Source organism: Camellia sinensis, chromosome 15, assembly GCF_055761805.1.
Source record: "Camellia sinensis isolate YWXY chromosome 15, ASM5576180v1, whole genome shotgun sequence".
Classification (NCBI taxonomy): domain Eukaryota; kingdom Viridiplantae; phylum Streptophyta; class Magnoliopsida; order Ericales; family Theaceae; genus Camellia; species Camellia sinensis.
Window position 1 is genome coordinate 48,227,257 of NC_138975.1, and position 72,089 is coordinate 48,299,345.

Here is a 72,089-nt window from a genome sequence, read left to right on the forward strand (position 1 = left end):
CAGTAGTAGAAATATAGGATTGCTTTTTGTGTTTGTAATGACAATGAACTTCACGTCAATTATTTAGTAATGTAGGATTGTTTTTTGTGTTTGTAATGACAATGAACTTAAAACTTTTATGAATGGAAATGATGATGATGTTTATCTTTAAATGGGGGAAGGGCGAGCTGAACTGTTATTCTGTTTTTGTGTGTGTGTGTGTGTGTGTGTGTGTTTTTTTTTGTTGTTGGTAAACACAATCAACCATTATAAAAGATTTGGGCACACAATTTTCCATACAAAACCTTCCATTCATTACATATCCAATAACTTACATAGCAAATATAATACATAGGAAACCTAGAGTATCTTTTACAGCAACAATACCAAGATGATAAGCCAAGTCATAACCAAACAAACCCAGAGTATCTTCTTCTTCCTTTTCATCTCTGATATTTGCTCCTCCATCTTAGTAATCCTTCGTAGGAGTCCTGGTATAACTTGCTTTAACTGGCCACACATAGGTACATCAAACCACTAGAAAAATCCATATTCTCTCCCATTGAGCCCATATTCGTCGCAGCATAAGAATCATCTTCCCAGGTTCAAGTTTGTCCAAGATGTCTTCATCACAGTAGCTCTGCCACATGAGCAATGCATTGCATCCATCCAGTACATTGTTCTTCCTCTTTCTACTCTCCTTCCTCTTTCTCTTCTTTGTCTTCATGATGCTCTATTTTTTTTTCCCATACACAGCCATGTATATATATGTGGGTATCTATTAGAGGACTAGCGGGAACATTCCCTCCAGTTTTATTTGTGTGTAAAATGTCTCTTTTTCCCTCCACTAACGCTATTCCGTTAATGATTTGGACGACAGACATAAATTGGATTTGAAAGACACAAATTATTAAAGTTTAGGGACTAAAGAAACACAAGCAATAGTTAAGGGACCAAATAGAAAAGGCGCGTATAGTTTAGGGGGTAAAAGTGTAATTTACCCTTTATTATATATAATTCACACTTCTGATATAAAATCAAACCCTAATATAACAATAAATTACGTGACAGTTATCGTGATATTTTCTGTCTAATTTTGAACATAAGTTAGTTTTAGGAGTAAATTGAAAAAAATTTGAAACATAAGGAGCTAAAGTGGAAAAAAATAAACTTAAAGACCAAAATGAAAATTTGATCAAACATAAAGGGGGCAAAATGTAATTTGCCCCAAATTTTGAGAATAAAGAAAGAATGATTCTACTTTCACAACTAGCTTATCTCATTACACCCTTCATATGAGATTTTATTTATTTATTTATTTATAATTTTACCCATGTGTGAAATTACTTTGAAGGATAAAATATTAAAATAAAACATATTTTCTTATTTCCTTACACCCATTACTCTTCAATCCCTACTGCTCTTCTTCCCTTCTCAATTTTTTTCTCTACTACATATCTCTTTTCAAAAAGTGAGAATCATAGTGTTTTGATCATAGAATAAAGTAATAGATGAAAAACAGTAGTGAAGAACTATAAAAAGAGGTAAAATTGTCAGTTTTTTTTATTTGTTTGGTAAGTATTCGTTTCATTTTTTGAGAGAACTTTTCGACTTTTGTTTGGTGTGTCAAAATTGAACAAAATAAAATAATCTGAAATCAAATTGCCGAACAAAAAATATATGTCTGGTAACTTCCTGTCAAATAAAAGATACATTTCAGGTAACCCAAGGTCTAACGTTTTTAATTTGTTCAGTTACTAACTACCGTGCATTTCCAGTTTCATTTTATATATATATTTTTTGTTTTTTTGCTTTGAAGGATTATGCTTCTATTCATTGCAACAGTGCAAGTACAATCATCCAGCTGCTAAACATCTTGAAGGGCACTCATTTGCTAGTAGATTATCTGAGGAGAAGACATTTTTATTAGTTGATATGTCAAAGAGTATGGTGCGATCAAAAGAGATATTGATTACATTGAAACAAAGGAACGCATTTAATGCGATAACAATGAAGACAATCTACAACACACGTAAAGCAACATGTGGCTGGACAAATTTATTTTAGTTCGGCAGCATAGCACTAGAGTAATTTAATTTGTATAGCAATGTTACTAAACAGACATTTCACAAATAAATTCCAACTAATTTCTTATTAAAGTAAAGTACAATCATCCAATCGAACGGTAACAAATGGCTAGAAAAAATTGATTTGTCTGGTAACACGACACTAGAGTAATTCAAAATCTTTAACATTGTATTACCAAAAGCTATCGGTGTAAAGAGACAAAACTGAAATGGTTTTGAAGAATTTTAGTTTATGGTTAGTTTGGGTAGTATAATAGGTGTAATGAGAATTACATTTTTTTTTTCCCAGTAATATAATGAGATGAAAAGTATAAAGAAGTAAACTAGTGGTGCAAGTAAGATTACTCTAAAGAAAAGTTATAAACAACTTCAGAAGCCACCATTAAAACGAGCCACCCTTAAAAAGTGCAAATTAATGGGTATAAATCTTGTGCTGAATTTTACTGCACAATTTATCCCACTATCCAAACATTCAGGTCAAGTTTGGGAAGTTGAAAATAATCCATCTTTTTATCTTTTTTCCATCACATCACCTCTCTACTTTTCTGCACATCTTTTCGTAAAAAGATAAAAAATACACATATTTAGATCATCCCAAACAACCCCTCAATTTGCCGGCTTATTTTGCTACTCAAAATTCCTTCAGCACTGAACTACTGTCAGCATTTCTTTCACAATTTTTTTTCAAATAAATCTCCACAACAGTTGTATCTATTTTACCACTACACTTTTATTATTTTTTGGACAACTCGGTTATATAAATTGACTCATTTTGCAACAAAAAGAACTGCAAGTTGTCATCAATGAAAAGGAATACCTATTGCGATTTATGGACCAAAACGGTTTTTATGGTCCAAAGAATAATTCTGCATCTCGTCATTTTCCCTCCTTATCTATACACGAATGAGTGTATCGCCTACACTATACATAAACAAAATTTAGTTTGATAAAGTTACACCAAGAATTGATATGATGCTCTATAAGGAGGATGTTGTATCAGTCAAGTAAATATTCTTTCTTGAACGGTGATTAGTGATGACTGGGTTTCCTGAATCGTTCAAGTCGATGATGGCAGTGTCACCGGGCTTGCAATCTCCAGAAAGAATTGCTTCACTCAAAAGATTTTCAATTATGTGAGTAACTGCCCTTCTCAGAGGCCGGGCACCATAACTAGTGTCGAAACCTTGTTGGCATACGAGGTCCATTACTGCTTCAGAGATCTCCAGATTAATTCCCAGAGATAAAAGCCTTCCTCTCACCTCTAGCATCATTATATTTAATATTTCAAGCATCTGCAATGAATGAAGAAGGCAAGTGATTACTTTAGAGAGCCAAAAATCATAAAAAGTAACAGCCTAGGTTTGATTAAAAGAAGTTTTCATGGTCCTTGGTAATCTCAGATTCATATAGAAAACTCAAGTACATAAAATTTACTAAATTCTTGTACCGACGAAAAAGTTATTTACATTTGTTTAGAAAAAAAAATATTCATTCATTCCTCCTCACCCCCTCCACAACATCACCCACCGCTCATCACCGCCACCGGCCACTATTGCCGTTGACCTCCTCCAACAAACCGCTAGCCATCACCTCCCATGACCAATAACCACGTACGACGACCACCAACCACCTCTCACTGATAGCAACCATCTTCGGCGGCCAACAACCACCTTCCCCCACCACTCCCGCCGGTCACCCCGTGCTATGGTATATATGATTAATACCTAACTCCAAGACCTAACCAAACAATCACGCACACAACGAATCTAGAATGGAGAAATAGAAGAACTAGAAAAAACAAACTCACAAAGCAACACAAGAGATTTACGTTATTCACCCAAATCACGGCTACGTTCATAGTCATTGCGGATTTACCAAGATCAATATGAAAGGAGTTACAAGAGCTTCTTACACTGAATTTCACAAACTCTCTCGCTCACTGTCACTATTGTGCACCTCTCTCTAAGATCACAAAACTAATGAATAATCTCACAAACTCTCTCTCTACAATGATCTATCTCACTCTTGTATCCCCGCCAATAACAACCCCTTTCACATATTTCAAAATAAGTTTTCAAAATCCCTTCTTAACAAAAATAAACGTATACATGTTTAATACTTTTTGTAAGCAAACAATAGTAAATTGTAAACGTTACCAAAAATGGTACCTAAGAATTCATATTTTGCCCGGCTGTAAAATAAGTTTCCTAGTTGATAAATTCTATTATTGGCAAAACCTTGATCCTGAGACTTTTTGGACTGGGCGAAAGACTTCAAACTATCAACAAGAGAACTGATACTGACAAACAATCGTTCAGGAGACATACCTGAGTCTTCTCCAAGGGACGGAATACAACTACTTCATCTATCCTGTTCAGCAACTCTGGTCGGAAGTATGCCTTAAGTTCTTCCATTAACAGTGCTTTCAATCCAGCATATGAGGTCGACTCGTCATCCCCAATCAAGAAACCAATGGAGTTGTGCCTACCCTTTGCAATGGCAGTTGAACCCACATTAGATGTCATCACCACCAATGCATTCTTAAATGATACTCTTCGACCCTGTCAAACACTCTTATCGAATCAGGGATTTTGCTCATTATTTCAAAGAAAAAAAAAAATCAAACTTGATTATTGAAAGTTTCTCTCCTTTCCAAAATTAAAACTTCTTTTTCCTAGCTCAGGTGAACCCTTTCAGCAAATATGCATGATATGTAAAACAAACAGAACAAACCTGAGAATCAGTCAGGTGACCATCTTCAAATATTTGGAGGAGAATATTAAATATATCTGGATGGGCTTTTTCTATTTCATCAAGCAATACCACGGTGAAAGGTCGCTTTCTGATAGCTTCTGTAAGAGTGCCTCCTTCCCCATAGCCTACATAACCAGGGGGTGAGCCTATTAACTTGCTCACAGTATGCCGCTCCATATATTCACTCATGTCCAATCTCAGCATGGCAGCCTCCTGCCGGAAAAAATATATATATATATAAACAGATAACTTAGTAAGAGTTTTATATAGAACTAACAGGAATGCCGCGTTAAGAAATTTAGTGAAACACAGTTATGAGGTGGCGTGAACCAATATGGTATCAACTGGTTCCTGTTTTTTATGGGAATTCAGATCCTTGCAGGCTGAGCAGGGCCGGCCTTACCCTTAGGCAATTGAGGCAGTGGCCTTAGGCCCCGTTTGCCTTGAAGGCACCATAATTTATTTATTTATTTGTGTGTGTGTGCCCGCAATTAAGATGATAATAATGAAATTATACCGAAGGCCCATTTAAACTACATTTATTTTTCTTCACCTATTTTGTGTGTGTGTGTTTTCTCTTCTCCTCCTCATAAGGGGTGTAAGCGATTTAGTTTAGTTTTGTCAGAATTAGAGAAAATTTAGCACCAAACTAAATCCTTCAATTAGTTTTCAATTTTGTAAAAAGTAATGGAATCTCACACCCAAAAAAAAAAAAAAAAAAAAAAGAAAGGAGAATGTGGAGATGCTCTATAAAAGTCTCCCATTTTATGAATTAAAAAAGACACATTAGAAAAACTTACACAAGATTAATTAGTAGTTTTGCATCACAAAAAAATTTTTAAAAAATTAAAAAACTCAAATCAAACAAAATGTAATATTAAAAAATATATATTATTTACATTTAAGGAATAAAATGCCTCAATTTAAAATTTTGCCTTAGGCCCCCAAAGGGTTGGGCCGCCCCTGAGGCTGAGAAAACTCACTAAATTGATGTTTGAAGGATTTCTCTTGATTTAAATTTTACTATGTCATTTTATCCATTATTCTTTTGTAGTACATTCAGTTAAACTTGAGACATTGTTGTAATTTCAATTTTATTACATGAAGTTTTGTCCTCAATTGGTTTAGCTTTGTTGATCCATCAAAAAAAAAAACAAAAAAAAGAAAAAGAAAAAGAAAAAAAGGAGGTTTAAAGAAAATACATTGAGCTCCACAAGTTTGGCATAATTACACTAGGCTCCCTTAAGATTTCAAATCACATAAAACTTAGCCCATCTTCATTAGTAATTCGTAAGTCGTATAGAGGGAGAATTGATATTATACTTTTTTATATTGAAATTATATTTTAGCCTTATTTATCCTTGCCTCTACAAATCAACTGACTAGTTTCAGTAAATCAAACTAAATAACCTGTTGGGTGTATTTAAAAAGTATGGTGAACAAGTAAATATTAAATAAGAGATAATTTTAAAAATGACCAAAAAACAGATGTGTAATACATTAACTCATTAGAGTTTTGTCCTCATGTGATTCAAAACTTCAGTCAGACTTCAAGTTAAATTGACATGTTAACAGAATAAAGAGAATTCATATTGTTTTGCTCTCAAACATCCAATAACACTAAAATATTTATTGTGGATAGCATTTTTTTAGATGAATTAAATTGTAAGAAAATGGTATATGCATAAAGTCTTACTGAACCAAAATAGCACTCTGCCAAAGCTTTTGTCAATTCGGTTTTGCCAACCCCAGTGGGGCCACAGAACAGCATTGCAGCAATTGGCCTCGTGGGGTCATTCAGGCCAACCCGGGATCTCTTAACAACTCGACAAATTGATGCAACTGCTTCATCTTGACCAACAATCCGTTTCTTAAGCAGCTCATCAAGGCCCACCAGAAGCATTCTTTCATCAGCAGTGAGCTGGTGAACTGGAATCCCTGACCAAAGTGAAGCAACTGCTGCTATATCACCAGGTCCAACCACAACAGGTCTGGAAAGAAGATAAAGTGAGAAATTAACTTCAAAATTAAGGCAAAGCAACTAAACCTTACACTCCGTTTGGATTGGGGTGATAAAAGTAAAGAAATGGTTGTGGTCTCTCGTCTTGCTGAGAAAAGAAAAGAAATGATTGTGTTTTCTCACCATCATGTTTGGATGTGTAAGAAAACAAAGTATGTGATATAGAGATATGGGTGAGACTTTTTTTTTCTTCCTTTGCAATTTAATGAGCAATCTTGGTATTATAAAAAAGTATACAACCAATTAGCTTGTTTCTCACCAAATCTCACCTCTTTTGGTGAGAAATTAAACCTATAAGATAAGAGAGTTCTTTTTCTCACAATTTCTCACCTAACTTAACTTATTAACCAAACATGAGAAAGAGTTCTCTTTCAGTTCATTTCTTATCATTTCTCAGCAAATCACATGATCCAAATGGAAAGTTAATGTGTCCATCCTTCATTTACAATTCAAAGAGTGGTAAGCATACTCATCATCATCAGATGTGCCAGGCAAAGAGGTATCTGGAAGTTCGCTATCATCTTCAATGCTAGAAGCACCATCATCTTTAGTCAGTTTACTTGCGAGGACCTGCTCACACAAAAGTATACAGTAGATGATATCAGAAAATCTAAAATATTTGATGATATTAGCACATATCAATTGCCTACCAAAAGCAATAGGCCTATTTGGTGCAAGCTTCCAGCAAGCTGAAAGTTGATAATAAAAAAGTAGAAACTAAAAGCACCTCTGCCGCTACTCTCGATAATCAGCTTACTTAAGTTATTTGCCTCACAAGCTGTAACCAGAAGCCATACCAAACACTCGGGCACAAATTTTCAAAAAAATAAATTTTTTTTAAAAAAAAAAGAAAAAAAAAGCAGTTATAAGCAGAGCTCCATAAACTGCACCAAACAATCCCAATGTCATTACCACTTCATGCATGGCCGAAACGGCTCTGATCTCATGCCAATAATCGTCTGGTGACTTTGAAAGTATACAAGTTTGCTGCTCCTTTCTTCTTTTGAAGGATTCTGCACGAGCTTTACTTCCCGCCTCATCAATGAGATCAATAGCCTTGTCAGGAAGATGCCTATCAGGAATATACCTTGCTGATAGGTGCACAGCAACATTCAAGGCCTCTAATGTGTATTTACATTTGTGATGGGCCTCATATTTTTCACGCAAACCCAATAGTATCCTAATTGAGTCCTCCTATAAATTATTTTCACACAGTCAATATAAAAATTGGTAACACAACAAATCTGATATAGACACATTGAGAAGAAATCTTTAAATTACATTACCTGACTGGGTTCATTAATCAACACAGGCTGGAATCTTCGTGCTAATGCTTTGTCCTTTTCAAAATGCGTCCTGTATTCATCCATGGTTGTAGATGCAATACACTGCAAAGAGAGGAATTGTAGTTAATTTTAAATATTAGACATGAACATTACACACATGAAAAGAAATTGGGTGTAAAAATAGAGCTTATTTTCCAAAATTACAACCACTTTAACAAGATATGAACATATAGACCACCAATTAAGATAAGAAGCAGATTGAGGAGAAGCAATAAAATGCCAATGGCGTAACTCAGGCAGTTGATCAATCCGGTAACAAAATGCACCAGCTATTAGAGCTGCTACTTTCGTCAATGGTCAATCTGAAACCTAACAAAACTAACTGAGGTAGAGGTATCGAAAAATAGAAATGAGAAATAAGAAAATAACTAAATGAGGTAGAGAAATCAAAAGGGAAATGAGAATAAGGAAAAGGAATTGGTGATAAAGGTTTGACTAATAAAACATTCAGGGAATAATAAGAAATTCTTCAGAAGACAGTGAAAATTGGGAAATGCATAATTGCCATGCCCACTTAAAAGTTGATGGGAAATACTTGATTGAAATAACAATCACTCAAGAAACTTGAAAGTTTTAAGGAGAAATACTTGAATGTTCCAAGGAGAAATTCTTAAGAGGACCTATTTCAAATGTGGATTGCGCTTGTAGTACTAGTAAGGTAGGACGATTGAGTTCTTTAGTGGAATTGGCAGAGAATATCAGATTGAGATATGACATTTAGTGCAGGGACTTGCCTTTGAAGGTGGAAACGAGGATGCCGGAACTGTAGAGGATAGATGTGAACAAGGAAGCATCTTTCTGAGTAATGTTAGCTTTTGGCAGATTGCAGTTGCGCAGGCTCTCTGCTGCAGGTCCTCTTTGGAGTTTGAAGATGTACAGAGCAAGTATTTTGGGTGTTGTGTGACAAGACAAGGTGCAGGGTGAAAAGGAATGGAAGTTTATTCAGAAACTATAATGCATTATGCAGTGCAAATAATCCATCCTTGGAAGCAATTTGGCACAGAGCTTGGCTTGAAACTGAAAACAGTTTGAGATGCCATTATGACCAGAGAAGACTTTAGATGCAGTAGAAGATCATGATAAATTGGTGCTCCCATGAGCAAAGGGCAGGGAAAAGCATAAGCTATTTTCCTTTGCTTACCAACCATGTCAGAAAGTTGTGGAGTCTTCTATGAAGTTGGACCATCATAGCCAAGGGTTGTGTTTGGAGGAAGGCTTTGGAAGCCCCACCATTGTGCCTGGCATGGTGAGTTTAGAGGTAGAATACAGGAATAGGAGGGCATTTAAGGGAATGGAGCTCTAATCCTTAAGGTGAACAGATTTCTCTTGAGCACTTTGTATTTTTGGATCACTGAGCTTTCCAAATGCAAATTCTTTTAGAATCATCCGTGGAATTTCTGGGTGATTTATTTGTTTCAGTAAATGGTAAGGTGGTTTGGTCTTGTATATTTCGCGTTTACTATGGTTGCACCCCCACCCCCTTAAGGAATTTCTTTACTAAAAAAGAAAAGGAAGATCCACATAATACCGATTAATTATTCAAAGATTGGAGTTGCAGTTCAGTCATCCCTTCCGAGCAACCTCCTTATCATCAGTCTGGTCTTGAATAGCGGCCAATTCCTAACCCATTTTGGTCCATGATAGCGATTTAGATCTGGCTCGGCCCTGTCTCGCTGTGCACCCTTGGCTCGGCCCAAGATCTAAGTTCATTGTCCAACATGGCTCATCATTTCAGGCGAACTAGCCCGTTTGCACGGCCCAAGATAGAGGCCCGTGCAAGTTTAGCTCGGTCCATTGTTCGGCACAAATTCCCCTCTCATCTATCAACACATCAACATATGTACTCAACAGCCGAGGCAAAATAAATGAATAAAATATCTACCTAACAACCAAACATTGATCTTGTTATAAATAATTCCTCACATAATTGTCAAACTTTTGGTAGCATTTGGTAGAGTTTTAGAATTATGATTTGAGAAAAGAGTTGTATTTTAAGTTAGTGAGTTTTGGAATTATGATTTGAGTATGAAAAATTTGTTTGGTTATGAGTTTTGAAAAGAGTTTTGAATTAAGTTTGGAATTTTTGATGTGGCATATGATATTTGATTCAAAAACTTACAACTCATAATCAAATACACAACCCAAAATTCTATTCAAAGCTCATAAAAGATTTTAAAAAAATTTCAAAAATATTTTTTATTTAAAATATAAAAATAACAGGTGCCAAAAAAAAAAAAACAAACAAACACTGTTCCGGTCAACTGGCCGGACGTCTGGGGGGACATTCGGGAGGATGACCGGGTAGACATGTTTTCAAAAGTGGGTGTAGAATCAATTTTTAAAAATTCTAACCAAACACAACACTCAAACTAAGGTGTGGAATTATGATTCCAAAACTTCACCAAACACAGCCTTTATTTTCCTTCCTAGTTTTCGTCAATCTGCCACGAGTGTTTCTCCATACGTTTGTTAATTGAACTCTTGCTTTGTCAATGTGAACACTACGTGTAGAATCAACTCAAATCCAATAGTCAACAAAATTGCTTCCTCATTCAGATGAAATAAGTCTTACAGTTTCAACAAATCAATAACATGTTCTTCATCTTCCCTCTTTTCTCTCTCTATCTCTTGCTCCTCCATCTTCCCTCTTCTCTCTCTATCCCTCTTCCCCCATTTTCAGCTTTTTTTTTTTGCGTATTTTTTTCAAAAGAAGCAGTTCGAAACTGTTACGTAACGGTGCGTAACAGGCCGTTACGACTGTTACGGCACCTTTATGACGACTACGGCAGCCGCTACGGCCGACACACATGTGAATCTCAATCACACTGCAAAAGCGGCCGTAACGGGTGGCGATAACCACCACAACCATTACGTAACGGCGTTGCGTAACGGTTGCGGCCGCTTTTTAAAACCTTGAGCATGACCCTAACCTCATAGGTGAGGATACACCCCTGTTTTCAGCAAGGATCAACACATGGGGTGCACCAACTAAGCATTAGTTTTCACCATCTACTGCTATTACATGCAAAAAGTGGTATTTTCATGTCCTAAGTATTAACTGTAGAATTTAACTTATCCATATATCCTTTATCTAACTTTCATTCAGCAAGACAAAAGAGACTTGAGCCCCTGACATCAAGGTTGAGAGACTGGACGACTACCACTTACATCTTGGTTGAGAATTTACCATTCCTTGTGCATTAATTTTGTCATAAGCAATCATAGAAGAGTGAAGCATGATTATATCAGAGATCATCACCTGTACTTCACCCCTCCCAAGGGATGGCTTCAGTAGATTTGCAATGTCAAGACCTGACCCTTTGTTTCCTCGTCCAACCGTACCCGAACCAATTAGCGTATGGACTTCATCAATAAAAAGAATGACATTGCCTGCATTGCCATCAAATCATGCTGAGCCATGAAGTAAAATTTCAGATCCTAAACATAAATTCGGAAAATGTGTTTACCTGACTTCTTTACATCGTTAATTAATGTAGTAACACGTCCCTCTAATTCTCCCCTCTCCTTTGCGCCTGCGATTAATAGACCAATATCCAAGGACATGATGCGCTTTGTCTGTGCATAAAACAAAAAATCTAATCAAATGGTTATACATAATGGTCTTAAGAGAGGAAGTAAATGCATATGAATGAACTCGAGAGTTACAAGTGCAAAAGTAACATCAATCATTTAGGAAGGAGGAGAAAACACACCAACAAAAAAGCAGGAACGTTCGCCTGAGCAATACTAATTGCCAACCCTTCAGCAATGGCTGTTTTACCAACTCCAGCCTCCCCAAGAAGAATAGGATTATTTTTGGTCCTTCGGCAAAGTATCTCAATGATTCTCTGAACTTCGGTGTCTCGGCCAATCACAGGATCAATGAGTCCATCACCAGCACGAGCAGTGAGATCCACACAGAATTGATCCAAAGCACTTTTATCTGGCATAATAAGTAGTAATGTCTAAGCATTCCCCACATATTGTTTTACTTGGAAAATCAATAAAGAAACCAAAAACAGAAAGACGATAAATTTTGAACTTTTACCTCTTGTTATCTCAGAGGATCTGATAGCAGTGGATTTTGAAGGAAATGATTTATCACGTGTCCCTTTTGGTGCAGCCGGTAATTCTCTACCATCTTTGGCAACCTCTCCTTGAAGTCTGGACACTGCTACAGTTGCCAAGTGATCTACATTTGCCCCTAATCTGAAATCATATCAGTCTCGACACATAAATGGCAAATTAACAAAAACACATTTCATACTAGACCTGATGCATTTCTTCAGGATCATGAATGATGTAAGAAATTTTGAACACAAAGGTTGCCATGCTAAGCATGACATATTTATTCCTCTATACTAACAATCATCATTGATAAAGAAAAAGTGATGGCAAAGAACTCCAAATTATGTATCAGTGAGATTCTATATTCTGCACTAATCCTGAAGTTATGCTTTGTCTTCTTTCTACGTGTTAGCCATCAAATCTCTTTCATTTCATCTTTCCCAATGATGATACCAAACCAAACCAAGCCTTAAGTCCCATCCTTTCCCAATGATGATACAATAAATATATTGATATGTTCATAAGAAATGGCCCTATCTTCAAGTGGAGGACCATTGCAAGTCTCCTTGCATGCATTCAGAAATGACACATGTATCAAGCAACAAAAAATAGAATAAAATAAAAGTAAAGGTTATCACCCAGTGTTGGTCCTACCGAATGCAAGGTGCTGCAAGGGTTTACTGCAGACAGACCTAAAGTTTAGAATGTTTTGCACACTGTGGCAGTTCTGAGACTCAAACAAACTATTAAAAATGTCCATTAGCCAGCACCTACAATTCTAAGCTTCAGCAACTACCTTTGTATAAAAATTACAATTTACCATTGAAGAATATATTGGCTATTTGACTCCATGCCAGGCATGCCTGTCAGCATGTACCAGAGGTTATAGAGTAGAGCAAACCATTTACACTATTTAAGATGCACAATCTAGTTGCCCAAACTAGTGAATATAAACAAATTATATCCCCAGCTAAAACATAATTAAGTGCATCAATACGCTTTAATCTCACTGACCAGTTTTTCCACACCCCAAAAAAATGAGAACTCATTGAATAGAAACTAAAACATTGCTATGGTGCCAAGATTTTGAATATGAATAAGGATGGTTTTTTATGTGTAAAATTTACTGAAAATGAATACAAATGGTAGAAGCCACAAGCACATTCATTATGGGTTAGGATTCTCTACACTAATCTTTCTTGTAATAATCTTGCAATACTAGTTTAAGTAGGTAATTTAAGCTCAAAACACAATCATTCTTGCAATAATCTTGATCATTGCAAGATTATTGTAAGAAAGTATTGTAGAGAATCCTATTCCTTCCTTTACACATAAAAAAAAAAAAAAAAAATACACATATGAATATATTTAGAAAGAAAGCACAAATTTACCTCTTGAGGACACGCCCTGCATTGCCATCATCAACAGTGAAGAGGCCAATAGCAATGTGCTCAGGCGCAATGAAATTATAACCCATTGTCCTAGAATACTCAACTGCAGCCTCAAATACTCGCTTCGCGCCAGTCGAAAATGGCACATCAGTTGCAGAGGTGACCAAAGAAGCCTCAGACTTCACCGAATTCTGATCATTACTTTCTTCATTGTTCCAAATACTACGAACAGCCTCGCGAGAGACATCAATGGTGATCCCAGAACCAAGAAACCCATCAGAGCCACGGCTTTCAGCAATCAAACCCAGCAAAACATGCTGCGTAAACACCATTTCGTTGCCCAAAGATTTGGCTTCTCTTTGGGAAAACATCACTGCCTTAATTGCTCTCTCCGTGAACCTCTCGAATGATGCAAAAATCACCGGCAAAGATCGCTTTTTTCGAGAGGAAGACAGAGAAAGCGTATGAAAGGAGTTGTTGGGTGAGATTGAAATGCCAAAGTAAGTAGAAGAATTACTACTACAACTACTTGTTATAGGCAAGGGGCAATTGGGTTGTGCTGTGGCGAATTTGGCGGAGACAAGGCGGTGACGAGGCCGAGAGAAAGAAGGCGGAACCAAGTCAACCCTCCTCGAGTGAACTGAGAGCGGTGAAGAACATGATGATGATGCTTCCATTGAAAGCATATCAAAATTATGACTAAAACCCAGTAATTCCAATCACTGAGCAACCCAGAATTCAAGAACAAGACGGGCTGAACCAACAAATAGACAGACAAATTTTGGTATATAGATGTATATATATATCTCTGTGTGGGTGAGAGATGTGAGTTATGACTAAAACCCAGTAATTCCAAGAACAGAGCGACCCATAATTCAAGAACAAGATGAGCTGAATCTACAAATACATATACAAATTTTGGTATGTGTATGTATATAGATATCTCTCTGTGTGTGATGTGAAAATTAAGACTAAAACCCAGTAATTCCAAACACAGAGCGACCCAGAATTGAAGAACAAGAAGGGCTGAATCTAAGAATACATATACAAATTATGGTAGTATATGGGATGTAAAGATGTCTGGGTTCTTGGTGGGAATTTAAGGAGGGAGAGTAGAAGAAGGAAGAGAGAGAGAGAGAGAGAGAGAGAGGGGACGAAGGAAGGAATAGAAGAAGGAAAGACGGCACGTCAAAGGCACGTTTTCTTGCGGACAAATGTTACTGTAGCATTTTGTCAAACAGTTGCGATACCAAAATCTAAAATGTACCTATCTTTTTCAGCTTCCAGATTTATTTGTTTTTTTTGTTTTTCTGCAGAGTGACAAAAGTTTGTGAAGCCAACATGTTTGATTAAACATCAAGGGTCTTCCTAGTTGGTAAAAGAGTTTACTTTTCTTTGATCAGGATTTAAAATTTTTATTATTTAAGTGAAAGTTAGATGGTTTAAATGGATCGGTTAATTTTTTTCAATTGACTTAAAAGCGGAGATTTAATCAGTTTGGGATGATTAGTATTTAGGTAAAATTCTATACCGAACTGATAATGTCCGTTTTATTATATTAAAAATCAATACAGATCAAATTTTTTACCAAATCACACCGATTCAAATGGTTCGATTTACTGTGATTTAATCGATTTAAGTACTTTCAAAATAAGTCGTTTCTTAAATTTGTAGTATAATAAATAATTTATATAAAAATATTACATTAGTCATTTGTACATAGTTTTAATCATATTCAATCCAATTATTCATAAAAATACAAACAAAAAAAATTAATAAATACTAATGCTTGACATTTTGACTGAATTATAATTAGAAATAAAATATAATTTAAGAACTAAAGTCTTAACATCAAAATAAAATCAAAACTTAAAACAATAATTTTATTATATGTAAACATTTAAGGTCGGTTTATATGAAAATCGGTGTACAATATGTCAAAATCAGTATCGAACCAAAAATTGAAAAAAATAATTTTTAAAACCAAACAGACCGATTCATATTAAAATACCAACTAAATATGACCAATTCAATTTGATTCAATCGGTTTAATCGATTTTTTTGATTTTTTCTTACCTTCTTACTTATAAGGGTGAATCTTAAGACTCTTACCTTAAGAATATTCTGGGTATTTTAAAAAATAAAAAAATAAAAAAATACATGTTTGAATAAATGAAATGACAATGCGAATAATAATTTTCCACGTGAATGGCGGGGGTGAATTTGACAGGGAATGTGAAGACATAAATAGGCATTCTCTCTCTCTCTCTCTCTCTCTGAAAATAGTAGACCAAGATGTACACGGCACTGTTGCTTTGACTTGGTCCGGTGGAATTAACCTGTCTTAATTAATACTAGACTGTGTTCATCACCCCCTAGCCCATATTAAACTCACCAATAAGTAGGGGTGCCACCCAGTTGAGTTCGGGTTGCATGTCATCCGCTACGCGACTTAATGGAATTTAAATTGAGAAAATTTTATTCTCAACTGATAATTATAGTTTTGAAATTTACCGTGCAGGTTACGCAGATTGATGAGTGTATGCAGACCAGATTGACGAATTAAATAAATTTTAAATTTTCAAAAATAATTCTAATTTTTTACTGAATAAATCTTATTTTATTAATTTTTAACTGAATAATGAGGAGGAGTGAGAGTTCTGTTTTTCTATGAAGTGAAAAGCACCCCTTTTAAATTTTAATACTTTATTTATTAATATGCACATATATTAATATTTATGAAGAATTCTTGATTCTATGTGATTGGGTCGGGTTTGGCAAATTAAAATTTGAATATTTGTAACCCAATTGAAAATCGATTTTTTTGAAATTACTAAACTCGCATCTATCTGCCCGTTGCATCTAACCTGATCATTTGAGATGAGATTGAATCGGGATTGACGAATTAGGTGGGTCGAATATTGATGTTTGCCCAACCTTACCAATTCATGAAGAAAAAAAATAAATAACAAAACAAAATAAATCTTCCTAGTTGTAATAAAACACAATTCTCTTATGAGTAGGATTATCTAATTTTGTGATCGATTTATGTGTTTGTAGATTTTTTGAGAGGAAAATTAAGATTGAGTTTGACAATTATTTTTTTCTAGAATAAAGTTGTCAAAAAAAAAAACCGAAAACGTTTGGTAAATGCTAGAAAAATTAGTATGTTTTTTGTTATCGGGAAAGTTTTTAAGTAAGTTGATGTGTTTTATTACTTGTTTTTATTTTAAAGGTCTGTTTAAAAATTTACTTTTGTTACCTTTTGGAAAATAAAGAAATACAAATTTTTTAAAAATTCATATATATTTTGCAATTACTAAATAAAGATAAATCTTTTTTTTTAAAATTATTTTTATGATTTAGAAATTGATGTGACATATTATTTTTTGTAAGAAATAAGTTGAAGTAGCAAATACAGTTAATTTGCCACATAATTTGAAAGAATCTTTAAGAAGACCTTTCCATTCTTCATTCATGTCGCTGATTCTTCGGCAGAGATTCCACATCAATTGGAGAAATTCTAAAAAATAATAGTATGAATCAAGATTTATCAACTCATAATTTGTTAAGAATGTATTTGTATGATGAAAATTAAATTGATGAAATGTGAAGTTTATGAGTAAAATAAATTTCAACCATTGATTTTTTTTTTTTTGAATAAATTTTGATTATAAGTTTGAATTTGTAGTCTTATTAAAATAATATTATGACAAAACTAAGCTATTAACAATTTAACCTACGGGTGGATAGCATTGTAGTTAAAGTTTGGGGTTTAACCCCCAAGGTCATGAGTTCAATTCCCTCCCCCTTGAGCCAATCTCTTGGACGAAACACAGTTAGTTAGGAGGTTAGACCTCAAGTTGTCTAATTAGCACTTGGTATGGGTTTAATGCTCCCCCGTTGTGCGAGTCCTGATTTAAGCATAGTTTGTCTTGGGAGGTCGGGACAAGTTCCCAGGTTATAGTCTCCATAGTTTGTCTTGGGAGGTCGGGACAAGTTCCTAGGTTATAGTCTCCTCGCTCGGAACGGCCAACAGGACAGCCTGGTGATCTCTGCAAGAGGCGCTGCCTTGGACCTTTGTCTTGGGAGGTCGGGGTAAGTTAATGCTCCCCCGCTGTGCGAGTCCTAATTTAAGCGGAGTTTGTCTTGGAAGGTCGGGACAAGTTCCCAGGTTATAGTCTCCTCGCTCGGAACGGCCAACAGGACAGTCTGGTGATCTCTACAAGGGGCTCTGCCTTGGACCTTTGTCTTGGGAGGTCGGGGTAAGTTCCTAGGTTATAGTCTCCTCGTTCGGAACGGCCAACAGGACAACCTGGTAATCTCTGTAAGGGGCGCTGCCTTGAACCTTTGTCTTGGGAGGTCGGGGCAAGTTCCCAGGTTATAGTCTTCTCGCCGCGCTGCCTTGGACCTTTGTCTTGGGAGGTCGGGGTAAGTTTCCAGGTTATAGTCTCCTCGCTCGGAACGGCCAACAGGACAGTCTGATGATCTCTGCAGGACAACCTGGTGATCTCTGCAAGGGGCGCTGCCTTGGACCTTTATCTTGGGAGGTCGGGGCAAGTTCCCAGGTTATAGTCTCCTCGCCGCGCTGCCTTGGACCTTTGTCTTGGGAGGTCGGGGTAAGTTCCCAAGTTATAGTCTCCTCGCTCGGAATGGCCAACAGGACAGTCTGATGATCTCTGCAAGGGGCACTGCCTTTGTCACGACCCAAACCCGGCCCTATGGGTTTAGCACCGTAACCGGCCAGTAATCCGAGATTACCGAAGGCCTGCAGATACAGTAATACAGTAAAATAGAGTACAGGGCCTGGCGGAAGCCAATACAGTAATTAAACAATGTCCAATGAGCTGTGACAGTCTGTATGCAAAAGATTTTTCCATGCATTCATACATAAACAGTACAGAACAGTATGTACAATACTTACATCCATTCAAACTAGGGACTCAACCCTACATAACAGTACAGAAAACATTCCGTCTGTACAAAATTTACAGTCACACAGTACAGGGACCTAATCCCTTGGTAACAGTACAGTAACACCCGGTCTGTACAGAACAGTAAAACAGTACAGAAGGGGGAAAACAAACAAAACACCCCCAAGCCATAGCATGGCAACTCGGAACCTCGCAGTGAGGCACAAAGGCTGGCTTGACAAAACTGGAGTCTAACCCTGACGCTCCTAGCTCCGATCTGGTGCCTGTACACCTACATATATATATGAGCAGTGAGCTAAAGCCCAGTGAATAACATAAAGCGTAAAGGGGTTTAGGATGAATGTCCTTACAGTAATGAAAACAGTTCAATTCAATCAGTATTTCAGTTGTTCAGTACAGTAAACAGTCATATGTGGTACATCCATTAGTATAACAGTAACAGTAGGTCTTAAAAGACCGAACAGTAATGATGGCCATCAGTCAGTAAACAGTAGTGGTTCCACGAGGGAACCGACAGAGAATTCTGTCGCAGTAACAGTAACAGTAAACAGTAGGTACTAAGGATGCCACAGTACAGTTCAGAAATAAAGGACATACATTCATTCAGTAAATAATACCAGTTCAGTAAACAGTTTAGTTCAGTATTCAAAAGATAATCAGTTGAACATATCTTTACACAATTGTTACTCACAGAGTTCTGGGCTACAGTATGCTAGAGCGCGTCTCCCCAGTTGCCAACCCTACACAGTTAACAGGTTGAACACACTAAGCTACACAGTTGGGAAATCTCATAACTTAATCCCTAATGCCTCGGTGTGTTCTACATCTATATCCTCAACAAGATGCCTTAAACTAGGCCTAAGAATGCCTAGAACGGGATGAGGATGCAAAGATGCACATTTAAAAGCATTTTCAGAAAAACAGAGTCCCGCTCGAGCGCACGTTTCCCCGCTCGAGCGGTCATGCAACGAAGGTACACGCTCGAGCGTAAACATTCCCGCTCGAGCGTACTGTAAAAGTACTGGATGGGTGAAATCTCCGCTCGATGCCCGCTCGAGCGTGAGACCTGACTCCGCTCGAGCGCCCAATCCTCCGCTCGAGCGTAAGGTAAAACAGTGCAGAGATACTGGATGCTCGAATTCTACGCTCGAGCGGCACTTCCTCCGCTCGAGCGGAAGTGCAAAATCTGGAAAACCCAGATTGCACCTCCAAGTTCAAAACCAAGTTGTTAACAACTCAAAACCGATCCCCTTGGGCTCATTTTTTGGAAAACTCTTATAAACACATAGAATATCATGTTTCAAAGCTCAATTTTAAGAAATCAAAGCCCAAGGCGAGTCAATTAAAACCATAATCAAACCCATTTTCAAGAACAACATTCAAACATGCATGGATGAGTTTTAAACCAAATTAAAGCTCTAAAGCTTGCTCAAATGAGCTCATTTCTTTTCAAAACCAGATGAAAACATGGTCTGTAACAACAATATGAGCATGCATGTACTAATGTCCATGTAATCAACCTCAAAATGCAACAATACTAACATGCATGCAAGAGATGAGCTTCAATCTGCCATTAATGAACCAAATCATGACTTAGCTCTACAAATTAACATGAACCATGCATGAATCAACTTAAAGACAAAATCAAAAGATGAAATTCATACCTAGGTTCCTCGAATGCAAGTCTAGAGGTTCAATATAGCAATCTACACTTCAATTCCAAACAATTCAAGCCAAATCAACAAGAACAATTCTCTCTCTCTCTAACTCTCCTCTCAAGGTCGGCTAAGCTCAGGAGAAATGGCTGATGGAAATGTGTTTTGATACAAGGTGTAATGAGGCTCAAACATGTATGTTGAGTGGGCCACTAAGGGTGGCAATATGGTAAATAAAACAAACTCTTTAATTAGCTTATTTTATCTAATTTAATCATACCTAATCAGTTTTCAGATAAATATACCATAAAATCACATTAATTATGTGGATCATAAAACATCAATCAATTTCTAATTCGGCCGCCGATATGGCCTTCAATTAGCAGTTTAAACATATAAGCATGAACAGATAATCATACGGTCAAACAGATAAAATGCAATTTAACTAACATATACTCAATCAATTCGGTTTCCAATTTCAATCAGTCAGTTCAGTACTTTAATCAGTCCAATTATCAGTCATAATCAATTCAGTTTAACGGTAATCGGTGTTTATCGGTAATCAATCAGTCAGTAATCGGTAAACAGTATGAGGGTTGTTACAGTTTCCCCTCCTTATAAAGAGTTTAGTCCTCTAAACTCGAGTTACCTTCATTCTGGAAGAAAACAGGGTTCAGTGGAAACAGTTCAGGATATCGTTTGGCCATGTCATCTTCCCTTTCCCAAGTGGCATACACGCCACCGTGGTTTTGCCAGTCAACTTTCACTAACAGGATCTCTTTGTTCCTGAGTTTCTTGATCCGTCGGTTTACAATCTGTATAGGCCGTTCCTCATAAGTGTAGTCATCACTCAGCACTACATGAGTAGGCTCTATTATATGGAAGGGATCCCGGAGATAATCTCTTAACATCGAAATGTGAAAGACGTTATGCATGTGCTCCATTTCAGGAGGAAGCGCAACTTGATACGCCACCGGATTGATTTTCTCAATGATCTCATATGGTCCGACGTATCTCGGTGCTAACTTGCCTTTGACTCCAAAATGAGTCTGGCCTTTCATTGGTGTCACTTTCACAAAAACGTGATCACCCACTTCATGCTCTCTGTCCCGTCTTCTGACATCTGCATAACTTTTCTGTTTACTCTGTGCAGTTTTCAGTCTTTGCTGTATCAGTTTCACTTTTTCAGTTGTTTCATACACAATCTCGGGCCCAAGCAAAGGCCCATCTCCGACTTCTGCCCAGCAAATCGGAGATCTACATTTTCTGCCATACAATGCCTCGAAAGGCGCCATACCAATACTCGAATGGTAGCTATTGTTGTAGGCGAATTCAACTAATGGCAGATGACTTTCCCAGTCTCCCTGAAAATCAAGGACACACATTCTCAGTAAATCCTCCAGAGTTTGGATGGTCCTTTCTGATTGGCCATCTGTCTGAGGATGATAGGCACTACTCAGTCTCAGTTCAGTACCCAGTGCAGTTTGTAGGCTTTGCCAAAACCTCGATGTAAACTTCGAATCCCTGTCGGAAACAATAGACACAGGCACTCCATGCAGTCTAACAATTTCATCAATATAGATAACAGCCAATTTGTCCGCATTATAGATTGTCTTGACAGGTAAGAAGTGAGCAGATTTGGTTAGTCTATCAACAATAACCCAAATTGAATCCATACCTTTTCTGGAGCGAGGTAATCCAACGATAAAATCCATCGTGATATGCTCCCATTTCCACTCTGGTATGGGTAGGGGTTGCAATAGTCCGGCAGGTCGTTGATGTTCAGCTTTGACCTGTTGGCAATGAAGACATTTGGATACAAAATCAGCAATTTCTTTCTTCATTCCCGGCCACCAGAAATTCTGTTTCAGATCTTGGTACATTTTCGTATTCCCCGGATGGATAGACAATTTCGAATTGTGGCCTTCTTGCAGAACTCTTCTTTTCAGTTCAGTATCATTCGGTACACACAGTCTTTCTTGAAATTTCAGTACATTATTCTCAAATTTGAATCCCGGTCTCGGTTTAGATTCTCTTTCCTCGATGATCTTCTTCAAGAAATCATCCAGTTGCTGTTTCTCTTTAATCTCTTCAATCAGTGCCGGTTGAGCAGAAATAGCAGCTAAGGTTCCACCTTGTTCTCGTAAAACAATTTCAATTTCAGATTTTTCAAGGTCACAAAGCAACTCTTTCTGTTCGGTGAGCAAACATGCTAGATTTCCAATCGATTTCCGGCTCAATGCATCGGCAACGGTATTGGCTTTTCCCGGATGGTACAATATCTATAGGTCATAGTCTTTAATCAGTTCCAGCCATCTCCGCTGTCTCATATTCAGTTCTTTCTGTGTGAAGAAATACTTTAAACTCTTGTGGTCGGTGTAAACTTCACATGTCACCCCATACAGATAGTGACGCCAGATTTTTAGTGCAAACACCACTGCAGCAAGTTCCAGGTCATGGGTCGGGTAGTTCTTTTCATGTGGTCTCAGTTGACGGGAAGCATAAGCAATAACTTTCCCATTCTGCATTAAAACACATCCCAAACCCTTATGAGAAGCATCACTAAATACAGTGTAACCATCCGTACCTGAAGGTAAGGTAAGAACCGGTGCAGTCACTAATCGGGTTTTCAACTCCTGGAAAGCAGATTCTCTTTGGTCAGTCCAGTCAAATAATGTCCCCTTCTGTGTCAGTTGAGTCAACGGTAAAGCAATCTTGGAGAAATCTTTGACAAATCTTCTTTAATATCCAGCCAATCCCAAAAAGCTTCGGACTTCAGTCACATTTGTTGGTCTAGGCCAGTTCACTACAGCTTCAATTTTCTGCGGATCAACAGAAATTCCATTTTTGCTAACAACATGCCCCAAAAACATAACATGGTCAAGCCAAAATTCACATTTAGACAGTTTAGCATACAGTTTCTGTTCTCTTAAGGTTTGCAGGGCAAGTCTCAGATGATGTTCATGTTCTTCTATACTTTTGGAGTAAATCAATATGTCATCAATAAATACAACAATAAAGTCATCAAGGTACGGTTTAAAAATTCTGTTCATGAGGTCCATAAAAGCAGCAGGGGCATTCGTGACTCCGAATGGCATAACCAAAAATTCATAGTGTCCATACCTTGTTCTAAAAGCAGTTTTATCAATGTCTTCCGGTTTAACCTTCAGTTGATGATACCCCGATCTGAGATCAATCTTAGAAAACACTTGTGCACCCTGTAACTGATCAAATAAGTCATCAATACGTGGCAAAGGGTATTTATTTTTCACAGTTACCTTGTTCAGTTCACGGTAGTCTATACACAACCTCAACGAGCCATCTTTCTTCTTGACAAAAAAAACTGGTGCACCCCATGGTGAGGTACTGGGTCTGATGAACTTTTTGTCTAACAGTTCTTGCAGTTGCACTTTCAGTTCTTTCAGTTCAGTTGGGGCCATTCGGTAAGGGGCTTTAGAAACTGGTTGTGTTCCGGGAATCACATCAACGGTAAATTCAATCTCCCTGTCAGTCAAATCTCCTGGAAGATTATCTGGAAAAACATCTGGAAATTCTCTGACTATAGGAATACAATTCACGTCAGTTTTAATACTATCATCAGTAGACACAGTCAGTACAGAACACAGATATCCTTTACAGCCCTTTCTAATCAGTTTAACAGCCTTCACAGATGAAATCAAATACGGAGGAGGTACTACTCCACTCCCATTAAACACAAATTCAGGCAAACCAGGTGGACGGAAAACAACTTGCTTGGTCACACAGTCAATAGTGGCATGATATTTTTGTAACCAATCCATCCCCAATATTACGTCAAAATGATCAATGTTCAATGGCAGTAAATCAATAAACAGATGCATATCCCCAACAATAATTTCACATGCGGGGTACATATAAGCACATGTCATGGATCCCCCTACGGGTGATGATACGGCTAGCAGATAGTTCATGGGTTCTAAGGGTCTATTCAATTTCCGTGAGAAAGCATGCGATACATAAGAATGTGTAGACCCCGAATCAATCAGTACATATGCATTTTGAGTACAGATAGAGAGAATACCTGACACAACGGTCTCGGTATTCTGCACATCTCCCGGTACTAGTGCGAACACTCGGCCTTGCCTCATAGGCTCTTTTCCGGTAGCTTTAGGGTTCGGTTTTGGTGGAGCATTTGATGCTGCGCCGCTAGCTGCAGCTTTGCTATTGCCTTGAGGAGCAGAAGGGCAATATTTAACCATGTGGCCCACCTTACCACACCTGTAACAGGCTCCAGATAATTTGTGACAAACCCCTTTGTGCCTGTTGCCACATACAGAGCAGGGTGGAATGAACCCACTCCCTTGGCTGGGGTTAGTCATTGATCCCGTGTTCTGTTTCTTATTGGCTGGGTTGTGCTTGCCTTTCTTGAATTTGAAACCCTACCTTTTTCCATGCCATTCAGTTGTTGGTGTTTCAGATTGTTTCACTGCTGCAATGTTCGACTCGGCCATCAATGCCCGGTCGAGAACACCCACAAAGGTCGGTAATTTCAAAACATTTATCCGGTCAAGTATTGCCACATTAAGGCCACCTTCAAATTTCCTGGCCTTCTTATATTCAGTATCCACCATATGCGGTGCATATCGGGCAAGTTCAGTAAATTTCGTCTCATATTCTGCAACGGACATTGTGCCCTGCTTCAGCTGTTCGAATTCAGTCACTTTTCTATCCCTGACACACTGAGGGAAATACTTTTCAAAGAAGGACTCCTTGAACTGAGCCCAAGTCATAACAGTATTTGTATCGCGGATCAACATCCACCACCTTCTAGCTTCTTCTTGTAGGGTGAAGGTAGCTAGCAATACTTTATTCGCTTCCGAGCACGGAAATACTTCGAATAATTTTTCTGTCTCAAGCACCCAAGCTTCAGCCTTTAGCGGTTCCAATCCTCCCTGAAAGGATGGCGGTTTCATTTTGCTGAACTTCTGGGTCAGAGCAATAATATCCCCATCATTCACATTCGCATTAAGTTCCGGCTGTACCGGAGGAGGAGGAGGTGGGGGCGGTTGGTTCTGTTGTTCAAGTCTAGCAGTTATCAGTTCTATCATTCTTTCCATTCTTTCTATTCTTGCCTCGGTAGACGAGGATTCAGGTTCATTTGCATTGTCCATTTCACTATAAGCAGTTATAACAGTTTTAAACATAAGCAGTCATTGGTTTAACAGTTTACCACATTAGCATGTATTCAGTCATAACATAACCACACACTTATCATGCTCATGAGATGCCCTAATAACTTTTCTAGGACACCCTATAGCTCATTTGGACACGTGTGTGCGGTATAACTCGTGGTAAGTATCGCTCTGATACCACTCTGTCACGACCCAAACCCGGCCCTATGGGTTTAGCACCGTAACCGGCCAGTAATCCGAGATTACCGAAGGCCTGCAGATACAGTAATACAGTAAAATAGAGTACAGGGCCTGGCGGAAGCCAATACAGTAATTAAACAATGTCCAATGAGCTGTGACAGTCTGTATGCAAAAGATTTTTCCATGCATTCATACATAAACAGTACAGAACAGTATGTACAATACTTACATCCATTCAAACTAGGGACTCAACCCTACATAACAGTACAGAAAACATTCCGTCTGTACAAAATTTACAGTCACACAGTACAGGGACCTAATCCCTTGGTAACAGTACAGTAACACCCGGTCTGTACAGAACAGTAAAACAGTACAGAAGGGGGAAAACAAACAAAACACCCCCAAGCCATAGCATGGCAACTCGGAACCTCGCAGTGAGGCACAAAGGCTGGCTTGACAAAACTGGAGTCTAACCCTGACGCTCCTAGCTCCGATCTGGTGCCTGTACACCTACATATATATATGAGCAGTGAGCTAAAGCCCAGTGAATAACATAAAGCGTAAAGGGGTTTAGGATGAATGTCCTTACAGTAATGAAAACAGTTCAATTCAATCAGTATTTCAGTTGTTCAGTACAGTAAACAGTCATATGTGGTACATCCATTAGTATAACAGTAACAGTAGGTCTTAAAAGACCGAACAGTAATGATGGCCATCAGTCAGTAAACAGTAGTGGTTCCACGAGGGAACCGACAGAGAATTCTGTCGCAGTAACAGTAACAGTAAACAGTAGGTACTAAGGATGCCACAGTACAGTTCAGAAATAAAGGACATACATTCATTCAGTAAATAATACCAGTTCAGTAAACAGTTTAGTTCAGTATTCAAAAGATAATCAGTTGAACATATCTTTACACAATTGTTACTCACAGAGTTCTGGGCTACAGTATGCTAGAGCGCGTCTCCCCAGTTGCCAACTCTACACAGTTAACAGGTTGAACACACTAAGCTACACAGTTGGGAAATCTCATAACTTAATCCCTAATGCCTCGGTGTGTTCTACATCTATATCCTCAACAAGATGCCTTAAACTAGGCCTAAGAATGCCTAGAACGGGATGAGGATGCAAAGATGCACATTTAAAAGCATTTTCAGAAAAACAGAGTCCCGCTCGAGCGCACGTTTCCCCGCTCGAGCGGTCATGCAACGAAGGTACACGCTCGAGCATAAACTTTCCCGCTCGAGCGTACTGTAAAAGTACTGGATGGGTGAAATCTCCGCTCGATGCCCGCTCGAGCGTGAGACCTGACTCCGCTCGAGCGCCCAATCCTCCGCTCGAGCGTAAGGTAAAACAGTGCAGAGATACTGGATGCTCGAATTCTACGCTCGAGCGGCACTTCCTCCGCTCGAGCGGAAGTGCAAAATCTGGAAAACCCAGATTGCACCTCCAAGTTCAAAACCAAGTTGTTAACAACTCAAAACCGATCCCCTTGGGCTCATTTTTTGGAAAACTCTTATAAACACATAGAATATCATGTTTCAAAGCTCAATTTTAAGAAATCAAAGCCCAAGGCGAGTCAATTAAAACCATAATCAAACCCATTTTCAAGAACAACATTCAAACATGCATGGATGAGTTTTAAACCAAATTAAAGCTCTAAAGCTTGCTCAAATGAGCTCATTTCTTTTCAAAACCAGATGAAAACATGGTCTGTAACAACAATATGAGCATGCATGTACTAATGTCCATGTAATCAACCTCAAAATGCAACAATACTAACATGCATGCAAGAGATGAGCTTCAATCTGCCATTAATGAACCAAATCATGACTTAGCTCTACAAATTAACATGAACCATGCATGAATCAACTTAAAGACAAAATCAAAAGATGAAATTCATACCTAGGTTCCTCGAATGCAAGTCTAGAGGTTCAATATAGCAATCTACACTTCAATTCCAAACAATTCAAGCCAAATCAACAAGAACAATTCTCTCTCTCTCTAACTCTCCTCTCAAGGTCGGCTAAGCTCAGGAGAAATGGCTGATGGAAATGTGTTTTGATACAAGGTGTAATGAGGCTCAAACATGTATGTTGAGTGGGCCACTAAGGGTGGCAATATGGTAAATAAAACAAACTCTTTAATTAGCTTATTTTATCTAATTTAATCATACCTAATCAGTTTTCAGATAAATATACCATAAAATCACATTAATTATGTGGATCATAAAACATCAATCAATTTCTAATTCGGCCGCCGATATGGCCTTCAATTAGCAGTTTAAACATATAAGCATGAACAGATAATCATACGGTCAAACAGATAAAATGCAATTTAACTAACATATACTCAATCAATTCGGTTTCCAATTTCAATCAGTCAGTTCAGTACTTTAATCAGTCCAATTATCAGTCATAATCAATTCAGTTTAACGGTAATCGGTGTTTATCGGTAATCAATCAGTCAGTAATCGGTAAACAGTATGAGGGTTGTTACAGCCTTGGACCTTTGTCTTGGGAGGTCGGGATAAGTTTCTAGGTTATAGTCTCCTCGCTCGGAACGGGGCAAGTTTCTAGGTTATAGTCTCCTCGCTTAGAACGGCCAATAGGACAGCCTGGTGATCTCTGCAAGGGGCGCTGCCTTGGACCTGCAAGAGGGTAGGAAGGATTTTCCTGTAACAAAAAAAGCTATTAACAATTAACCCTCTTGCTATTGGTCAGAATATATGAAACGTCTAATTTCATTTCTAATTTTTGAATTATATTTGATTTTTAATTATGGCCTAATAAGGCTAACGTTATATAAACTACACAAATTTTATAATTTTTTTTCTTATTTATTAATATGATATTATAATATTATTCAAGTAAATCTTGTTTCAGATTTTAAAATTTTATTATTACACGACATACTAATTATTAATTTTTTGTGTTAAAAAAAAATATTAGTTAGTAAAACACTTTGAAGAGTAATAATATTTACAAATTATTATTATTATTATTTTTGAGACTTTCCTATTCTATGATATCACACCTTTTAGTTGGAACATGGCTTTTGTTTTCTTAATTCTTTTTATTGTTTAGTTAATCATGATATTGTGATAATCAAATTATACTAAATTTACTTATAATTTGGAGGCGTATTAAAAATAAATGAATAACATTATATTAGTATAATGCATCCCATCGTTCATGCATTACTAATGAACGATTGACTTGTAAAGTGTCATATCATCGGATAAAAAATAAATTTGGCATAAAATTTTATTGTCAATGAACAATATTAATTTTACACTTTAGGTGGTAATGCGATTTTGACCTTAACACCAGCTTAATGGTAGTCCCAAATTACTTGTCCAAAATCCATTATTTTCATAATTTAAGAGGGACATGGAAGAGAGATGGAATGAAGAATATACAGGGAGTAGCATGGCTTTCGTTACTCAAACAAGAACATAGACTAGAAATACATAATAGATTGTAAAAGTGCTTTGACATATTGAGATTTATTTTGAAGGTTAACCCCATCATAACTAGGTTTAGCCCTAACAATCTATTACATTTTGTATAAATCATTCTACAATCCATTATGTGTTTCTAACATTGCTCAGAAATATATATTAAAAAAAAAAAAAAACTTGACACAGCCTCAAGTACTGAAGATTTTAACAGTTTCTTCCAATTAATCCGGTGTAACCAACTTCAAATAGGAATCTCAAAGGCCACTGCTCATAAAAATTGAAGGCAAGCTTGAAAATGAAGACAGATCAACACTTTCTTGCAATCTCATTCATCCTTTATTTTTGTTCATGCCACTAGTATATATAAACAATGGAAATCTAAAGACCTACTCAACCCCCAATACAATCATAAACCAATGAAAAGAATAGTCCTTTGGCACAGCAACCCTTCAAACCCCCACAGCATCACATCTTAAAATGCTACAATCCTAAAACAAGTGTATACATCAATTCCCTTCAATCTAATGTACAACTAGAGGGTACAACATTCTCTTCAGATTTTATATTTCTCTATGACAGCTCTGGAGGAAGCACATACATGAACATTTCAAGCCATTTATTACTTTCCTCTCCACAAGCAATTTAATCAGAAGCTCAGATGAATCAACTTTGGCTCCATAATATATCAGCATAAGCTTTCTGATCTTCCCGCTCCTTTGCGACATAATCAGTTACGTCCAACACTTTCTCTTCTTCATCTGCTATCTCTTCTTCTTCCATCAATTCTTCAAATGCAACTGCTTCCAGAGATATCTCTCTCGAGCGTTCAGCCAATGCTTCTCTCATAGCCTGTTTTGTTGCTGGTGTGTCACTGGGTCTATATTTCGGGGTAGGCACGACAAATGGCAATATAATATCATCCAAACTTGGACTCTTATGGTTAGCACTACTGTTTGCATCTGATGGTGGAACAATGAAAACGATACCAAGCTCGTAGTTGCAGACGTGAAGTTTTGAACCCAATACAGAATTTGTCTTCACAGCTCCAACCGCCTTTGTCCTACGTGAATTAGAAATTGGACGTCCCCAAGCAGTGGCACTGAAGTTATGGGACCCATAATACAACCATCCAAAGGATGAAGCATCTTTCTTAGACTGCAAGCATCTTCGGGCTACCTGCTTTTACCATACATTCTCTCCTCTATTATCTTTAACTTAAACCTAGAAATTTCCAAAAACATAAATTGAAATAGAAATGACAGACAAGGAGGGAACTGGAGTACATAATGTGGCTTAAATTGTAACTTCACATAACACTAAGACATAGCACCACAAAAAGTAATTGATTTTAGGAGAGAACAATCTTCTCATTCTTGTGTATTATATCATAATATTATAAGATTACTCCGATACATCATATGATGTGCTAATCTTTGAGATCATGATCATTCATGCATACATGAAACCCAAGCATGACCTTGAGCACAAGTTGAAAATCTCTTCTATATTTGATTCAATGTTGACACTTGGAAAATGAGAAAAGAGAAGAGAATAAAAGTGACAGAGAGATGGTGCGAAAGCAGCACCATGGAGGAATTAGGGAGAGGAAGCAGCACTACGGATTGGAACTTCCTATGCAAGAAGATGAAGGAACATATAAAATAAGCCTTAAAGACTCCTCAAAAGTTGAGCCACATTCCTAGTCTCCTTAATCACAGTCGCATGAAGAATTTTAGAAGCAAAGACAATTTAAAGATTGAAGGTTGATAGAGTTGAGTTGGTACAGGACTGTGGCTTTCTAACTCAATATATGATATGTTGTATGCAGAAAATACAATTTTTTTTTAATTATTTTTTTTGGAGGGGGCGGCTAAGTAACTAAAATTCATTAACTAAAAATGGAAGGGAAACCCCAATACAAAAAGGGAAGGATGTTACACCATAATAACCTCCAAAGACCATAAAGGACAACTCCTATACATATGCCAAAAAGTCCAAGGATTCTTGCAAGACAAAATCTACATAGTCAAAAAGAGTGTCTATGGAAGGCAAAGCCCTCCCAAAAGACCAGCAATACGAAATGGACAAGAAAAAGCTCTTGATCCTCAACACCTTGGAACGCTCTCGTGTTATGCTCCCTCCAAATAAGCCATATCAAGCAAAATTTTGGATGTACAAGCTTTGTCAGATCAATTCAAAAAATTTGGATGTCAACATTTATGCTTTCAGGTTATAGATTTGTAGCACAATAGTAATGGTCATTTGTTAACAAAGAATTGTACTTTTCCTTTTCTTTTGTGGGTTGGGTTCTACCTTCTTGCCACAACAACTTCTCTCTGGAAGCTAATTTCAAAGCAGTGCAAGGTTAATTTGTATTAGCGATTTGGAAGGTAATTAATAAGCTATTTGTTGGAAGGTGGAGGATTAACTCTTGATCCAGTGTCAAATACCAGAAAGATGACATTCAGAAATACTTTCTTTAAAACAGAGTTCGCATTTTCCCCAAGTGGCCATGGATCTTGTAAAATGCAGAAGGGTTTCTGGACTGAGAAGTGATTGAATTCATAGGACAGGTTGTTAAAAAATATCATGAGATGATAATCCAACAGTCCTCAGAAGTTGGATGCTTCACACATGCGATATATGTTTCAATTTGAAATGGCTACCTTCCGCATAAGTTCGTATGGATTGAGCTGAGATCCATTACAGTCGTTATTTGAATCAAAGAATCTCTGTTCCAGAACAGTATGTTAGATTTCCATCTCATAAGTGAAGAATGACTCAACTTTAGAGAATAAACTTGATATGGCTTTGGATCACTTATTCTTGCATTGTCTTGTAGCTTTGGATCTATGGCATCGTCTCTTTCGTTTGGTTGATGTCCAATGGCTGGCTCTGGCTGGCTCCGAATCTTGTTTAGTAATGATTTCACTAGATTTTTGGGACTTTGGAGGTACGATGAAAGCAAAAGTGATATGTCATTGTGTTGTCTACACAATTTTCGGGTGATTTGGTTGGAAATGAATGCAAAAATTTTTGAGGATAAATTTGATGATACAACATCTTTGTGGGATAGAGTATGTCATTTGGCATTGTTTTGGACTTCCATTTCGACTCTGATGGTTAAATTATTTCTTAGTTTTGGTGATTGATGTTTTCTCTTCTATTTTAGAGGACATCTTGTCCTATTTTTGTACTCTGTTCTTTTTTAATAAAATTTCCTTTTATTGTTGATCAAAAAAAAAAAGAAAAAAAAAAAGAAAAGAAAAAAGAAAGGAATCTTGGAAGAGACAGACTTCAAAACAATAAGGAGGGAATGTGTTTACCTTGACATGCACGGGATGATTAACTCCATCGTTGGGATAAGGAATCGTATCATGAATCATGCCTACGTTTCTTAACCTTTGCCATGTTTTCTAGAAAAAACAACATTAAGCAAATTATGTGATACCAGGGAAATAAAAAAAAAAATAGCTGATTGACTATTAAACAAGATGAAATGAACACTAAGATAATAATGGAAAGTCAAAGCTGCAAAAAACACTGTTGTATCTTCATTTTTATTTTAACTAGAAAAGAAGACAGATTTTATGTTTCACTTGCAAGCACTATTGATTTGATATTTGCTTATTTCCGCAAATCCTTAGACCAATTGAAGTGGCAGTCAATCACCAATCCCACATGAATTTAAAGAGGCATTTTATTTTATTTTAATTTTTTTACATTCGAAATATATGAATTAACCAGGCTAGAGATGAGATATTCCTCATAAATCTCAGTAGGGCTGTGGGGGACTTAGTTGCACACCTATACTTTTGTCCCACACCTTAGTGAAATATAAAAATCAGGAATAATTTATTTTTTTAAAAAAAAGAGGAAAAAAACAAAGAAACAAAGCAAATAACACATGGAATCCAGTTAAAAGCCATTAAATTATCTTGCGGCTAATCAAAAGGTCAGGATACCTGCATGAAACACACAAAGTATTTTGAAGCTAAGATTCCACAACTTGCATTTTTCACTCTTTCAATTGTGGGAAAAATGATTCTAATGGATGGGTTTCTTATCTCTTGACTTGCACTCCAGCAGCCCCACTGTAAGCAACTAACAATGAATGAACTACTGATTCCAAAGATTAAAGTATTTCAGATTTTAATTCATGCTACACGAATAGCAAATAGTAAAAGTTTCTTACATCTGGATCAGACTCCTCAGACTCAGAGAACTGCACTGATGTCTTTCCAGATGCTGTTGAAAATGCAGCTAAAAACTGTGTAGTAACTAACCCAATTGAGGATGAACCTTGACAATAGAACAGATAAGTAAACTGAGATAAATATATTTCAAATTTCTGGAGAAGAGTCTAGTATTATACAAGAAAACACTCAACGAAAACAAAATCAGTTTCCAAATATTCTGGCCATTTGTAATGACTTAAAACCTGATACAAACAAAAGAAACAAAAAGAAGATAAATTATGGCCATTTGTAATGAATTAAAACCTGATACAAACAAAAGAAACAAAAAGATAAATGTCAAACTTAAAAGGATAAGATGACTGTTTCGAGGACAGGAACAAATACATATTTAATCAGACTGAATTTTTTGGAGAACCGGTAGCTTCAACAAGATTCAGATTGAACTTTTCTAACCTTTGATCCATAATCCCAATATTTAGCACTCGTATTTTTTCCTTTTTATTAAATATACAACTTCCAAGTAGTCACCAATTTAAGGTGCTTTTGCTTGCTCAGGTAATTTCATAGCACATTTTCACATTACTTACCATGAAGAGACATGTAAAAATCTAATGGAAACTTTAATGTTAAAAATAAGAGAAATCTTAATGTTGTGAAGCGAAGTCTCCTATTGCTTGGGTACTAAAGTAATGTGAAGTATATAAGCGTGAGGGCACCACACCTCAATAGCTAGCTTTTAGGGTTGAGTTTTACCTAAGACCGTGTAACAAATACATTTTTGCTAAACAGGAAAAAAAACATAAATAAATAAATAAATACGAGAAGTTTTTTGTGCATAGATAGAACCTAGACTCAAAATCTTTTGTACCATGTTTTACAAACTAATCCATATTTTATTAACAATTTTTGAAACATAAAATGAGTCATGCATTCATAAACATGTAAATATATGCAAATCCAAATCTTCCAACAACAAAGTGATGAATTAACACTTGACTGACACATAAAAAATGCCCATGCGTGCAAAATAGGTTTCTCATTAAAATCGTAAGAAACTGTGTACAAGAGATGCGGAAGCATGGAAGGCCATGGTCCCCTTGGATCTAAATGTTCCAACTTCTCCCAGTTGCATTTGAGGAAACCTCCAAAAATTACATAGGTTGCCCCAAACCAATACAGCATACGATTTAGTTTTCCAATGCAACCCTCCCAATCACAAATCACACCACAGTTGAATGTTCCTACATACTAAAGGAAAAACTATAATCTCACAAACTTCATCACTATTACCTCTTGAAGTCGCCAGAGGCCTGTAGACCTCTGAATTGATGCAACTAATGAACATATTGCAGAAACATGTTCAGATTGCACTACTTTTGATATGTCTGAAAAGGCAGGTCCCTGCACAAGATAACACCACCAAAACTTGGCATAAACATACTATCATGCAATAGGAAAAGATCCAGTATATGACTTAAACATCACCTGTGACACATACAGTATCATTTGTACTATGCTAGTGCTTCCTTCTAAAGCAGTCACAAGTATTTCTTTTGAATAACATATCCAGAAAACCTGAATAAGCCACTATCTAATAAAGGAGCAACCCACTTTGCAACATTTCTTGGTAGAAACCCAAGTTGAACGCTATCTAGTGCAAGGAGTGAAACAAACAATTAAAATGTAGTAGTGACAACACAATAGTCCATAGCTTAACACACACATACGAAGAAAAAGATCAACTTCCAATAAATGCAAATTTAAAGCATCACACTAGCAAGAAATGCAACGTGGAAGCACCTTGTAGTGTCACAAATGAGGACTTATTTTCAAGAACCACTTTTGGGATTGAAGGGAAAACCTCAGTCAGGGCAAGAGAAGCAAACGACAAGCACTTAACGGATTTGGAATAGAAAATGAATTCATGTTTACATATTTAACACTACTTTAACCATGCTAGTGTTCTACTTAATATGTCTTGTGCTCTTGACAACATTACTTCAGAAATATGAGGGTTCCTATAAAAATCCACTTCCCCCCAAAACAAACAGCCTAATACTGATTTAGAGCTCATACTCTACACTATTAAAGCCCAATTTAAGAGAGAGAGAGAGAGAGAGAGAGAGAGAGAGAGAGAGAGAGAGAAAGGGGTGGGAGCATCTTTTCCTAGATTTTAAATTTTTATCTAGATGCAACAATTTTTTGTGGTACAACCATAATTTGATTACCATTTACCACATGGCCATTTAGAATGAAGATGTGTAGCTAAATCATGGACTGACATAATTTGAAAGGTTATCTTCTCTTAAATTTGTTTTCTATTCTCCACTAGAGATGGAGCTGCATTGGAAACTATGATGGAATGATCGTTGTGTTGTGCTGTGAATACCCAGTGGCAGTTTAGATAATAAATAAATAAAGAAAAAAAGAAAAGGTAGAAGAGAAAGAGGTAAATGTGGGAGAAGATATCCAAGAGGGAAAGAAAATAGTAAAAATTTTGTATCAATGTAAAATTAAAAAATAATTACAAATAAATAGTGAAGTTTATAATTATTAATAATATTATAACTATTTTTTTTATATAATAAATATGTAATTACTTTCTCAAATTACCCCTAATTAGTAATTTTCTCAAAAAAATACTTTTGACATTGAGGGATGATATTGCCCTTTCACAATTAATGCATTAATTAAGTCCTGGCCCTTATGTATTTTGTTAAATAACTAATTCAATACTGAGGTAACAAGATTTTAACAGATTAAAAAGTGAATTGACTCCAGGTCACAGAGATTGGATTGACCTTCTTCTAAGCTATAAGCCGAACTCTATGGAAATTGTCACAGAACTTGAGAAGTGGCAATCCAAAAAAGAAAGCATTACCTCTGATTTATGCTATCTAACTTTATTTCTTTTCTGTCACATATTCAAAATTGTTTTAATTCACAAGCATGTAATGTTAAAGCATCTTGAGTGCAAGCGATAAAAAATTGATGAATGTGTTGACTCTATAAGACTAGCAAACTAATGCACAAAGTGCCAGTAAAACTAGAAAGAATAATAACACAAATTCCTGTATTTGTAATATGGTCATCCATATGGAAAGGCAAAATATTAAATGAAAAAGAAGTACATTCTTTCTTAGAAAAGGAACCAACAAGTACACATTTTCCTGAAAAAGGGGCATTACATAACACAAATTTTTAGCAGATTATGACAAGAACATAACTGAGTCACATAAAAACATGTTTCTAATGTAGAACATTGACATTCAAATATGTTCAACAATCCAATAGCTGGAACGAAAAGAAGAAGAAGAAGAAGAAGAAGAAGAAGAAGAATCTCCACATAATATGTTTTACTCCAAGACTCAAAAATTGGATTGGTCTTATTCTAAGTTAAAAAGCAGAACTCTATGATAGAGCTTTCCCTCAATCTTTTTTATCCAACTTCGATTCCTCCAAATTGCATCATCAGAACTGTTTTAATTCAAAATCATGGAATGTCAAAAACACTTCTGAGTGCTTCACTCCCAATTTTAGCAGTAAAAGAACTCTATAAGACCAGCAAACTAATGTAAAAAGTTACCAGTAAAAGTTGAAAGTTGAAGCTGAGAGGGTTACACATTTACTTCAACATCATGGTAAAAGATCATCAACATCTTACGCATTCCCGAATGATCTCCGATCGGCACATCCTGGACATTTTTGGACATCCAAGACTGATAGTTAATTAAAAGCCATGCAAGAAGACCAAACCATGTATTCATTGTCATTGACTAGAAAGAAAATGAATGAGAGTTGGAAAACATGATGTACAATGACCTTAAAATAGTATGCTACAACTTAGGAAAATTAATTTCTAAATTAGTGAAATATGAAGTAATAAAAAAATTAATTTATAAATAAAATATAAAAAACTTATGGAAAGGATAAAACTAAAAAATGTAAGAAATCCAACACTGATGTAACTCAGAAGAACACAAGCTTGGTCAAATGCACAAACACAGCACCAAGTAAAATGCACTCAACAACAAATTTATGCAAACTTGCAGTACTTTTTACCAAAAAACTTAAAAGGTAGAGAAGGTTTTGGTTTTCATCGATAGTCCTTGAAACAAGTTTCTGACGAGGAAGAATTCAACTTGCAGGCATAACAAGAATTGTGCAAACCATTAACCATTAGAAATACTGAACTTCAAACACAAATAACAAACATATTCATCAAAATGAAGAATTACAAATTTTCGAATTATGCAAGTTCCTTTCAGAAATAAAACATAAAAAAAAAATTGTTTAGGATAATTACTACTGCGTTTGGTTCTCTTTTGGAATTATGATTCCAATAAAAAAAATTTAAAACTCATAACTAAACACACAACTCAAAAATCTTTTTTTTTTATTTAAAAAAAATCAATAAAATATTTTTTTTATTTTGTTTTATGAAATTATTTTTAGAATCATGATTTGAGTGTGAAGTCGTGTTTTGAATTATGAGTTTTGAAAAGAGAAAATTTGTTTGGTTATGAGTTTTGAAAAAAGTTTCGTTTGAGTTGTATTTTGAAATTTTTTGAATTTATTTTTTTTAAATATTTAAAAGATTTCATAATTTTATTGTTTTAGGGTAAATTTTTTATATTTTAAATATTTATTTATTTGTTTTTATGTGCACTATATTTCATACATTTGTGTGCTATATATATATTTTTTTAAATATTAAAATTTTAATTTTTTTATTAAATATATAATTTTTATTTTAAATATCTTTTTTATTTTATAAATATATTTTTAAATATTTTAATTTTTTTTGTTATGTGTTTGGTTACGATTTGAGTGTGTGGTTTTGAATGTAGTGTGGAGTTTCAAATTATGTGTTTGGTTATGAATTTTGAAAATAGTTTTTAAATTGAGTTTTGAGTTATGTATTTAGTTACAATTTGAGTGTGGAGTTGTGTTTTAAGTTTAAATATTAAAATTAAAAAAATTAAAATATTCACAAAATAAAATAAAATATTTAAAATTAAAAAATTAAAAATATTCAAATAAAAACTATATATTTAAAATAAAAAAATAATTTTTCTTAAATATTTTTTAATATTTTAAAAAAACAAATCAAAAAAATTCAAAATATTATTATTTGTATATCATTACTCAAAGCCAACCTTATGATCAATATAGACAGACAAAAAAAACAAAAAAACAAAAAATAAAATAGAACTATTAGCTTGTGAAGTGAATGTGGAAGTACGTACAGTGTACCAGGTTGAGAATCCATTGCTGGACGAAGAGTGAGTTGGTCAAAGATCACTTCACCATCCATGTGTATAACAGGGACACAGGCAATCTTATGCCAGTCCTGTCCTTCCCCCTTGAGGTAACGAGGTTTTAGCATTGGACAGCCAAAGAATTCCAGCATAAAGAGAGAGGTGGGAAGCCCCTCTTCGACCAAGGATTGGAGCTGAGGGCATCCCAGAATCTTAATGTATTTGAGAGAGCCAAGGAGTTGAAGGCCCCTGTTGTTCAACGATTTCAGATTTGGTAGATAATCAATGCGGAGTGACATAAGAGTCGCGGGCAACAACCCCTCCTCCGGAAAGGACTCCACCCCATCTCCACCTACTAATCTGAAGTGTCTAAGAGAAGGGAGCCTTTGCAAATCCCATTCTCTTCGGCGAACAGTAAGTTTGCTGCAATTTTGGATTTCAAGTGAACGCAAGCTGGAGGGAAGCCCACCTTCTGGAAAAGACTTAATTTCTCGACAACCAACTAATTCTAGTGATTGAAGAGATGGGAAGAGGGCATGCATTCCTTCAGGTAGCGACTCGAGCTTCTTACATTGCCGGATCCTAAAGTTAGTCAGCTTGAGTCCGGGTAGTCCTCCTTGGGGAAAAGATATCAGATTAGAGAACCCACTTAAGAAAAGTGACTCGAGAGATGCCAAATTTTGGAGCCCAAGCATGTTTAGATCTGTAATACTGTTGAAATTCGTACAAAACCGGATTCCTAGGGATCGAAGCTTTGGAAAGAATCCAAGCCACATCGGTTTGAGAGCATCACAGCGTGATAAGGACAAAGTTTCAAGGGATTTGTAGCAGTTCTCCATATCCTCGGATCTGGGCAGCAAAGAATGTAGAACTTTACAATGGCAGATTGAAAGGTGTGTAAGCATGGGTGGCAACCCTGTATCTGGGAATGACAATAGGCTTGGACAACTATCTACCCTGAACTCCTTCAGATTTGTTAAAGTGCACAGCTCGGGTGTCAATTCCTTTAAATTAGGCATACCTGATATCTTCAATTTTGTAAGGGAAGACAAACCTCGACACCCCAATTCTACCCCATCACATCTATTCAATACTAATTCACTTGTGCCTGCACCACAACTGTTCGAAAGTTGGGCCATAAGTCTTGAGCATTTCTGAATCTCAAGTCTCACACAAGATGGAATGTGTTTGGGTAAGCCTCCAATCAGCTTTGGACATTTGATTACATGAAGCTCTTTAAGCTTAGAGAACTCTCCAGATTCTAATATATACCAGTCCACCCACTCCAACATTTCTTCAAATATAAGAGTCTCTAGAGATTGAAATGGTTTTCTTAAAGAACTATCTCCATAGAATTCATGGCCTACCTTTGTTATTCCTTGCATCCTTGAAATTTCAAGGTCTTTCAAAGAGGGCAACTGACCAAATGGTGGCAAGGAAAAACAATACTCACAATTGTCAAGAGACATATGCACTATATTACAAAATGATTTATCTCCCAACCAATCTGGAAATCTTGTGCCACCAAAGTTTTGAATCTCAAGGCGTTTCAAGTTTGTATGAGGTTTTAGCTTGTCGAGAACATCTCTCTCATTCTGTGAATCATTGGTACTGCTACTCCATTCGAGTACCAGTTCTTCAAGGTACATTTTCTCCTCCAATTTTGCCTCCATTGCACCCATGCCATTAGTTACATTTTGCAAACTTGAAATGGAGAGCCTCCTTTGAAGATGACGAAACTCCTTCAACTCTTCAATACCTAACCCCTTGGACTTGCCCACCACAAAAGCAGTTAAAAGTTGGAGGTCTTTTAATTGACTCATTTGCATTGGCATTTCCTGTAAATTAGTTCCGGTAAGATCAAGATGGCGCAGCTGAATTAGTTTTTGAAGATTTACAGGCAAGGTAGTTAGCTGACGACAATTATATAGCAGTAATGTTTCTAAATTATACATGGTACAAACTGATTCAGGCAATTGTTTGATTTTCGTGTAAGAAAGATCCAAATACCGTAGATGTAGTAAATTTCCAATTGAATGAGGCAATTCCATAATCTTATAACGTGACAAAGACAACAACCGTAAACATGTTAGTTTTGGTAAAATATCATCCAAAACCTTTTTGCTCAACCACGAATAAGAATAGCCTAGTGTTAGAAAAGTCCTTAAAAACTTGGCATCATTAATTAGCTTGTATTTTTCAAAGCCATCAAATTTGCCTCTAACACATGAGAAATGATGTACCCTTTCAGATATATGATGTGTGTTGTCGCCCAACATATAACAGAAATCCCCAGACACGGCTTGAGCTAAATCATTAACAAGATCATGCATGACAAAACAATATTTATTGGCATTTGATCGTTGAAAAAATGACCTTGATTGCAATTCATTGAAGCACTCATAACCTACCTCTTCCCTCGTTTTTTTACTTCTGGGTTGCTCAACAAAACCTTCAGCCATCCACATTAGGACTAATCTCTCCATTTCAAATTCATGATCTTTAGGAAATATAGAACAATAAGCAAAGCATCTCTTTAAATGCGAAGGGAGGTAATGATAGCTCAATTTTAAGGCTGGAAGAATATTGCTCTTCTCCTTTGGCAAATCCCATATTCCACTTTTCAATATATTATTCCAATCTTCAACATCCCGTTTAGAGCGCAAAAGACCGGCTAATGTTTTTGCTGCTAGAGGCAGACCTTTACACTTTTTCACAACCTCTTTACCAATCCTTTCGAGGTTTGGATGTGCACCACAATCTCGCTTCTCAAATGCATGTTTGGCAAACAATTTCCAGCAATCTTCATCCGATAATTGCTGCAAACGATGAATAGGAACTGTTTGCATAATAGATGAAACGCTCTCATTGCGCGTTGTAACAATGACCCTGCTCCCATGTCCTCCATACTCAAAAGGACTCCTTAAGCTATCCCAGTTAACATAGTTCTCATTCCAAACATCGTCCAGAACGATAAGAAATTTCTTCCCACTCAAGCATTCCTTGAGCTTGACTTGAAGCTCATTAAGGTCCTTTTTACTTAGGTCCATTGTGTCAGAACCCTGCGGAATGACTGCCTTAAGAATTGTTCTTGTAACCCTTACAACATCGAATTCATCAGAGACACAAACCCATGCTTTCATATCAAAGTGATCATCCACTCTGCCATCATTGTATAAAAATTGAGCAAGGGTGGTCTTGCCAACCCCACCCATCCCCACTATCGCAATCACATCTATCTTCTGATTACCACCACTTGCCTCATCTGAGAGCAGCAACTTAATTACATCCTCCTTGTCATTATCCCTTCCAAAAACACCAGATTCATCAACCAAAGAAGTTGTTGGCAATCCGTGATACAATTTTTGCCCAGCAACTTCTCTCAAACCGAGGACATCTTTTTCTTTGGCAAAACATTCTAATCTATCAATGATCTCCTCTATCTTGGACACTATATCTGCATCAAATGAACTAGAAGAAGAAATCAAGGTGGGACTTCGTACCTGGTCTGACCCGCTATGGTACTTGGCTTCAGACTTGCATCGCAAAGCCTCGGTAGCAATCTCATCGAGTAAATCATCTGCATGATACACAGCAACTTTAAGTTCATCCATCCAGTCTTTCACAGCAAGGTTAGTGATCTGCTTGCCCTCTGCATCATCGAGCAGAACATTAAGTCCCCGCAATGTTGACTTGAGCTTCCTGAGGAGTTTATCATCAAGCTTTTGAGCACGGAAAAAGTTGACGAACTCGCGAGAAGCCAAACGGTCAAACAGCACTTGAAGGGTGGCGGACAGAAATGCTCCTCCAACCAAGGCGGCAGCCATGTTGTTGTTTTTTCTTTTGGTTGCAGAGGTAGAAACAGAGATTAGGAAAAAGAAGGAAATAGATTGTAGCCTTGTAGAGTGAAAGAAGTAAATTTTTCAGTCAATATTATAATATGTACAAAACAAAAACAAAAAAGCAAATAGTATTATATGTATATTTTTTTCATATTATAAAACAAGTAGTACTGTTACACAAATAGAAAAATTATATAGTAATAGTGCTATACAAACAGAATAAGTCGTGAACATATTTTTTGTCATTGCCATATTATTTTGAAATTAAACTTTATATAAAAATTGTGATGATATATAACTAAATTTATAAATAAAACAACCACTACGAGTGATAAAAAAACACAACAATAAATCATTAATCAAACATTTCTAATTTAATTAATTGTGGTGAGAACTGAAAGTATTTTTGGAAGGAGGGGCCATCTTTGCAATTAGCAAAGAAGAAACCAAACACTACCTATAATAATACAAATTGCAGCCGGCTCTAGTCCCCTAGGGTCCACCGTTACAAGCAGTGGTTGTGAATTTGTCCTATTGCTACCAACCGAAATAAAGCTATTGAGATGATCTGACAAGAAACTACCATTCAATATATTATTTTTTCTTTTTTAACAAAGTTAAGATAAATTACGAAACATTTTTGAGATTTACATAAGATATAAATTGTTTTATATGGCTTTGAAAATTACATTTTATCTTTAAAATTTTTGACTTTATAACAAATAGCCTTTTTTTACTAATAAATTATTAAGTCAATTAATAATTTTAATGATGTCAAAAATTTACTTCAATTAAAAATTCAAATAATTTTATTATTGTATAAAAGGGTAGTTATAATTTTTTTTTCTTTTTTGTTTATTTTGTTAAATAAAAAATTTCAACAGTGAAGTATTTATAATTCTCCAAACTATACAAGTAATTCATATTTTAAACAAATTTCATGAAGTTTATTTATAATTTATCCTAAAATTTAAAATAAGATTAGTTTTTTAGATCATGTTTAAATCTTAGAGTGAAAAGAAGAGAAATCAAGATTGATTTGCTCCTGGAACGAAAAAAATTATTTGATAGGATCACATCACCAGTTTCACCGGGACTTTGCTTGCAAGTTGCAACCTTTTTTTTTCTTTGATACAAAAAACAAATTGTATTATATGGATACATTTTTTCTTATTATAGAACAAGTAGTAGTGCTATTCAAAAAGATGTTAGAAATGGTTCGAAAATTCTGGATAAAAATAAAATTTTTTCATAACTTTGATCTATTATTTAGATGGGACCTGTGCGTCAAATTTGGCGGGTCTAAGTGGTAACGCGTTCTATGTCGCGTTGTGATTCACGTGATATATTCAGTTGCTCAAAACCATTACCGGGTGAATGAGAATTTGAAACCAAAGTGAGCTCTATGAAAATGGAGTTTTGGTAGAAAATCCTCAAAGGTTTGAATAAGGCTTGTCCCACATTGATTTTGTGAGAAGTTTTGAGTGGGTTTATAAGGCATGAGATTGAAACTTGGGGTGTACCCCAAGGGGTACCCAAGTTTTGTAGAGAGGGAGGTTATGGGCAAAATGGGCTAGACCCATTGGACCCAAAAATAACCACGCGCGCCGCCGACCACTCGAGCGGGCTTGGCTAGGCACGAGTACGTGGTGTGAGGTTGGGTTGGGCTTGTCTGGCCCAATACTAATTTTTTTGGGTTAAAAATATTTGAATTTAATTTTATTTTTTGGTAAAATGAAATTTATGTCCAGAATTCAAATTAATTTCGGAAATAATCTGTTTCGATTTTTCCCTACATCCAAACAGGTCCTTACGGTTTTTATTCTGTCCAAACTGAATCTGTTCCACCCAAAATAGGTTTAACTGTTTGAAATTCAAACCAAATAGTGCTTTACCTGTTCAAACAGTTTTGTATCTGTTTAATTTAAATTGAACAGGTATTGTACCTGTTTAATTCAAAATGAATAGCCACAAATCCATCTATAAATAGACTAGCTCTCATTTGATGTTTTCATTCAGAATTTTCGTACTTCTCCTCTGCAAATATATTCTACATTTTGCTGCATTTAATTTTTGTGAGAAAGAGTGTAAACACTTAGTGTGTTCGTTGTGCGAATAAATTGTAGTACTGCATTTATTCGTTGATTGATCATTTTATCCTGGGAGATAGACGTCCATATTCTGAAAGCACCGTGGAGAGGACGAATCTATCTTAAGGACATAGTGTTAAACACTGAATTTGATCAGAATATTATTCAAGAAATTAATCAAGTAAGTTGGTTATTTATTTTCTGTTATTTATTTATTTATTTAAATTAGATTTTGATTTTGTTTTTGTAACAAAATAAAAATATGCTTTTATTTATTTTATTTTATTTTCCTGATTCAATTTTTGTAATCAAACAAATTCTCTCATTTCCTTTATTTCTTTTGTATTCTGGTTGTTGTTAAGTACATAACAAAATTTATTTTTCCAAATACATTGAAGATTGTCCAACAATCTTAAGACATGTTATTTTTTGGTGTCTTCATTGTATTTAATTTTCTGTATTTTCACAAAAGTGATATTATGGTTGGAAAACAAACAGTAGTAATATACTGTTTGACAGATAGTAGTAATATACTGTCTTTTTCTTTGACAACTAGTAGTAATATACTGGTGTCATTAACAATTGCAGAATATTAATTTGTGTTACCAAAAATTATTTTGGTATTTTATTTTTCTAGTTTTAGTAACAAGGAAAATAAAATTATTTTGTGTTATATTTTATTTTCTGATTTTGGTAACTAGAAAATTAATTTGTATTTTGATTTTTTCTAATTTTTGTAATTAGATATTATGGCTACTGCAACTGAAACTGGAACTGGAAGTGGTACTCCAATTGTTACACCAACATCAGTCCCTATCTAGAACTATGTTCAAGTACCAATAAATCATAGAGAAAAACTAGAAAAATTTAACGGTACTAAGTTTAAAAGATGGCAGGAGAAGATGCTGTTTTATCTTACGACTCTAAATTTGGCCTGATTTCTCCGTGAAGAGGCTCCAGCAGTTAAAGAGGGCGAAAGTGATTGGTAAGTTGTTGCCGCTATAGAATGCTTGGAAACATTCAAATTTCCCATGCAGAAACTACATCCTCAATAGCCTTGACAACATGCTGTATAATGTTTACAGCCCTTTGAAGTCAACAAAAGAATTGTGGGATTCTTTGGAGAGGAAATACAAGACAGAGGATGCCAGCACGAAGAAATTTGTTGTTGGTAAATTTTTGGACTTTGTTATGGTAGATTTCCAAACGATAATTTCTCAAGTTCAAAATTTTCAAATAATTTTGCATGATATTCATTCAGAAGGTATATCTCTTAGCGAGTCTTTCCAAGTCGCTGCTCTAGTGGAAAAGTTACCACTGGCTTGGAAAGATTTCAATAATTATTTAAAACATAAACGCAAAAAGATGAGCAAGATTGGACATCGAGCTTCTGATTGCCGCCACCCTAAGAAGGATTGCGGAAGTACAAGTAAGAAGACCACCAATCAAGCCAATGTGACAGAATTAGATTACATCTCTGACGGGGTAAATGACATCAACCTCTCTGCTGTGGTGTCTGATGCTAATTTGGTTGGAAATCCCAAGGAATGATGGGTTGGCACTAGGGCAACTCGTCATATATGTGGGAACAAGAAAATGTTCACTATCTACAATGAGGCTGCAAATGGTGAACAACTTTTCATGGGAAATTCTTCTACTTCTACTATGGTTGGACAAGGAAAGGTGATTTTGAAGATGACATTAGGGAAGGAACTGACCCTCAACAACGTACTGCATGTACTAGACATCCGGAAGAATTTAGTTTCTGGTTCTTTGTTAATTAAAAATGGCTTTAGGCTTGTCTTTAATTCTAATAAATTTGTATTAACGAAGAGTGGTATGTATGTTGGTAAGGGATACATGAGTGATGGTCTCTTCAAATTAAATGTAATGACGGTTGTACCAAAAGTTGCTAGTAATAAGAATAACACATCTTTTGCTTATATTCTTGAGTCGAATTTATGGATGGTAGATTAGGACATGTGAATTTTGATGCTTTGCGTAGATTAATTGGTTTGGATTATATACCAAAGTTTGAAATTGATCCTAATCACAAATGTGAGATTTGTGTAGAAGCGAAACTAACTAAGACTCTATTTAAATCGGTTGAAAGAAAAACCGAACCTCTAGAATTAATTCATACAGATATATGTGATCTTAAATTTGTTCAAATTAGAGGAGGCAAAAAGTATTTCATAACATTTATCGATGATTGCATAAGATATTGTTATGTTTATTTACTTAGAAGTAAAGATGAAGCTTTAGAAATGTTTAAACTCTACAAAACTGAAGTTGAAAATCAACTTGGTAAAACCATTAAAATAGTTAGAAGTGATAGGGGTGGTGAATATGATGCACCATTAAATGAATTTTGTGCACAACATGGCATTATTCACCAAACTACAGCACCCTATTCTCCTCAGCAAAATGGAATTGCTGAAAGGAAGAACAGAACCTTAAAAGAAATGATGAATGCCATGTTACTAAGTTCAGGCTTACCACAGAACTTATGGGGGGCAGCAATATTGTCTGCTAATTATGTTCTTAACAGAATACCCCACAAGAAAACTAATAACACTCCTTATGAATTGTGGAAAGGTCGACCGCCTTTTTACAAATACTTAAAAGTGTAAGGGTGTTTGGCAAAAGTTGAAGTCCCTGTTCCTAAAAAGACTAAGATTAGACCAAAAACAGTGGATTATGTGTTTATTGGTTATGCTCAGAATAGTAGTGCATATCGGTTTCTGACTTATAAATCAGAAATACCTGATATAAATGTGAACACTATTATAGAGTCAAGGAATGCTGTGTTTTTTTGAACATGTCTTTCCTTATAAGAAAGGACATGAATTAAGTTCACAGAAAAGAATTTATGATTGTACACAAAGTCAAGAAACTAATGACAATCAAACATAAGAAACTAGTAATGGTCTTGACCAACAGGATTTAATTGATAATAAACCAAGACGAAGTAAGAGAGCAAGAATATCAAAATCCTTTTGTCCAGATTTTCTAACATACCTATTAGAAAATGAACCTCAAAACTTTAAGGAAGCAATGACAGGTCCTAAAGCACCTTTGTGGAAAGAGGCTATTAATAATGAAATTGAATCTATTATGCAAAATCATACTTGGAAATTAGTGGATCTTCCACTTGGTTCTAAACCTCTTGGATATAAGTGGATATTCAAGAGAAAAATGAAAGCAGATGGTTCAATAAACAAGTATAAAGCAAGATTTGTAGTAAAAGGTTACAGAAAAAACGAAGGTCTAAACTATTTTGACACATATTCTCCTGTGACAAAAATAACATCCATTTGCATGCTTATTGGTATAGCAACGTTGTTTAATTTAGAAATACATCAAATGGATGTTAAGAAAGCTTTCTTAAACGGTGATCTGAATGAAAAGATCTATATGGAGTAAACTGAAGGGTTTGTAGTGCTGGGACAAAAAAAGAAAGTTTGTCGGCTTGTAAAATCACTTTATGGATTAAAACAAGCACCTAAGCAATGGCATGAAAATTTTGATCATGCTATGCTTACTAATGGATTTAAAATAAATGAATGTGACAAGTACCTCTATGTTAAAAACACTGACCAAGGATATGTCATAGTTTGTCTTTATGTGGATGGCATGCTTATCATTGGAAGTAGTCAAAACATGATCAAATCAACTAAGCAAATACTTAACAAAAGATTTGATATGAAAGAAATGGGGGTTGCAGATGTTATATTAGGAATGAAAATTACTAAAACATCTGACGAATATGCATTATCTCAATCACATTATATTGAGAAAATTCTTAGTAAATTTATCAAGGATGATATGAATTTAGCTAGAACACTTGTAGACATCAGTCTTTATTTATTGAAAAATAAAGGTGATGCGGTGTCTCAATTAAAATACTCCCAAATCATTGAAAACCTAATGTACCTAATGAATTGTACTCGTCCTGATATAGCTTATGCTGTCAGTAAATTGAGTAGGTACACTAGTAACCCTGGGGAAGACCATCGGAAAGCGATCATTCGGGTTCTTAGATATCTAAGATTTACTCGTGATCATGGTTTGAACTTTACTCGATATCCAGCAGTACTCGAAGGTTATTGTGATGCCAATTGGATATCGGATACTAAAGATTTAAAATCTACTAGTGGATATGTCTTTACTCTGGGAGGCGTTGCTGTTTCTTGGAAATCCATGAAACAAACATGCATCGCACGATTCACAATGGAATCCGAGTTCATTGCTTTAGACAAAGCAGGAGAAGAAGCAGAATGACTTCGTCACTTCTTAGAAGACATTCCAATGTGGTCAAAACCTATGCCAGCTATTTGCATTCATTGTAATAGTCAATCTGCAATAGGTAGGGAACAGAATCATATGTATAATGGTAAGTCACGACATATTCTCCATCGACATAATATCGTAAGACAATTACTCTCAAATGAAATAATCTCAATAGATTATATAAAATCTGAAGAGAATATTGCAGATCCGTTAACAAAAGGTTTGACTAAAGAGTAAGTGTATAATTCATTGAAGGGGATGAGATTAAAGCCTATTACATAAAAGTCATCATAATCGTAACCCTACTTATATGACGGGAGATCCCAAGAACTAAGTTCAAAGGGACAACTAAGTTATGTGTGGCTCAACAGAAATCAACAAGGGATTAAAATTCCCTATCCATTTCTATGGTGAGAGTGATATCTACAACATGTGTTGTTTGCAGAGGTATAATGATAAGTTTTGCTTTTAATGATTACTTATATCATGATTTAGGCATAAAATCAAGACGAGTATAAGGAGATACTCACAATAAGAATCATTTATATGAGTGTCGAACTGGGGCCGGTTCTATGAGAATGAAGAGGCTAAATTCTCTAAAAGTACTCATGAAAACCAAGAGCGTTCAAGGCCAAAATGAACACAACAGTGAGAACCACGATGTGTTAGAAGATATTTTGTGTGAAATCTATTGTCTTGGCTTACACAAACGGCTGAACAATTCAAGGCATCGCGTCCATTGGTTAGCTAGTAAGTCCGATAGGTTACTACTAGGGAAGGTTTAAGGCCAAAAGCTACCTATCCTGATGCAAGATATTTTCGATTTATACTCTTTCGACAAATTCTGTATATTGTTGCATTTCTGTTGTCGCCAAATTCCATTCATGTGGGGGATTGTTAGAAATGGTTTGGAAATTCTGGGTAAAAACAGAATTTTTTTCCAACTTTGGTCTATTATTTAGGTGGGACACGTGCGCCAAATTTGGCAGGTCTAAGTGGTAACGCGTTCTATGTCGCATTGTGATTCACGTGGTACATTTGGTTGCTCAAAATCATTATCGGGTGAATGAGAATTTGAAGCCAAATTGAGCTCCATGAAAATGGAGTTTTGGTGAAAAATCCTCAAAGGTTTGAATAAGGCTCGTCCCACATTAATTTGGTGGGAAGTTTTGAGTGAGTTTATAAGGCATGGGATTGGAACTTGGGGTATGCCCCAAGGGGTACCCAAGTTTTGCAGAGAGAGACGTTATAGGCAAAATGGACTAGATCCATTGAACCCAAAAATAACCACGCGCGCGCGCGCGCCACCGCCGCCAGCCGGTTGGGCGGGCTGGGCTGGGCGCAGGTGCGTGGTGTGAGGTTGGGTTAGGCTTGTCCGGGCCAATACTAATCTTTTTGGGCCAAAAACATTTGAATTTAATTTTATTTTTTGGTAAAATAAAATTTCTGTCTAGAATTCAAATTAATTCCAGAAATAGTCTGTTCCGATTTTTCCCTACATCCAAACAGGTCCCTACGATTTTTATTCTGTCCAAACCGAATCTGTTCCACCCAAAACAGGTTTAACTGGTTGAAATTCAAACCAAACAGTGCTTTACCTGTTCAAACAGTTTTGTATCTGTTCAATTTAAATTGAACAGGTATTGTACCTGTTTAATTCAAAATGAAAAGCCACTAATCTATCTATAAATAAACTAGCCCTCATTTGATGTTTTCATTCAGAATTTTCGTACTTCTCCTCTGCAAATATATTCTACATTTTGCTACATTTAATTTTTGCGAGAAAGAGTGCAAACACTTAGTGTGTTCATTGTGCGAATAAATTGTAGTGCTGCATTTATTCGTTGATTGATCATTTTATCTTGGGAGATAGGCGTCCATATTCTAAAAACATCATGGAGAGGACGAATCTATTTTAAGGACACAGTGTCAAACACTGGACTTGATCAGAATATTATTAAAGAAATTAATCAAGTAAGATGGTTATTTATTTTCTGTTTATTTATTTATTTATTTAAATCAGATTTTGTTTTTGTTTTTGTAACAAAATAAAAATCTATTCTTATTTATTTTATTTTATTTTCCTGGTTCGATTTTTGTAATCAAACATATTTTCTCATTTCCTTTATTTCTTCTGTATTTTGGTTGCTGTTAAGTACACAACAGAATTTATTTTTTCAAATATAGTGAAGATTGTCTAACAAAAGAAAAATTATATAGTAGCAGTGCTATACAAATAAAACAAATAGTGTTATATGAATATAATTTTTGTCATTGTCACATTATTTTGAAATTAAACTCTATATAAAAATTGTGGTGATATATAACTAAATTTATAAATAAAAACAACCACTAGAGTGATAATCAAACACAACTATAAATCATTAACCAAACAGTCCTAATTTAATTAATTGTGAGGTGAACTTAAAAGTATTTTTGAAAGGAGGGGCCATCTTTGCAATTAGCAAAGAAGAAACCAAACAAACACTACTTATAAGAATACAAGATTGTGTTTGGAAGGATTTTTAAATTATAATTCTACCCACATATTTTAATACCATGTTTGGATAGGGTTTTTAAATTGTATTTCCACAGCAAACGGAAAATTTTGTAGAAAACTCTGTGTCAAACGCGATTTTTAAATTATTATTATTATTATTATTATTATTATTATTATTATTATTATTATTTTAAATATGGCTTAACCAGTCATTTGGAACAGTGTTCGGTTTCGATTTTTTTTTTTTTTTTTTTTTTTTTGCACCTGTTATTTTTATATTATAAAAAATATATATTTACGAAATTTTTTAAATTTTTTTTTGAGCTTTGAATAGAATTTTGAGTTGTGTGCTTGATTATGAGTTGTAAATTTTTATATCAAATATCATATGTCACATCACTCAATTTAAAATTCTTTTCAAAACTCATAACCAAACAAAATTTTCACACTCAAATCATAATTTCAAAATTTACAAACTCAAAATACAACTTATATTCTCATATTATATTTAGAAAGTTTTACCAAACTATAGCGATCCCGGTTATCCCTTTACCGTTCTATTGTATTCCAGACGCGGTTCCGTAGAGTTGGTAGCTGTACCTTTCGTGTTGTCAACCATTAAACCCTTTTGTTTGAGTTTTAGAATGTGTTGGGCTTGGTTGTTACAGGTTGGTAGAGCTTTAGCTCCCATTGTTGTTGCCCAGTTTTTGAATGGTCCGCTCGAGCGAGTCTTATTGCGCTCGAGCGGGGTTTACACGCTTCCAGTATTTCGTGCCCCTGCAAAACTTCTGCATGTGTGTTTTCTACGCTCGAGCGAGCGCGACCCGCTCGAGCGGGCTTGTTGGCGCTCGAGCGGGTAGTTCTTTTTCTGAAAAGTTCTGGGAGGTGAAAATCTACGCTCAAGTGAACTGGTTCATCGCGCTCGAGCGGATGTGTTTTGCTTTTGTTTCTTGATGCTCGAGCGGGCCTTCTTGCGCTCTAGCGTGACCAGATTTTTGTGCTTGACGCTCGAGCGTTCTATTCTCCGCTCGAGCGGGTCATACGTATATGAGTCATTCGCTGGGTAATTTTAAATCACTTTTTACATTTCCTTTCTCTCTCTTACTTTCCCAAAATCGATTTTTGAGAGCTCCTCACTCTAAAACCTAACTGCTCTCTAGGGTTTGATCTAGTATAAGTGTTTTCCTCACCTTGGGCCTTTGTAAAAAGTGTGTTGATCATCGAGGGCTTCGTTTTGATCCAAGAAATTTAGGATTTGGAGCACTTCCGAGTTTTGCTCTTCTTCTCCTTGGGGTCTACATTTGAGGTAGGGATTTCCTTGTTCTTTTTCAATACTTCGTCTATAGATAAACATGTGGTAGTTTTGTATTGCATGAAAATCATATCCACGTTGGATTTGTTTGAAATCATGAGAAGGAACCTAGGGTTGGTTGTTTAAAAATGGTTATTTTATCATTGATGGTTACTTTGGGCTAATTGGAGTGTAAATTAGCCTGTTATAGTTGAAAGTAGAAAAAGCCCTAAATTATATTTTGATTTGGTAAATTAAAATGGAGGGTAGTTAACCTATGTTGTAAATCTCTATTGTTAATGTCAGTTGGGTGAAGGTGTTAATGCCTAAGGGGTTAAATTTGGCTATGGAATGGTTTTGAAATGAATGTAGTGGACTAATATGAGTTATGGCTTTATCATCAATGGAATTGGTTTTGTGGAAACAAAAAGGATGGAGTTGGTTTTGGTGAAAACAAAAAAGGAAATGGAATTTGTTTTATGAAATGAGAAAAGTATCTTTGATATAAGTATAAAAAATTGGATTGTTGTTTCTTGAGTGTTAAATTCACACACGTGGGGGGTTGTATCTTTAACTACTGAGTTAGTGTTATTGTTGGGTTTGTGGTCTCATGGTAAGTGAGTCTTTAATAGATGTACTAAATACTTGCATCTAGAGGTTTTGTCCTTGGTCATCGGTGGAGGATGACATGGTTGTGTTGAATTGTCGTGTATGCATTATACCATTGTTGATTGAACATTGTATGTGAGGAAGTGCTGAGATACATTATATATGTATACTTGCTCGGGAGGAGGTAGTTATGTGTTCATATACTTTAACACATTGCTTGTATCTTGATGGTTTATGTATATGTGTTATACATGTTGGTTATGCCCTGTTATGTTTTGGTTGGTGGTGTTATACCATGCGCTAAAAATCAGAGGTACCGTGACCTTCCAGCTAGCGCCTGGAGAACTGACTACGCTAAGAATCTAAGGCACCATACCCTTCCAGCTAGCGCCTGGTAAACTGGCATGTTGTTGTGAGAGGTGTATCTTGGGCTTACTACACATATAGCTAGTAGAGCAAAGTTTTGTTGTTGATGTTTCAGTGTGTCTGGGAATATCATGGATTGTGTTGGTTACGGTTTTGGAGGGCCGAGTTGCCTCATTGGTTTATCTTATGCATGTTGGTGAGTTGTTATCTCCCTTTTTATAACGGTGCATGTATAGATTTGATTGTATCGGGAAGAAGCCAAAATGTCTTTTTTTGTCTTTTGGAAAGTATGAAGGAGAACGGATATTTTAAAGAGATATATGTTTTGAAAAGGCGTATCTGTGTATGTTTGGAAAATGGAAGAGAGTAGTGGGCTTAGTGAATTCATTTCCTAAGGTATTGTTAATGTTATGAAAGATTGGGAACGGGGGTAATGAAAAGAAAAGAAAATTTGAATCGCCTATGGCGTTGATTGAACTGGTTGTTTTCGAGAAAAGTTCATACTTATGTATATTTTGTACAAACTGTCACATTACTATCCTAGTATGAGATTGAGCATTCATGAACGTAGCTATCTGTAAGTTGTTATTGTTGAGGGCCATTTGAGATCCTTACTGGACTATATGTTCATCCCACGGTGTTGAATCTTTTTCAGGTATTGAGCTGAATGTGCTGCAAGATTTGGATTTTCTTATTTGTTGGCCACGGGGCCTCTCTTGTATTGGCGGAACGCCATATGTGTAAAAGGGTTGCACCTTTCTTCTTGATTCGTTAATGATGTAAGCCCAAGGGCAATTTATTTATTATACTCATGTTGTATTTACTTGCATACGAATGAGAGTAATGTTATTCACTTCTATGAGTTGAATATATGAGTTTATTTTCGCATGTTATCTCTGAAATGGAATTAAATAAATGAAATTGGTAATACTTTGAGTAATAAAAAGTGGGGCGTGACAACTTGGTATCAAAGCGAGCCGGGTTTGAATATTTTGGGCTCGTGGGAAGTGGTTTTTACCACAGTGGGTTTACTGCGTATAGTGAGGACGTTGCATATAGATATCATGAAAGTTAGGACTTATGTGTTGCATTTATGTGAGCATGGGATTCAGTCTCTCGGATAGTATTCATAGCCGGTGACCTTGCTTTGAAGTTCTTTTGGAAACACGCCTGATCAACGTGGTTTCTGATAGGAATTCCTTAAGAGTTCCGGGATGAGTGGGTATCTTTGTGGACTTGATTCGATTACGTGTTTACATGTTTAGATAATTATATGCAATAGAGATGTATATTTTGTGACTAAGTGAGTCTTGTGACTTAATAGTAGTGGTGTGTGCCTCGGAGAAAGCTATTGTGTTGTGCACTAAGCGTGGTATTTGCTTTTGTGCTTTATAGGATGTCTACACGAGGAAGTAAAGGACGGTTGAGTAGTAGGAGTATCGGTAGGGGCACAACAGTTCCTTTAGCACCCGTCGTTGCAGCATCGGCTGTCAGCGAGGATGTCGCACATGAGATTGTGAGAGCAATGCAAGACGTCCTAGCTCGTACTGAGGGCGGCAGCAGGCATGCTCTCAAGCTTACTAAAGAGTTTTTCCGCTCCGGTCCACCAGAGTTTGTGGGGGAGGCTAAACCGTTAGAGGCAGAGAGTTGGTTGGAGCAGATTACCAAGACTCTTGATATGCTCAGAGTCGAAGATGAGGAGTTGAGGGTTTTTTTGGCGACTTTTCAATTAAAGGGCGATGCGAGTTATTGGTGAAAGTATGCTAAGAATACCGTAGGTAGCACGTGGGTTGCTTTTACCGAGGCCTTTTGGGCCAAGTATTTCCCTCCTTCTGCTCGGGAAAGGTTGAGGGATCAGTTTTTGGAGTTGCGTCAGGATGATACTCCTGTGGCACAGTTTGAGATGCGGTTTACGAGTTTGTCGAGGTTTGCTCTAGAGTTGGTGGCAACAGAGGAGCGTCGTTGTTATGAGTTTGAAAGGCGGTTGTGTTTCGATATTCGGGAGAAGGTAGCTGGATCCTTTTGGAAGGATTATTATAATTTTTTCGAGGCAACGGCCCATGTAGAGGCCATGGTTGTGAGTGATGGTCGGGATAGGGAAGAGACCGTCTCGGTAAGTCCTTCGGTTCCTAAGCGCTCTAGGCTCAGTAAGGGGTGGAGGCGGAAACATGCTCAGTCGGGGGCTAATTCCTTTCCTTCGCTTGGGGTTTCGGACTCTTCTATTGAGGGGTCCGGGGAGATGCAGATTTCAGACCAGTCTTAGAGTAGGGGGTCTGGTGGTTGTTTTGTTTGTGGTCAGCGGGGCCATGGTAGACGTTTTTGTCCTTTGCGTGTAAATTCTTCGGGTGTTTCAAAACCCAGTCAGACTCAGTTGTACCCGTCCAGTCAAGGACGCTATCAGTACCAGAAACGGGCGGGCCAGGCTTCGAGAGCCTTGCGAGGGGCGACTTATTAGCTAGCCCTATATTATTACCCTAGAGGGGAAACTTTTGTGTTGTTGACCGGTGATGTATTATGTGAATCATTTTGTTATTAACCGGTGTAATGTTGGATGCTGAGGCACCATGTTTATGTATCGCATATGTATGCATAGTGTTGTTTGTTTAATCCTCATGTAATGGGGAGTATGTATGGAATTTCAAAACCCCTATAATATCTATTGAAAAGTTGTTAATGGGATCAATGATCCTGATGTTGTTGCATGCTTGGTACTGTATGCTGAGATAGTCTAGTGACGGCCTGTGGGGCTTGTTCACTTTTAGAGATTATTTGTTAAGATCGGGAACCCGTGGGTGAATGTGACTGATGTGATGGATTTGGGAGTTGTGTAGTACTGATAAGTTATGTGAGAATGTTCGAGGAAATGTGAGATTTGTATCTCGGGTTAGCGGGAATGGTATCTGTATGTTGATTAGTGTTTTGGGCTTTGCTAATTGATGAGTCCGTGGTGACCCCATATGTTGTATAGGGATAGTGATTCCCTTAGACACAGTGTTGATGTGGTTCTATTTTAGGAGATCCGTTGAGATTCCAAAATTTGGAGGTTTGTGTGGGGAACTCCGTGTATGGGGTTAGTGGCACATCAGTGTGTGGATTACTGAGTGTGGAGTTTATTGAGTTGATTAGTCAGCTTGTTGGTATCGGGTTTTGGGTTGACATCTGTCACCTTGAGGTTAGTCTCGTTTGTTGTAGACTTGTATGTTGATTAGGGAAAACTGAAACTAATCAAACATGTTATGTCATTGAATCTGACAGTCGGAACAATACATCAAGTTTTGTATTGATTGATTGAACTTGTATATGATAATTGCTTATATACATTGTATTGTGTGGGAGGAGATGTGGGATGTACTCCACGGTTTATTGGAAGATGGGGAATGGACCTCTAAACCGGATTTGTTTGATTTGATATAGCACTAAAATGTATATCGTCATCAATTGTGAAGTATAGAAGTGTTTCTATGTTATATTGATACAGCACCTAAATGTGTATCATTTGTGCGTTAAGGAGGTATTGTTGATGCGAGATGTGGTCTCCTTTAATTGTTGGCTAGGTTTTGAGCCATATATATGATTTTAAATTGGTTGAGTTAAAGGAGGCAGAATGAAATTGCAAAACCATGAATTTCTTATGCCTTATGTGTTGATAGTACAGTTGTTATTTCTATTAACTATCATTATAGAAATGTTGTGTTCGGTGTTGGTTGTGGCATCACTGTGTGAGTGATGGTTGTTGATAGTATTATTTTGGAAAGAAATGGAAAACAAAATTTTCCTAGTGTTTGGGCCACCAAAAGGCATTGTTGAGAAATTGATTTAATTCAAGGGTTTTGAGGAATTCCAAATGAATCTTTTTGGCAAGTAAACTGTGGATGGTTATGTGTTTTGGATAATACCGTATTTGTGAAAAATGCTTACAAAATTTTTGAGTTTCGCATGAAAAATGCAAGGCTTATTTCGGAATGTCAACATTGAAAATTTGACTATCTTTGTGAAATGTCTCATGAACAAGAAATTTTTTCCTTATTAATGCAAAAGATTTGCTTTGATTACCCTTTTATTGGAAATTATGGTTGTTGAGTAGTGACTTAGCTTGAAGCGCTAGTCAGATGCTGGTAAATTGTTTCGGGAAGGTTTGGTTTTATTGCAGTTTTTCGTGCTTGTGTGTTGTTGTTTGGAACGTGTTACCTTGGTTAGTCTCTTCCTTGGTAAGAGTGAATCGAAGGTTTGTAGGGAGAACAGTTCCTCTCCTAGTACTCGGGTGTTGGTGTTGTGTGATCAGTTGGCCTTGTACTTTTGGCGTGTTCTTAATTTCGGGGATGAAATTCTTTAAAGAGGGGAGGTTATAGCGATCCCGGTTATCCCTTTACCGTTCTATTGTATTCCAGACGCGGTTTCATGGAGTTGGTAGTTGTACCTATCGTGTTGTCAACCTTTAAACCCTTTTGTTTGAGTTTTAGAATGTGTTGGGCTTGGTTGTTACAGGTTGGTAGAGCTTTAGCTCCCATTGTTGTTGCCCAGTTTTTGAATGGTCCGCTCGAGCGAGTCTTATTACGCTCGAGCGGGGTTTACACGCTTCCAGTATTTCGTGCCCCTGCAAAACTTCTGCATGTGTGTTTTCTACGCTCGAGCAGGTTTCTTGTGCTCGAGCGGGTCGCGCTCGAGCGGGCTTGTTGGCGCTCAAGCGGGTAGTTCTTTTTCTGAAAAGTTCTGGGAGGTGAAAATCTACGCTCGAGCGAACTGGTTCTTCGCACTCGAGCGGATGTGTTTTGCTTTTGTTTCTTGATGCTCGAGCGGACCTTCTTGTGCTCGAGCGTGACCAGATTTTTGTGCTTGACGCTCGAGCGTTCTATTCTCCGCTCGAGCGGGTCATACGTATATAAGTCATCCGCTAGGTAATTTTAAATCACTTTTTACATTTCCTTTCTCTCTCTTACTTTCCCAAAACCGATTTTTGAGAGCTTCTCACTCTAAAACCTAACTTCTCTCTAGGGTTTGATCTAGTAGGAGTGTTTTCCTCACCTTGGGCCTTTGTAAAAAGTGTGTTGATCGTCGAGGGCTTCGTTTTGATCCAAGAAATTTAGGATTTGGAGCACATCCGAGTTTTGCTCTTCTTCTCCTTGGGGTCTACATTTGAGGTAGGGATTTCCTTGTTCTTTTTCAATACTTCGTCTATAGATAAACATGTGGTAGTTTTGTATTGCATGAAAATCATATCCACGTTGGATTTGTTTGAAATCATGAGAAGGAACCTAGGGTTGGTTGTTTAAAAATGGTTATTTTATCATTGATGGTTACTTTGGGCTAATTGGAGTGTAAATTAGCCTGTTATAGTTGAAAGTAGAAAAAGCCCTAAATTATATTTTGATTTGGTAAATTAAAATGAAGGGTAGTTAACCTATGTTGTAAATCTCTATTGTTAATGTCAGTTGGGTGAAGGTGTTAATGCCTAAGGGGTTAAATTTGGCTTTGGAATGGTTTTGAAATGAATGTAGTGGACTAATGTGAGTTATGGCTTTATCATCAATGGAATTGGTTTTGTAAAACAAAAGGAATGGAATTGGTTTTGCGGAAACAAAAGGGATGGAGTTGGTTTTGGTGAAAACAAAAAAGGAAATGGAATTTGTTTTATGAAATGAGAAAAGTATCTTTGATATAAGTATAAAAAATTGGATTGTTGTTTCTTGAGTGTTAAATACACACACGTGGGGGGTTGTATCTTTAACTACCGAGTTAGTGTTATTGTTGGGTTAGTGGTCTCATGGTAAGTGAGTCTTTAATAAATGTACTAAATACTTGCATCTAGAGGTTTTGTCCTTGGTCATCGGTGGAGGATGACATGGTTGTGTTGAATTTTCGTGTATGCATTATACCATTGTTGATTGAACATTGTATGTGAGGAAGTGTTGAGATACATTATATATGTATACTTGCTCGGGAGGAGGTAGTTATGTGTTCATATACTTTAACACATTGCTTGTATCTTGATGGTTTATGTATATGTGTTATACATGTTGGTTATGCCCTGTTATGTTTTGGTTGGTGGTGTTATACCTTGAGCTAAGAATCAAAGGTACCGTGACCTTCCAGCTAGCGCCTAGAGAACTGACTGCGCTGAGAATTTAAGGCACCACACCCTTCCAGCTAGCGCCTGGTAAACTGGCATGTTGTTGTGAGAGGTGTATCTTGGGCTTACTATGCATATAGCTAGTAGAGCAAAGTTTTGTTGTTGATGTTTCAGTGTGTCTGGGAATATCATGGATTGTGTTGGTTACGGTTTTGGAGGGCCGAGTTGCCTCATTGGTTTATCTTATGCATGTTGGTGAGTTGTTATCTCCCTTTTTATAACGGTGCATGTATAGATTTGATTGTATCGGGAAGAAGCCAAAATGCTTTTTTTTTTGTCTTTTGGAAAGTATGAAGGAGAACGGATATTTTAAAGAGATATATGTTTTGAAAAGGCGTATCTGTGTATGTTTGGAAAATGGAAGAGAGTAGTGGGCATAGTGAATTCATTTCCTAAGGTATTGTTAATGTTATGAAAGATTGGCAACGGGGGTAATGAAAAGAAAAGAAAATTTGAATTGCCTATGGCGTTGATTGAAATGGTTGTTGTCGAGAAAAGTTCATACTTATGTATATTTTGTACAAACTGTCACATTACTATCCTAGTATGAGATTGAGCATTCATGAACGTAGCTATCTGTAAGTTGTTATTGTTGAGGGCCATGTTGAGATCCCTATTGGACTATATGTTCATCCCACGTTGTTGAATCTTTTTCAGGTGTTGAGCTGAATGTGCTGCAAGATTTGAATTTTCTTATTTGTTGGCCACGGGGCCTCCCTTGTATTGGCGGAACGCCATATGTGTAAAAGGGTTGCACCCTTCTTCTTGATTCGTTAATGATGTAAGCCCAAGGACAATTTATTTATTATACTCATGTTGTATTTACTTGTATACGAATGAGAGTAATGTTATTCACTTCTACGAGTTGAATATATGAGTTTATTTTCGCATGTTATCTCTGAAATGGAATTAAATAAATGAAATTGGTAATACTTCGAGTAATAAAAAGTGGGGCGTGACACAAACACTACCCAAATTTTTCCGATTCTGCCACAGCTCCTTCTGGTCCCTCCCGGGTCCACCGTTGCAAGTGGTTGCTGTGAATTTGTCTCATTTCTACCCACCGAAATAAAGCTATCAAGATGATCTGACAAGGAAACTACCATTTAATATATTTTTTTCTTTTTTAAAAAATTTAAAGTAAATTACGAATATACCCTTTAAAATATATTTAAATATGTATATCACATCTCGACTCTTAAATTTTCTAATTTTATAATAAATGGTCTTTTTTATTAATAAATTAAGTTAATTAATAGTATTAATGATGTCAAAAATTTGCTTTAATTAAAAATTTAAGTAATTTTATTATTATATAAAAAAACAGTTACAATTTTTTTGTGTTTATTTTGTTAAATAAAAAATTTCAACAAGGAGCTGTTTATAATTCTCCAAATTATAGAAACAATTCGTATTTCAAACAAATCTCATTAAGTTTATTTATAATTTATCCTAAATGTTAAAATAAGATTTGTATTTTAGGCCTTGTTTAAATCTTAAAGTGAAAGAAGTGAAACCAAGATTGATTTGCTCGGGGGAATGAGGCCTTGTTTGGGAACAGGCTAATTTAGTAATTTTTTGGTTATTTAGTTAAAATATGAACTAAAAAAAATTGGTACGTTTTGAATGACTTTTTGATTTTTTACGAAAAGATGTGCAAAATGTAGAGAGAAAAGAAAAGATTTGATTTTTTGATATGAATTGCTGATTTTTTGATTTTTTTAGTAACTTTTTGACTAAACTGATATGTTGCCAAACGAGACCTGAAAAAAATTATTTGATGGATCACGTCACCAGTTGCACCAAAACTTTGCCTGCAAGTTGCGACCTTTCTTTTTCTTTGAAATATCACAAGTAGTCCCTGGGGGACGCAAGAATTAGAAAGAGGGTGAGGGGAGGGGTGCCAATTAAATTTTATATTTAAAATTGACCATTAAAGATTAAAATTATTTTATTCATAGCGTAATTATTGTATGTAAATTATAATAAAAGATATGTTATTATAATTATAATTTTTTTAAAAAACATCATTAAATTTGTAAATAAATTTCTCAATCAATATTAGAATATATACAAAACAAAAACAAGAAAGCAAATAGTATTTTATGGATACTTTTTTCATATTATAGAACAAATAGTAGTACTATGCAAAAAGAAAAATTATATAGTAATAGTGCTATACAAATAGAACAAGTAGTGTTATATGAACATAATTTTTGTCATTATTACATTATTTTGAAATTAAACTCTATATAAAAATTATGGTGATATATAACTGAATTTATAAATAAAAACAACCACTACAAGTGATAATCAAACACAATTATAAATCATTTACCAAACATTCTTAATTTAATTAATTGTGGTGAGAACTGAAAGTATTTTTGAAAGGAGGGGCCATCTTTGCAATTAGCAAAGAAGAAACCAAGCACAAAACTCTGGGTCAAGATTCCCTCTTTACACTTCCTCCTTACATGGCCTACTTGCATGGCTATTGGGCTCACTTTTAGGCCCAATTTTGATAATCCGAACTGTTTATATTTTAAGATTTGTTTAGTATATCATACCTGTAAAAAATCAAGTTGATCGGATATTAGAAAGTATGTGTTCGGAAAATTGTTTACTAATTTTTAAAAAAAAATAGTTTTTAGTTTTATTTTTCCAAACACATGCTTTTTGATAACCGATCAACTTAATTTTTTACAAATATTATATACTGAAAAAATTTTAAAATATGAATAATTTAAATTATCAAAATTAAACTTAAAAATAAGCCAATAGCCTTACAAATAAAAAATAATACAAGAAGGAGATCCTTGCTGCAAAACTCTGCCACTGTCCCCTCTATTCCTTCTGGGTCCACCGTGGCAAGTAATTGTTGTGAATTTGGCTTATTTTGGAAAGATAGTCAAAAGTAATTTTTGATTTTTAATTAAATTTTTGATTTATTTAGACAAATGATTTAGGAAGTTGGTAAAAAGTGACTTTTGATTTTTTTATTAATATTTGTTTATGATGTCAAATCATAATAAAATGACCAAACTACTTTCATTTATTTAAAATATTTACAATTTCACCTATGGAACACATTTTGACCTATGAGGATAAAATTATAATTTCACCGTTGGCTAAAAACCAACTTGCCAAATGAAAAAAAAAACAAAAAAGCCAACTTTTAATTTTTACTACAAACTAAAAAAAGTAATTAAAAGCCAACTTTCCAAAATAGCCCTTTGTCTCATTGCTACCAATCCAGAAAAAGCTATCAAGATGATGTGACTAGGAAATTATCTTTATTTTTTTTTCTTCTTTAAGAAATTTAGTATAAATTACGAATTGTTTTATATGATTTTAAAAATTACATCTTGTCATTTGAAATTTTTAATTTTATAACAAATGATTCTTTTTATTAATAAATTATTAAATCAATTAATAATTTTAATGATGTCAAATATTTACTTCAATTAAAAATTCAACTAATTCTATTATTCTATACAAATTTTCCCCCGTCAGTCAACCCTCAAGTCAACTAACAGAAAATGTTTAGGTAAGTCATTAATTTTTATTAGGGCAAATTACATATACTCTCTTAAGATTTGACTAAATTATAAATATCCCTTTGAAGTTTGAAAAATTACAAATTCTCCCCTGAATGTTATATTTGCATAAGAAATTAAGAGGTAATTTGTTATGAAATATAAACCTCAAGAGATAAATTGTTATGAAAATACAAACTTCAGAGGGCGGGTTGTAATTTCCGAAATCTCGAAGAAATATCTATAATTTAGCTTAAATCTCAAAAAAGGTATATATAATTTGCCAAAAAAACTCCTTTTATTAATATCAATTTTGTCCATACTTCATTCCCTGCCGTATCCTCTCCCCCATCTCTACTCTGTCTTTAACACTCCAAAAACACACAGGCGAAGAAAACAACACAGGAAAACAGACCCATCTACCCAACCTACTTGTCCAATGCAAGCCACTATACCACTGGAAGTGAGCATCTTACGCTCCGATTGATAAGCCTCTTAAATTATAGTTCTATCTATTGATTTAAATATGTTATTTATTTTAAACTTTTAAATTATAATTTTACATCCATTTCTCAAAACTCAATTTAAAACATAATCACTACTTTTCAAAACTCATAACCAAATACATAATTCAAAACTCTTTTCAAAACTCAATTTAAATCAATATTTTATTTTTTAAAATATTTTAAATATTTAAATATTTTAAAAATATTTTAATTTTGTGAAGATTTAAATATTTTAATATTTAAATATGTTACGATTTTTTTTAATTTTTTTAATTTTTTGAATATTTTTAAATATTTTAATTTCAAAATATTAAGATTTTAATTTTTAAAATTTTAAAATATTTTATAAAAATAAATTCAAACTCTATTGTATATAAATATTTTTAAATATTTTAATTTTTTTTGTTATGTATTTGGTTACGATTTGAGTGTAAAGTTGTGAAAGTAGTATGGAGTTTCGAGTTATGTGTTTGGTTATGAGTTTTAAAAATAATTTCTTAATTGAGTTTTGTTTTATTTGTTTGGTTACGATTTGAGTGTAGAGTTGTTTTTAAATTTAAAATATTAAATTATTTAAATTTTCACGATTTAAATTTTTTGAATATTTATTTTAATTTTTTACTTATTAAAATTTTAGATTATTTAAATTATTTAAATATTAGTTATTTAAAATTTTTGAATATTTATTTTGAAAAAAAAATTTATTTCCTTTGTAGTATTTTCAATTAAAAAATTGATTAATACTATTTTCTGTTAATAATAAATTTTTTTAATTGAATTTTAAAAAGAGTTTGGTTATAAGTATTGATCAGAATTTTTAATAGTGTGAAAGTAGTGTTTTTTGTTATGAGTTACAACAATTTGAATTAAGTTTTGAAAACTCTTTCCAAAATTCATAACCAAACAAATTTTCTTACTTCACATGCTAAATCAAACTTCCAAAACTCAATTCCATACTCAATTTAAAACTTAATTCAACACTCTATTCAAAAATTATAATCAAACAAATTTTTTACACTCAAATCATAATTTCACAACTCACAAACTCAAAATATAACCCGTAATTACAAAATTTTATCAAATGCAACCTTAGTCTTTCGTGTCACAAAACCTGTAAACAAGAAGTAGAGGAACTATAATATTTCAACAGACCAACCAAGAGAAAATTATACTTGTTACAATATGTAATATATTAACTTAAGACTAGAAAAAAATAATAATAATAAAAAATAAGACTTATAACTCCTTATAAATTTTCCTAACCAACCTTGAACCCAATGGTCAATGGGTAAAATTTAAAAAAAATAAAAAATAAATAACAACTTATGAAAAAGACATCACCAATTTAAAGGGTTGTTTGGAATATTCTAAATAAGTATACTTTTTGACTTTTTAGACTAAAAAATTGAGGAAAAAAAGGTGGTTGTTTGAAATATTTTTTTGATTTTTATGAAAAAATGTATATTAAAAAATTATATAAATTAGTGTATAGGAGAAGCATGGGCAGAGTAGGTAGTACGGTGGGCAGAGTAGTGTATAGGAAAAGCTTGCCTCCTTTTTGGGCATTGAATTGGATGGTACTGTTCGGTCCATAGGAACCCACCATGGGTCCCGTTTTGCTAATCGGAACCGTCCCATGTATAGAACTCGTTGAGTACTATATACTTGAAAAAAATCACGTTAATCAGATATCGATAGCTATCTGATCGGATTAGTTTTTTGTCAACTGTTAACTATAACACCATCCATTTTTTTATACAAAACTGATTTGATCATGTAATTAACAATATTCGATCAATGTGATTTTTTATAGACATATATTACTCGATAAGTTTTACATATTCAACGGTTCAGATTATCAAAACGGAACGTTGTGATGGGCCCCCACGAGACGAATAGCACCATATTGTTTGCTTTTCCGCCTATTCACTTTGTACAAACGGTAGGCAGCTAAAGTACAACTCACGTGACATGTGAGTTGTATTTTTTTTTGTAAAATTAATTTTTTATATTTTTTTTTGGTGAATAGTGATAACTTTTTTAATAACTATTTGATTTTTTTGAAGTATGCCAAACCAGCTCTAAATACCAAAAAGTTTGGGACTACCATAAAGTGAATATCAATATACAAAGGAAAATCGTATAATACACCTCCCTCCATATATATCTAATCATAAATTAACATAATTTTATCACAAATTTCATAATATCAACCACAAAAAATTATTTGAGGAGATCACATCACCAGTTGGACCAAGACTTTGCCTGCAAGTTGCAACCTTTCATTTTCTTTGAAATGTCACAAGTAGTTAGTGGCAGACACAGAAACTAGAATAAGGGGGATGGAGGTGGCAATTAAATTTTATATTTAAAATTGATTCCTAAATTAAAATTATTTTATTCATAGAAAAAAATATTGTATGTAAATTGTGGGGATGTATTTTCTGAATACCAACACGTGGCATGGTGACGCCGGTGTGTCAGCCGAGGTGCCACGTGTCTTGGTAGATATGCCGAGGTTACTTACGCAAGGCCGAGGTGATCTCCGAAGGTATCGGAATCCGAGATAAGCGGATAAATGGATAAGGGACAAGAGTCCTAGAGTAAAGAGAAGACTTTGCTAAAGATAAATATAAAACTCTTAGGGAGTTTATCTTTATCTTTTGAAGAGTCCAAAGTCAGTATTGAATTGGAGTCCATAGAAGTCAGGCTTCTAGTAGGACTTGGATTCAGTAAACTATAAAAGAGAGGCACCCCCGTGGGTCTAAGGTACGCAGTTTTATACTCAAGCTTGTGAGTTTAGCACTTGATTATCTTTGAGAGATATACTGACTTGATCGTCGGAGTGCCCCCGGGTGGAAGAGCCACCGCCGGAGCCTTTTCTTTTTGTTACAGGTCTGTTGAAGCCATCTATTCTGCCGGTGCAGCTGATTACTAGGTGGGCAGTGTGGTCAGAAAATTACCCACATAATTTGGCGCCGTCTGTGGGAATCTTAGAAGAAGAATAGATGGCCAATGACGGACAGAGGGAAAACATTGGGGGCGACACTCCTGCTAGGAGTGGCAGACCAATTGATCTTGACGTTAAAGGAGACAACCACAGTACAGAAAATCATGACCAGGGTCACGGAGAGAAAGACGTCGGCCAGGAGGGCGGTACTTCAAAGCGAACAGACCAAAACAAGTATTATTACGAAGATAACCTTCAGGTATGGAGGGATAGGTGCCTACGGAGAGATGAGGAAGTAAAAGACTTGGCAAATAAGTTGGCAGACCTACAGTCAGTGGTCAACTTCATGATACAAAACAATGTTATGCAGCCACCATACCCGCTGCAAGATACCCCGATGCCGGCAATTAACACCCAGAAGGGAGGAAGGAAAGCAATCCCCGAAGCCCCTCAGCACACCAGGAGTGGAAGGCACTCACACCGACCTTCCAGGGAAGTCGGACGAGAGGAGCCGAGGCAAGAAGAGTCTTGAAGGACACATCGAATGAAGGATCCAGGGCATAAAGAACATCGGTATGTTCAAGGGCAGGCATTCTGCTTTGACACAACCCATGGAGAAAGATCGAAACGGGCCCACCACGAGGCCGAAAGTAGTGTGCCAAAAAGATTGAAGTCCAGAGATAGCCGAGCTCCAGGTAGAAGTAAGGAAGACTTGAGGGATTACCTTAAAAGGAGGCAGCAGAATGTTGAAGCCGAGGTGACATCCCCAGTTAAGCTGAGAACACCGTTCTCGGTGGAACTGGACAAATTTGAAGCACCAAAGAGATTCAGTATGCCAAGGTTCCAAATTTATGATGGTAAGTCAGATCCCAACTTTCATGTTGGACTATACCTGAACTCAATGGCATTATACAGTGGGAACGAGCCGATGCTCTGCAAAGTATTTCCCTCATCCTTTTAGGAAATTGCATCTGATTGGTTCCATAAACTACCGAAGGGAAGCGTAAAGACATGGGAAGGCCTGGCCGAGATGTTTGTGGCCAGGTTTGTAACGAACAAATTACAGCCCTTGAGGGTCAACGCCCTGATGGCTTTAAGAATCACTAAGGAAGAAGGCCTTAGGGCCTACGCGAAGAGGTACTACGAGGTGTTCAATCGAATACCCGAATGCAACCAAGAAGTGGCGGTTGTGTCTTTCAAGAACGGCCTGAAAGATGACTGCCCACTACGGAAGTCTTTGGCAAAAACATTGCCAAAAAGCATGGAGGAACTCATGGCGAGAATCGAGAAGTACGCCAGAGCCGAGGAAGATACGTCGGGAAACAAAGAGATGAAGCAGGAAAAGGGAAACGGCTCGCCGAAGCGAGGCCGAGATACCAACGGGCCGACCAAACAAGAAACAGAATTGAAGGGTAAACAGGCAGTGACGACGGTGTTCCGAATCCCTATCCATAAAGTCCTGGACCAAATACGAAATTAACCCTATTTCAGGGCACCGGCAAGAGCACCAGGGAAATTTATGGGAAGAAACGTTGGTAGACGCTGTGCTTACCATAATGAAGAAGGACACCCAACTCAGGGTTGCAGAGCCTTAAAAGCACACTTAGAAGACCTAGTAAGGCAAGGCCATCTGAGGGACCTTGTTGATGAGGCCAAGACAAGAGAAGAACAGGCAAGATTGCCTCAAGCACCAGCAGCACCGCCTCCCCCAACACAGCAACCACAGGCAGTAGGACCACGGGTGGTTAATGTAATCCACTCAAAGGTGAACGAAAGCGACATTCGGGGAGAAACCCAAAGAGTAAAACACCTGCAGCACGTGAACCAGGTCGGATACAAAAGACCTCGGCCTGAAGAATGCCAAGGACCGATGATAACTTTCACTGAAGCCGACCTGGAGTTGGTCCAACATCCGCATAATGATGCCTTGGTAGTATCCCTCCAGGTTGGGGAATGCCAAGTGAAACGCATCTTGATAGATCAAGGCAGCTCTTATGACATCATGTACGTCAGATGTTACAAGAAGTTGGGCCTTCACCCTAACGACCTGGAACAATCCAGCAGCCTTATGGTCGGCTTCAATGGAACGCCGACATGGCCACTGGGCGCAGCAAGCGTGGAAGTACAAGCTGGTACTAAAAAGATCAAGACAGAATTTATGGTGATTGACACACCCTCGCCATATAACATCATCTTGGGAAGACCATGGTTGTATGCAATGGGGGCAGTTCCCTCAACACTGCATCAACTACTACGGTTCCCAACAGAGCATGGGATTGAAGAAGTCAGAGGAGATCAACTGCAGGCAAAAACTTGCTCCATGGCAGCAATGAAGACTACTTGCAGCATTCGAAAGCGAAAAGAGGCAGAGATTGAAGACGAGGACATGGAGGTCCTAGATGATGTCGGCAAGGAGCCAACCGAAAAGAGTGAAGAGACACTAAAGAAAATCCTTGTCTAGGAGGGCGACGAAGAACGCTTCTTTCTTCTCGGCTCAAGCTTAGCCGAAAAAGAGGAAAGAGAACTGGAAGATTTTTTGAGAACCAACATTGAGGTGTTCGCCTGGACATCTTATGAAATGCCTGGCATTGACACCGAGGTCACTTGCCACAGACTGAATGTCGACAGGTCGGCAAAACCTGTGATTCAACGAGCCAGAAGACCGACGTTAATGCACGTCGAAGCAGTAGAAAAAGAAGTAGACAGACTTCTAGAGGCCAGGGCCATCCGAGAAGTTCACTACCCGACATGACTGTCCAACACAGTAGTAGTGAAGAAGAAGAACGGCAAATGGAGGGTATGTGTAGACTTCACCAACCTCAACAAAGCCTGCCCCAAAGACAGCTTTCCTCTGCCCAAGATTGACCAGCTAATAGATGCAACTTCAGGGCATGAAAGAATGAGTTTTTTGGATGCATACAGGGGGTACCACCAGATTGCCATGTACCCTCCAGACGAGGAGAAGACCGCGTTCATCACCCCTAAAGGCTTGTACTGTTACAAGGTAATGCCTTTTGGGTTGAAAAACGCAGGAGCAACTTACCAAAGGTTAGTAACAAAGATGTTCAAGCACCTGATTGGCAAAACGGTAGAAGTCTACATCGATGACATGGTCGTGAAGACCAATGAATCTAAGGGTCATCTTGCCGACCTAAAAGAAGTCTTTGATATACTTAAAACATATCGGCTCCGACTCAACGCATCAAAGTGCGCGTTTGGAGTTGGATCAGGTAAGTTTTTAGGGTATCTGGTAACAAGAAAGGGCATTGAAGCCAGCCCAGACCAAATCAAGGTCATCCTAGAGCTAAAGAGCCCAACATCGGCAAAACAGGTTCAGATGCTTACCGGAAGGGCCGCAGCCCTAAACAGATTCATCAGCAGAAGCTCAGATAAATGCAGACCCTTCTTCAACTTGGTGAAAAAGGCCACAGACTTTCTGTGGACAGAAGAATGCGAAGCCGCTTTAACCGACCTAAAGAAGTACTTGACCACAACCCCGGTTCTTTCCAATCCAGAACCAGGGGAAGAACTGTTTTTGTACTTGGCAGTTTCAGAACACGCAGTCAGTGCAGTACTAATCCGAGAAGAAAAAGGGGAGCAAAAGGCTATTTATTATGTAAGTAAAACCTTGGCCGATGCAGAAACAAGGTATCTACCACTGGAGAAATTAATGCTAGCCTTAGTAATGGCTTCAAAAAAGTTGAACCATTACTTTCAGGCGCACAAGATTGTGATCTTAACAGAGCATCCACTGAAGTCCTTGTTACAGCAAGGAGACTTAACAGGGAGGATAGCAAGATGGGCCGTAGCCCTAGGTCAGTATGACCTGGAGTTCAGACCGAGAACAGTAGTTAAAGGCCAAGTTTTGGCCGACTTCGTGGCAGAATTCACCCCCGAAACCATCGAACATCGGGCTCCGTTGAGCCAGGATGAGCATTGTCCCAGCAAGCAAGGAGAATCCCAGCCAAAGGCAAAAGAGCAAAGAAAGGAAAAGCTCAGACCCTGCAGCATCTACATCGGCGACTCATTCAGACTATTTGTCGATGGAAGTTCGAACCGACAAGGAGCGGGGGCAGGAGTACTGCTGATATCTCCAGAGGGAGAAATAATAGAACAGTCCATCCGTTTGGGGTTCAAGGCCTCAAACAATGAAACGGAATACGATGCATTAATTGCAGGGCTAAAACTGGCAGCAGCAGAAGCAGATGAGGTAATAGTTTTTTGTGATTCACAACTTATTGTTAACCAGTCTACAGGTGAATTTACAGCCAGGGACGAAAGGATGTCGGCATATGTAAAAGAAGTCATCAGATTGGCAGCCTTATTTCAAAACTGCCGACTACTCTAAGTTAGCCGAGATGACAACACCCACGCCGACGCGTTGGCAAACCTGGCAAGTTCAATGTAGACTGGAAAAACAAGGACAATTATGATCGACTATATGTCGGGCCCGAGCATAGAACCAAAGAGCACAGAACAGGAAGCAATATGTGTGGACATGGGGCCAAGCTGGATGGATGCAATTGTTGCATTCCTGAAAGAAGAAAAGCTGTCAGAAGATCGTAAAGAAGTACACAAAGTCAGACTGAAATCGACAAGATTCTGTCTGACAGAAGATGGACACCTCTATAGAAGGTCCTTTACTGGACCATTTTGAAGGTGCGTACACCCTTTGCAGGTTGAAGATTTCCTGTATGAAATTCATGAAGGAATTTGTGGAAGCCATGCTAGGGGCAGATCATTAGCCCACAGGGCCATTACCTAGGGGTATTGGTGGCCCTACATGCAGAAGGATGCTAAAGCCTACGTAAAGAAGTGTGAACAATGCCAAAAGTTTGCACCTTTGATACATCAGCCAGCTGCTGACCTAAACCCAGTATCCAGCCCTTGGCCGTTTGCCCAATGGGGCATGGATCTGGTTGGGAAACTTCCCCAGGCAACTAGGCAGAGAAAATACTTGCTGGTGGCAACAGATTACTTTACAAAGTGGATAGAGGCAGAACCTCTTGCCAAAATTCGAGATGTGGACGTCAAGAACTTTATATGGAGAAACATCATCACCAGATTTGGGATTCCAAGAGCAATAGTTGCCGACAACGGAACATAGTTTGACAGCAAACTCATCAAGAACTTTTGTGCGAAATTCAAGATCAAGAATTACTTTTCAACACCAAGTTTTCCCCAAAGTAATGTGCAAGCAGAAGCATCCAACAAAGTAATTTTGGATGGAATAAAGAAGAGGCTGCAGGCAGCAAAAGGAAAGTGGGTAGACGAGTTACCCAATGTGCTTTGGGCATATCGGACTATGCCGAGAAGATCAACAGGGGAATCCCCCTTTGCCATGGCTTATGGCACAGAAGCTGTCATCCCATTGGAGATCGGCATCCCACGGATCAGGACCCAAGGAGTAGAGAATGGCACCAACGACACACTCTTAGCCCGAGAGCTTGATTTTTTGGAAGAACGAAGAGAG

The 72,089-nt window shown here is 36.5% G+C and overlaps 2 protein-coding genes across 11 annotated transcripts; both read right to left on the minus strand.

Annotated features, from left to right (window-relative positions):
• Positions 1-2,860: 2,860 nt before the first annotated feature.
• Positions 2,861-15,801, minus strand: LOC114262223 (chaperone protein ClpD, chloroplastic-like). The gene is made up of 12 exons (XM_028202571.2): positions 13,646-15,801; positions 12,235-12,395; positions 11,900-12,129; positions 11,654-11,762; positions 11,446-11,576; positions 8,127-8,228; positions 7,753-8,034; positions 7,310-7,410; positions 6,517-6,811; positions 4,800-5,033; positions 4,394-4,627; positions 2,861-3,358 (listed from the first exon to the last, which is right to left on the minus strand). Exons 1-12 carry the CDS (start codon positions 14,329-14,331, stop codon positions 3,044-3,046), a joined length of 2,880 nt encoding a protein of 959 aa, XP_028058372.2. The 5' UTR covers positions 14,332-15,801; the 3' UTR covers positions 2,861-3,043.
• Positions 15,802-25,751: 9,950 nt separating this feature from the next.
• On the minus strand, positions 25,752-42,504 carry LOC114286780 (putative disease resistance RPP13-like protein 1). Of its 10 annotated transcripts, XM_082909981.1 has the most exons (8): positions 38,495-42,504; positions 36,832-36,940; positions 34,536-34,646; positions 33,242-33,348; positions 33,012-33,150; positions 32,373-32,462; positions 28,093-28,258; positions 25,752-26,095 (listed from the first exon to the last, which is right to left on the minus strand). In XM_082909981.1, the coding sequence occupies exons 1-2, from the start codon at positions 42,331-42,333 to the stop codon at positions 36,898-36,900; spliced, it is 3,882 nt and encodes a 1,293-aa protein (XP_082766107.1). In that variant the 5' UTR covers positions 42,334-42,504; the 3' UTR covers positions 25,752-26,095; positions 28,093-28,258; positions 32,373-32,462; positions 33,012-33,150; positions 33,242-33,348; positions 34,536-34,646; positions 36,832-36,897. The 10 variants fall into 10 exon arrangements, with proteins under 10 accessions (XP_082766107.1, XP_082766109.1, XP_082766112.1 ...); XM_082909987.1 differs by lacking the exons at positions 25,752-26,095; positions 28,093-28,258; positions 32,373-32,462; positions 33,012-33,150; positions 33,242-33,348 and adding exons at positions 33,368-33,487; positions 34,744-34,896; XM_082909983.1 differs by lacking the exons at positions 25,752-26,095; positions 28,093-28,258; positions 32,373-32,462; positions 34,536-34,646.
• Between the last annotated feature and the right edge of the window lie 29,585 nt (positions 42,505-72,089).

Bases quoted from the DNA above. Each gene is read 5' to 3' on its own strand.
- LOC114262223 (XM_028202571.2), bottom strand. From the start codon at position 14,331: ATGCTTTCAATGGAAGCATCATCATCATGTTCTTCACCGCTCTCAGTT. The intron at 12,396-13,645 runs GTAAATTTGTGC...ATATGATTTCAG, and splicing joins GCAGGGCGTGTCCTCAAGAG to ATTAGGGGCAAATGTAGATC. The intron at 3,359-4,393 runs GTATGTCTCCTG...CATTCATTGCAG, and splicing joins GTCCCTTGGAGAAGACTCAG to ATGCTTGAAATATTAAATAT.
- LOC114286780 (XM_082909981.1), bottom strand. From the start codon at position 42,333: ATGGCTGCCGCCTTGGTTGGAGGAGCATTTCTGTCCGCCACCCTTCAA. The intron at 36,941-38,494 runs GTACGTACTTCC...AAAAATGTCCAG, and splicing joins GATTCTCAACCTGGTACACT to GATGTGCCGATCGGAGATCA.